Genomic DNA, 58,724 nt, shown 5'->3' on the forward strand with positions numbered 1-58,724 from the left:
AGTATAATAGTTAAGAGCATAAGCACTGCATCAGACATATCTAGGCTGGAGTCAACCACTTTCAAACTGGGAACTTGGGCAAGTTTTATAAGCCTTCTAAGCTTCAGTTCCCGCATCAGGTATATAGATGTAATCATAAAAGTACTTAGCACGGTGCCTGGGATATAATATTCCCTCCATATATGGGAAGAGTTATTACAAGATTCCCATTGTCCATAAGAAATGAGTATGTGTAGCTCAGAAAGCCTCCAGAGGCAACCTACTGTAACTCCTACAAACGCCCAGCTTTGAACAGCTCATGTACAACATGCAGTCACACTAACAACATTCACGTGGCTGCCGGCTCTTCTAGTTGATACGGAAACCCCACCACTGCCTTCCACCTACTTTCGCAAATCCTCCAGGACCATGCCCATAAACAAGCTTTCTGGTCCAGGTGATGGTCGTATTCTTCCCTCTGGTCTTGGTGATATGTGCAGCTAAGGCCTCCATTGAGATTCCTCTCCATTACCTTTGAATATCTTAAAATGGTTTTAGTTTGTTGTTTTTCACTTTATAAGGAGACTATCACACCACACGTAACTTTTGGGACCTACTTTTTCACTTACAGTTGTGCTGCTAAGACCCACCCACATGGCTGCACGTCATTGCAGCGCATGCATTTTGATTGCTGTACCTGCGATCCTCTCTTCCAATGACAGGCACTTGGGTGGTTTCTAGGTTTGGGTCTCACTATTGTGAAAGTGCTATGAAATTCTCATTCGTATTTCCTGTTGTACATGGCACTGCTAGATTGTGCAGTGTGTGAACGTCACGTTACGTCAAGTATTAGGTTTCTCCTGTTTACTACGTTCATTTTTTTTTTAAGGCCACACTCACATGAAAGTTCCCGGGCCAGGGATTGAATCTGAGTCACAGCTGTGACCTATGCTGCAACTGTGGCAACACCAGATCCTTTAACTCATTGTGCCAGTCTCGGGATTTAATTTGAGCCTCTACAGCGACCCCAGCTGCTGCAGTCAGATTCTTAACCCACTGTACCACAGTGGGAACTCCCTAATTTAATTTTTTTCATGATTTCCTGTTTCTATTTCATTTTTTTTTATTTCTTTGAGCGTATTTATTATCCTTCTAAATTCTTGCTCTGCTCATTCTACTACTTCAGGAATATGTTTATATATATATGTAAAGGCTTGGAATAACATACAAGTATTTGTGGTGGTCCCCTTTGAAGGGTTGAGATTATGAAAAAAATCCCAGTTCAAACAACCTAGACGGTGTTTCATTTTATTTCATTATATAAGATGTAGAAAACTTGATTGAGAAAAGAATGGGGAAGAGACTTAAAAGAAACTGAAGAATCTCCTCAGGAAAGCGATGATCGCGGAAGGTACCTTTGCTCCAGCCATGATGAGCATCTGCCCTGACAACGCACCACAAAGCTCCGGGGGCAGTAGGATCCCAGCTCTCCGCTCACCCCTGAGCCTTGGTCCTGGATCTGGGTAGATGAGAGGATGAGGAAACACGGAAAGACCCACAACAGGAACACTCTCCATGAAAGTCAAGCTCAGAGACTGGTCCTTTTTCACTCTGGGGAGTACGTCAGGAGCAGGAAAGATCAAAGTTCCTGAAGGCACATCTTCCATTCATTTGGCTATTTTGACTTGAGGCTCTAGCACGGAATTGGGCAACCTACTGCCCTTCCTCCACTCACAGATATCTGCATAGTTGCATGCCCGGCATTTCCAAGCCTCCTCTACATCAACCCCTTGAGGCTCTCGGTGGCCCATCCAGTAGGCCAAATAGTGCTGCACTTTACGTCTCACCTCCTTCTCTTCAAAGGCCACTATCTCTGTACCCAGCACAGTGGCAGTCTCTTGGTGGATATACTCAATCTTCAGGCTATCGATAACTGGGAGGTCAGACAGTGTTAGAGTCAAGTAGACCAGCTCCATGAGGTCACCCAAGGACTTCACAGAGAAGCCTCCCTGCCGGGCATGCCTCAGCACTGAAGGTCCCAGTGGCTTTTCTGGATGCAGTTTTGTGTGGTAGATTAGGCTAGCAGTGGTCACTTTCCCTTGTACCATGGCATCAAAGATGTATTTGTACAGGTTGACTTGAAAACGGTCTTTATTTTTTTGAGCATTCATGGGGAGCACGGGGCGCCTGCGTGTCTTGAGTTCCGCCAGTTCCAGCTCTCCCCTGGCTGTATAGTGCAGCTCATCAATCACTCCAACAAGAAACACACCCTCTACTTCTCCAAACACTGGGAACTCTCTGATGCGCCCTTCTGACTGCAGGGTAGGAATCATTGACAGTATGTTCAGAAACTTAATTGCCCAAGCATCTTCTTTCGTGGTGACAGGGACAGTCACAAGGTCATGAACTTCTAGTTCTCTAGCTAGGTGGATACTAGCACCAGTGTCCAAAACAGCTGACTTCTCAGGTGTCAAGAAACCAGGAAGCTCTTTTTCATACACCATTTGCTGTTCGCACCAGTTCTGAGTACAGAGGTCAGTGACATACAAATATTTAAGATGGAATCGCTCCATAGGTGATGAGACATCCAATCCTCCTTTCCATGTAGGTAAGCTTATAAGATTGCCATGCTTCTCAGGGAGTGCTGAAGAAGGGCCAGGCTCGCTAAGTGACATACTTGACTCTTGCGTATCTTCTAGGTCCAGAAACTCTGAGTCACTCAAGTCTGAGAACCCTGAGGCCTCCGCTGACACTGTCTCCTCTTCCCCAGTCTCTGCCATGGCGCAGCTCTGGATTGAGCAAAGGCCCTGCATATCATGTTAAAGAAATGCATTATCCAAATAAAAAATTTCTTAAAAGAACTTTCAAATTCCAATAAGGTAAAAAAAGATTCTCAACTAATTACTTACATAGAGCCTTTAAAAATGCTTATTTACTTATGAGCAATTAGTATGGCTATAGATTTGTAACAGATGCACAATTTATAATAATAGGGCTCATTGCATCATCCATATATGAACACCTGCAAAACTTTTTTAAGTGCAAAGTAGTTTTATTCCTGAATCTGGCATTAACATGCTGTGTGTGACTTTAAGCAAATCACCTTCCTTGCCTCCAATTTCTCCATTTAAAAGGAGATTTGAGTTTTGCCTTTTTCCCCTGAAAATTCTATTGGCCTGGGACATTATTTCATTATTTTAAGTGAAGAGAGATCACTGTAAATGTTGGAGCAATGTTTGCCAGTGAACCACTGAACCACTTCTACAATTCCTTTGATAGGAGGTCCTTAACTAGGAAAATAAATCTCAAAACCAAACTATTCCTTGAGAAAAATCAGCTCTACAGTGACTGCTTTTAAACGCAGTTCTCAGCAACACAGTGTAGCAAAATTCAAAGACTAATGATAGATAAATACCAATAGATCTGCTCATATGCAAAGTCACAGCATGAAGTAGTGAGAGAGGACCTTCATAGCAACATGTGGAAATCCGTTGCTTTTTGTATTCAAGATATAAGAAGAAAATGGCAAGGAGAAAAAGCTCTTGGGTGGGTTTCACTTTACCTTCACTGACTATAAATCCCTCCTAACATTACAGAAGTAGGTGTTTCCTACTAAGTTTATTTCCTCCCTCCACCAGAAATCAGCTTATGATGGAAAGTATCTGTAAATGAACACTCTTAAAGTATCACTGCATTTTGCTATAACTAATTGTGAAGATATACGTTGCACAGTTATTGTGTCTAGACACTGAACTTAGCGCTTCACATCCAATATCTCACTACTCTACGGTGGGACAACTACTCTCTCTTTTTGTAACAATTTAACGAATACAGGAAACAGAAAGGACAATGAGTATAATCTAGATAAACAACTGTTGACATGTTGCTTCTTTCACGTTTTTGGGTTTTTTAGCTGCAGTATTTTAAAGTAAATTTCAGACACCACAATGCTTCAAATATAAATGTTTCAGCATACATTTCCAAAGAAGGCTCCTACATTAACTATAATATTATCACATCCAACAAAATTAATAATTCCCTAATACTCCAGTCCATATTCAAATTTCCCCAACTGCCCTAAAAATATCTTGGAGAGCTTTTCTTTAAACCAGGCAACAAAGGCCATACATTATGTCTGATTGTTCTATCAAGTTTTTCTTTGTTTTGTTTTTCCTTTTTTGGACACCTCACAACACATGGAGTTCCTGGGACAGGAATCAGACCCAAGCCACAGTTGTGGCAACGCTGGATCGCTGGATCCTTTAAACCACTGTGCCAGGCCGGATCCTGTTGTGCCACAGCAGGAACTCCTCAAGTATTTTTAATCTTAAGAAAACAGGCAGATTATCTTGTGAAGACACTCTTTTTAAGCCTTGCTTCTTACTTCACACCTAACCCTGCATAGAGAGAAAACACAACAAAACAAGGTATGACCAGCCCACTAGTATGTGACCTTGGCTGCCAGGAAAATAACAAGGAATTTAAGACGAACTGAGGTAACTATGAGCCAAGTTTCTTCCTTGCTACTCTAATCAGCAATGAAAGAGCTGTAAGCACCAACTCCCGTGTTAAAAGCTTAACACCTGATACCTCAAAAATGGTATTAATATTAGTTATCATTGCTATTAACTAACTTTCAAACAGTCTACATGTCCCTAATGAAAGAAAACACAGATAGCTGGAAGAAAAGTTATTTGCAATGAACAAAAATAATGCAAGGCTGAGATTTTTTTGGGTATATCCTATAAAGTTCCTGCTTTATGAGACACTTCATAGCAGTAAAACACAGAAGCTGCACATCTGCACAACTGTCTTAAACCATGTGCCTTGGATGATGATAGTTTCAAAATGAGTAATGTTACTTGGACCATGAAGTTCCTGAAAATGGAAGAGGATCCTCACCTTCCACCAAGAAACGCAAGTTAAACGGCCATTAACATGTATATTTTGGGTTGCCCCCACCCCACCACCCAACCCCTCTGCCGGGCAGCACACTAAATCCAAATCAACTGACCCTGAAAACTTCCAATATCTAGACCTGAGGTATATGACATGCAGCCACCAATCACATATAGCTATTTAAATTAAAACTAGTTAAAATTAAGTAAAATTTAAAACCCATTTTCTCAGTTGCATTCAGCACATGTCAAGTGTTCAGCAGCTACATTTGGCTGATGGGGACCACATTATAAGGCACAGACCTAGAACACGTCCCTGATCACAGTGCTCCTGGACAGTACTGGTTTAGATTATTTCCTGTGTGCGTATTAATGCCCCAAAGAGAGTATAAGGTCCTGAGATGTATGGACTTCCTACTGTTCTACAAACAAACAACACTCGAAACAGAATAGCCCTTAACAGCTAGTGAAATGTTTGCAGAGAAGACATAAAAGGGAGGCATTATCTGTGGAATTATTCATCTAAAGAAGAAAACAAGGCACGAGGGATGGACAATTTAGACATAGATGTGTTGCTTGGACACTGCAGGAAAAAAATCCATGCAAGAGCATGATACAATGCATCGCGTCCCAAATGCAATTTGTATCTTTTGACAGGAGATGATTTTACATGGTACATAGACTAACACCTTCAGATACATCTTGGAGTGTATATAAAGCCTCTACAGCATCTGTCAAATGAATAATTTCATATGCAGTGTTTCTCAGGACAAGTTTGATTTTTTAAATAAATGTAAGTAAAAAATTAAAAATATGAGAATAACAATATAGGGAGTACATAGGTGTGGCAGAAATAGTTGGTGGAGGTAAGTGAATGGGGTGTTTGGGAAACACCAGCACAGAGAGTTTAGGGGTCCTACAGACCTGGATTCTGAACCAGGTTAGGTCAGTAGCATTTAGTAGTAGGCTACTTGTCCTACGATTACTCTTGGAAAAGTTTTTAGTTTTCCTGGGGCTGCTGACACTCCTTTAAAATTAGAAGCGCTCCTTCAAACCATAGGCACCTACCCAAACAACTGAATGATGACAGTATATACTTCCTGGCACTCAGCAAACATGAATCTCCTTCTTCCCAAGGAAGAGATGAGATAGTATAGCTATTCCCTCTGACAAATGAGAGTACATTTTAGGAGAGGAAACTTTTACTCACCTGGGACTTGGTTGATCTTCCTCCTCAAAAGGAAAGGCAGAATGCTGAAATGACAAGGCTGGCGGTGGAGAAAGAAGCTCTGAAAGATCAGGTCTGTAATCGGAGAATCCAGATTAGCAACTCTGGGCCTTGCTGTGGTGAACAGGGACTTTTGGTCCTTTCTCACGACCAGTCCCTCACATTGCGGCGTTTCCTCCTCTCTGATCCACACTGCACATTGTTGCCCACCCTAGATCCTGGGTAAGGCCCACCTCTCTCCGAGGGCAAATTCTCCGTGACTTCTTCGTTTCCCCCCAGTACCCTGGTTGCAGTGACTTGATTCCATCCCTGCTCCCTGCAAGTAAAAGTGTCAGCAATAAAAAAGGTCCCCCAGGAGCTCCGAGGTCAGTTCCCTCTTTCAGCCTCACCTCGACCCAGAAGTTCGGGCACAGATCTCAGGTCAGAGGCTTTTCCTCTCTGATAGGTTCCTGCCGCCTGCAGAACTGCCACTGCCTTCACCTTCAACATCCTGACTTGTTCGGTGCTGCCCGGACTTGCGGGCTCCGAGTACTTCTGCCTGCAGCGGGGACCTTCCCACCGGCCCCAAACCACCGTCCCCCCAGGAGTTTCATGCATGCCCGAAAGTCTACTGGGCACTCCCTACAAGGAGCAAGCAAGGGGTCGCTGGCCTCCGGAAGGGGTCCTAGCCGACAGCAGGGTCTCCGGCGCGCGGAAGATCCTGAACCCACAGGAGCAGACAAGATAAGCGGCTGCGCCGGAGCCTCTCCCACCCGGCAACCGCGGGGACAGATCCCTGGGCGCCAAAACGCAACCCCTCATCCCTCCACCCCATCTGCCGGGCTTCCTTTACCCTTAGATGCTCCTCCGAACCCCGGACTCCACCGTTCCCAACGCAGCTTTGGCATCGCTCCCCGACGCTTCCGCGGGACGCGCAAGTGTGAGTCCCTCCGAAGACCTTTCGTTGCCCACTTCGCATTAAGCCTCCAGGAAACCAGGCCCAGAAGGCCCGGCGGCTGCGCAAGGACCGCCTCCTCCCAGAGGCCCCAGCGGCACCGCCCAAGGACCGCCTCCTCCCAGAAGGCCCGGCGGCTGCGCAAGGACCGCCTCCTCCCAGAGGCCCCAGCGGCGCCGCCCAAGCACCGCCTCCTCCCAGAAGGCCCGGCGGCTGCGCAAGGACCGCCTCCTCCCAGAGGCCCCAGCGGCGCCGCCCAGTCCTCGCGAGTCTGCGGCGCTAGCAGGAGTCCACCTCGCTGGATAGGCGGAGGGTTTGGACGCTGGTGTCTACGCTTGAGGAGGCCGTGCCTGTTCGCCGCTGGCCGTGCGTGTGGCTGGATTTGGAACGGGATTGCGCTGTTACTTGACGTCGAAGCTCTCTCTCACCCTCGGGGGCTCCCGGCTACCGCCAAACCAGTCTCTGCCCGTTACTGCTGCATCTGTGCCTTGTCACCGTGGATTCTGTGTCCCCTTCTTTGCACAGCTGAGGGGACAGCCATCCACTCACTTTCCAAAGACGGTAGTGCTCGTCTCATCAATGTGTTTTTTCTGTTGGCTTACTTTTAAATTAGCCCTTTTATTAGGAAATATAACACAGTTATATCCTGAAGTATAATATAAAGGTTAAGTAATTACTGAACAGACATTTCATCATGTACAACAAAAAATAGAATGGTATCAGGCCCTTAACAAATACACTCCCATGCCTCCTTCCTGCGGAAACCACTAGCCTGACTTTTATGACAATTACTTTCCTTTTCTTTACAGTTTTATCTCATATTTGGAAACTTGATTTATGACAAAAGCAGCAAGACATAGCAATGGAGAAAAAAAAGAATGTCTCTTCAACGAACAGTCTGCTACAATAGGGTATCCTTATGAACAAAATATAAAATGAGACCCCTATCTTACTTCATCGCAACTCTCAATTCCAGGAGGATTAAAGGCCTAAATACATTTCCGACTTTTGAATGGGGAAAAAGTCCTTAAATAAAAATAGAAAAATGTTTTTTGTTTTTGTTTTAAAAACTGCAAAGGATATTTTGGGTCAGTTGGGGAAATTTAAACATGACACATATTAGATAATAGTGTCAATTGTGTATATCCTGAGTGTGAAAATGATTTGTGGATGTGTAGGAAAATGTCCCTGTTCTTGGAAATATGAAAGTTGAGGAGAATCTTAAGTGAAATCTGAGTGGTCATTGCTCTATTGAAGCTAGAGAGGTTTCTGCCTCCTCCCAAGTATAGCCTTCCTTCACCAGGATGTAATTCCCAATGCCACCGAAGCCCCTCTTTAACCCTTCCATGCATGGGCCTGTTATCTTCAAGTAACCGTTGAGGGAGCAATGGTGCTGGGTGGAATGAAGAGGATTCAAAAATGGTCATGCTATGGGGAAAAGAAATATCCTAGACAGCAGGACGATGTTCCCCCAAAACTTGCATTCTCAAATTTCAAAAAATATTACCCTTTCCCCAAAAGGCTATCTTAAGAAGCCTGGTCATTTAAGGCCCATCCGTTTACAAAAGTCATTGAATTAGTTCTTCCACCTTCAGGGATATCTGTAACCATGGAAATACTGTCGGACACAGGTATGTTTTCCTCTTTCCGTATTATCTTATTATCTTAGAGCATAGAATTTGTACCTCTAAATCACACTGATTAGTCTTCCATTTACATATTTATATGGTACAAATGTTTATCTATATGAATGCTCTCTTGAGCTTCACTGTCCAACACAGTAGCCACGAAGCATTTATGGTTCTTAAGCACTTGAAATGTGGTTAGTTCAAAATGAGATATGCTATAATTATAAAATACTGTTATTTTGAAGATTTAGTTTAAAAAATTAATTTATTAATAGTTATATTGATTACATGTTAAGTGATAATATCTGGATATATTGTGTCATATGAAATATATTTTTAAAATTAAGTTTACTTATTTTTATTGTATTGCTGTAGCTGTTAGAAAAATTATAATTTATGTGGTTCACATGCATGTGGTGGCTCACATATTTCTCTTTGAAGGTGCTGTTCTCAAGCATCAGAACCTAAGGGAGAGGAATTTATCTTGTTCCAGTTTGTGTTCCTCATAGGTGCTAGAACAATTACTGACATGATTTTTATATGCTTGAGAAACCCACTGACAATATTCTGTATCTGAGACTCTTCTCTTCTCTGTACTAAGATTAGCCTGTCTTCAGCCAAACACTAATTTCTGGTCATTTTCAGGGCATTGCTTAGTTGGAGAAAGCCAGAAAAGGTAGCCCTAAGCTAGGAAGTTGGGGAGATGGGAATGAATTAAGGATGTAAGACTGGGCTATGCTTTTGCTAAAACAGGCAGCCTCAAATGTAGGATATTTGTACCCTTGAATCAATTAAGGTTTAATCATTTATCAGGTTGAAAATCCAGGAGCCCTAGCTTCAGGTGAGGCTTGATCCAGGTGTCAGTGTGACCAGAACTGAGTTTTCTCTCTCTGGTTCTTAGATTTATTTCTCTTTATTTTTCTATTTATAGGCAATCTCCCTCCCGTCCACTGTCATTAGCTTCCAGGGACAGTCTTCCAGATTATGTCCAGTGGGAGAAAAAGGAGGTCTATTTCCCCAAAACCTCAAAGATAGGGTCCAGAAATTGTCCCACTGGCCCTTATTACTAAAACTGGAGCTGTAAGTACCCTGACTCAACTGTCAGTTTTCCTCCATTTCAAACAAAGGGGTTGCAGTCAAGATTATACTTGCTAAGGCGGGTGGATCAGCCTCTTTGAAGGGGCTCTAATTCATCAGACAGTTCCAGCCTCAGAAGTCAGGGACTGGAGCAATAAGTGGAGAGATGTCTTTTCCTTTACCAACAGCTTTTGTTTGGTTTGGCTGCTATTTGATAAAATGCAGATTTCTCTCTGTCACCAGGGATGGTGATTACTCACTGTTACTTCTAGACTATTTTATTGAGAGGCTGATACTTTTTTGATGGATGATAGGTGTCAGTCCAGGAGATGCTTCAGCACCAGATATGGTTCCTACGGTTCTGTATATTGCTGGTAGGAAATAAATTTGTTCATCCTCTGTGAAGGTTAGTTTTGGCAATATCCATCATACAAATGCACATACGCTTACCATAGAAATTCTGGTTCTAGGAATTTACCCTATGTATGTATTTATATGTGTGAGAAACAAAAATGTGTGATTATTCATTGCAACATCATATAAACAAGTTTGGAAATCCAAAAGTCATCTATAGTGTAGTGGCTAATTAAAGTATAAACAATGGAATACTATGCAGCTGTAAAAAAAGAATGAGTAGGCACTTTATTCATTGTATGGAATGACCTCCATGATATATGGTGAAGTAATAAAAGTAACATGCAGATGTGTTTGTATAGAAAGCTATTTATGCTTAAAAAGAAAAAAAATGTATATTTGTATTCTCTTGGATGTAAACAAAAATTTTTGGAATGGTGCACAGAAAAATTAGGTATAAAAAATGGTTGCCTCTAAGTAGAATTTTGTGGTGGGGGATGGAGGAAGGCTTTTCATTTACTGTGTCCCCCCCCACCTTTTTTTGGCTGCACTCAGAGCACATGGAATTTCCTGAGCCAGGGATTGAACCCATGCCACAGCAGTGACTAGTTCAGATCCTTAACCTGCTGCACCACAAGAGAAATCCTGACTGTACCTTTTGAACTTCACACTCTGTAAAATTTTCCCCATTTAAAAAATACTTTTCAATTAAAAAAATAGGGTGGTGATATTTTAAACAATAGTTCCCAAATGCTGGTCTATAAATCAGTGAATGCCATGAAGAATAATTTATTAATCCACCATAAAATCATAAAAATAATAATGTGTCAATTTTCCATATTGTTGAATTTAATTTGAAGGACCATCCTTTATTCTCAATTAAGGACTTTTTATGGAGGTATTAGTAGTAGTAGTTGTCAATGTAATGTTTATTTATACAGTGGGAAAAATTAAAATTTGGCATTATTATATCAATTCCTCAAATTTAGAGTCTTGAAATTTGAAGTGTAGAATCACTAATTTAGACTTGGTTTTTGTTCTCATGTTGAAGAATCTGTTTTTACATATTATCTTGGAAGGCATTCCTCCTGTGTATTTCATGGTGTCGAGTAAGTGATGAATTATAGCTGAAGGCTTTTCCACATTCATTACATTCATAAGGTTTTTCTCCTGTGTGATGCCTCTGATGTTTTTTAAACGATGAATCATGCCTATAGGCTTTTCCACAGCGTTTGCATTCATATGCTTTCACTCCTGTATGAACAGTTTTATGGTTGCTAAGGTGTATCCTCTGCCTAAAGGCTTTCCCACATTCCTTACATTTGTAGGGTCTCTCCCCAGTATGGATCCTCTGGTGATGCGTTAGATATGCTCTATGACTAAAGGTTTTACAACATGCAGTACATGCATACGGCTTCTCCCCAGTGTGAATTCTTACATGTTCACTAAGATGTCTAATCTGTCTAAAGGTTTTCCCACATTCATTGCATGTAAAGGGTTTCTCTCCAGAATGAGTTCTCAAGTGTTGGATCAAGCTAATGTTCTGGCTGAAAGCTTTCTGACATTTATCACATACGTAGGGTTTCTCTCCAGTGTGAGTTCTGTGATGCTGATTAAGAGATGAACGATGTCTGAAGGCTTTGCCACATTCTTCACATTCAAAGGGTTTCTCACCAGTGTGGATTCTCTGGTGTGTATTAAGGGATGCACTTTGACTAAAGGCCCTTCCACATTCCTTACATCTGAAAGGTTTCTCACCAGTATGGATTCTCATGTGTTCAGTCAGGTGAATGGGTTGTTTAAAGACTTTTTCACATATATTACATTCATAGGTTTTTGTTCGTATGTAACTCATTGGATGATTAATCAAATTTGATTTGTATTTGTTTCTCTTTTTAGGCATGTCACATTTATGGTGCCTCTGTTCTATAACAATATTTGAACTCGTAATACTTCTGCCAAATTTGCTAGTTTCTTGGCCTCTCTTCTTATGGGTCCAGATGGTTTGTCTCATATCTCTTCCACAGCTATCCTGCTGCCTTTCTAACTCATAATCATATTTTGAGACTTCTCTCAATGTGGAATAAATGACATCATCTCTCATGAGCCTTTCCATCATCATGCTATGATATAACTGTTCCTGTACAATGTCGTTCTCTGCAGTTGACACACTGGTTTCTGTTTTACTTGTCAAGCCTGAAAGAAATGGAAAAAATACAAATAACATTCATTACACTTCAAAAAATCAGTTATTGTACCGGCTATGGAACAGAGATTTAGATAACAATCTTATATAAAGTACCTAAGATTTTGAGTATATTTAAATATAGCTATGCAGCCTGGTGATGTAATGGGAAATTAAGAAACAGTGAACAGGGTAAAGGTATGACTTTTTTTATACAGAGTGAAAATTCAAACACTTTAGTCCTTTTTCTTCCATTAAGACTAAATGGGCAACTTACAGAATGGGAGAAAATAATTTCAAATGATGCAACTGACAAGGGCTTAATCTCTAGAATATACAAACAACTTATACAACTCAACAGCAAAAAAGTCAACAACCCAATGGAAAAATGGGCAAAAGACCTGAATAGACATTTCTCCAAAGAAGATATACAGATGGCCAACAAGCACATGAAAAAATGCTCAACATCACTGATTATTAGAGAAATGCAAATCAAAACTACCATGAGATACCACCTCACACCAGTCAGAATGGCCATCATTAATAAGTCCACAAATAACAAATGCTGAAGGGGGTGTGGAGAAAAGGGAACCCTCCTGCACAGTTGGTGGGAATGTAAGCTGGTACAGCCACTATGGAGAACAGTATGGAGGTACCTTAGAAATCTATACATAGAACTACCATATGTTCCAGCAATCCCACTCTTGGGCATATATCCAGACAAAACTTTCCTTAAAAAAGACACATGCACCTGCATGTTTATTGCAGCTCTATTCACAATAGCCAAGACATGGAAACAACCCAAATGTCCATTAACAGATGACTGGATTAGGCAGATGTGGTATATATACACAGTAGAGTACTACTCAGCCATAAAAAAGAACAAAATAATGCCATTTGCAGCAACATGGATGGAACTAGAGACTCTCATACTGAGTGAAATAAGTCAGAAAGAGAAAGACAAGTACCATATGATATCACTTATATCTGGAATGTAATATAAGGCACAAATGAACCTTTCCACAGAAAAGAAAATCATGGACTTGGAGAATAGACTTGTGGTTGCCCAGGGGGAGGGGGAAGGAGTGGGAGGGATTGGAAGCTTGAGGTCAATGGATATAAACTATTGCTCTTGGAATTGATTAACAATGAGATCCTGCTGTGTAGCACTGAGAACTATGTCTAGACACTTACAACACAGCACGACAATGGGAGGAAAAATTATGTACACATTATGTGTAACTGGGTCCCCATGCTGTACAGTGGGGAAAAAAAAGTGTGTTGGGGGAAATAACAATAAAAAGATAAATTTAAAAAAAGACTAAATGATCATGTTTCGGGGCTAAGTCTTAATATGTCTTTTAAGTTGATAACTACTTTTGGAAAATATTCTCAGAAAAATAAAAAGATTTCCTTCTCCCTACTCCAATTCGTTCAGAAAATGAAGTTTAGGGAGTTCCATTCATGGCTCAGCAGTTGACAAACCCAACTAGGATCAAGAGGATGTAGTCCCAGCCCTGGCCTCGCTCAGTGGGTTAAGGATACGGCGTTACCATGAGCTGTGGTGTAGGTTGCAAACATGGCTGAGATCTGGAGTTGCTATGGCTGTGGCATAGGCCAGCAGCTGTAGCTCCGATTTGACCCCTAGCCTAGGAACTTTCATATGCCACAGGTGTGGCCCTAAAAAGCAAATAAATAAATAAATAAATAAAATAAAAGTTTTAACTAAGAGCATTCACAAGAATGTCAAGCTGTCTTTTTTTGAAATTTGTATTAATATTTATACATTATGCTGCTTTCTGTAGTTATTAATCAGTCCCTGGAAGTGTTATTAATACAGAAGAGACTTGGAAGAAACCCAGATGGCTATGTTGGTACTGTTGCTATATTCTAATGAAAATGTCCTTATCTTTTAAAATTCTGACTGGTCTTCTTACTTAATAATTTATTGCATCATTACTAATATTTCAACAGAGAGCTTTGTATTCCTGAAAAGATAATTTCTCGTAGGATTTTTTTTTTTTTCTTTTTAGGGCTGTACTTGCGGCATACAGAAGTTCCCAGGCTAGACTACACCACAGCGATAAGGTATCTGAGCCATGTCTGTGACCTACACCACAGCTCACAGAAATGTCACATCCTTAACCCACTGAGCGAGGCCAGTGATCGAACTCGCATCCTCATGGATACTAGCTGGTTCGTAACCCACGGAGCCATAATGGGAACTCTCTCTTGTAGGATTTTTGATTAACACAGAAGGATCATTAGTACTTCTGAATCCTAAATTCTAAACGAATGCAGGCAATTATAAAGTGTTCTGCAGGCCCCTGATTCTGGTCCTGACTAGGAGAGGAAGAAGAGAAGAAGATAGGTAAAGAGAGAACAGGCCATCTGTGACACCTCCTCAATTCAGTGTCCCAGCTGAAGCAGGCCCAGGCTAGGGGAGGAGAGATTTAACTTTGAAGGTGGAAGTTTTATTGCACCAAACTAAACATTTCACTAAAATCAGACTTTTCTTGTTATTTAAAGGGACAGGACATCTCAAACACCTCTTTGAGATTTCATCCAGAGGCAGGCAAAGAACATTCATGGTAGCTTTTATAATTATTATTATTTTGGCCACACTCGTGGCATGAGAATGTTCCTAGGCCAGGGATCAAACCTGCCACAGCTGTAACCAGAGTCACAGCAGTGACAATGCTGGATCCTTAACCTGCTGAGCCAGTAGGGAACTCTCATGGTAGCTTTTTGTTGTTATTTTCATTATTATAAGCTGAAAAAGAGAAAGCCCAGGGGAATGCACAAATAATTGGAATTAAAAACAGAGTGAAACAAGACGGCTGGCCAGAAGATCAAAACCAATTATACTATTACACACTAGCAACAAAGACAAAACATAATTGAAAAAATGTATACCATCTACAAAAGCAACAAAATATAAGTTCTTCAGGATGAATCTGACAAGGATGTGCAACATGTACAAGACTTCATGAGGAGAAATCCTGAAACTTTTATTTTAAAAAATTAGGAAATATCAATAAGTGGAGCAATATATCATATTCCTAGTCAGTAGGCCTCAGCACTGTAACATTAATTCCTCCTCAAATTGATCTATAAATTCAATTCTGTTCCAATCAAAATAACCACCAGAGTATTTGTGTGTGTGCAATTTGATGCACTCATTACGTAATTTATATGGCAAAGCAAGGGGCTAACAAGAGCCAGGGTAATTTTGAAGAACAGGATATTAAGTCTCACTATGAAATAGAGTAATTATGATAGCCTGGCATTAGAGTTGGGACATAAAACAGAAAATTGAAACAGAATAGAGAGAGCCCAGAAAGAGACCCAAGAACATGAGGAAACTTGGCGGGTGACAGAGTGGCATCAACTATTTAATAAATGCTTCCTAGACTGATTGTCCATGTAGAAGAAGTTAAATTAGATCCTCACCTCACAGTACTTATAAAATAAATTCAGATTTAAACCTACACATGAAAAGCAAAATTTTAAAAATATAAAATAAGAGTTCCCATTGTGGCTCGGCAGGTTAAGAATGCAACTAGTATCTTTGAGGATGCAGGTTCAATCCCTGGCCTCGCTCTTGGGTTAAGATCCAGTGTTGCTGTGGCTATGGTGTAGGCTGACAGCTGCGGCTCCAATTCGGACCCTAGCCTGGGAACTTCCACATTCCACAGGTGTGATCCTAAAAAGAAAAAGTATATTTTTTTCTCTAAATTAGTAAGGGAAAATTATAATAGAAAAATTGGCAAAGGATATAAACAGGTAATTTACAGAAAAGAAATCCTGGATGGATGGTCAATATATGAAAAATATACTCCCTCTTATTAGGAATCAGGAAAATGAAAAAAAAAAAAAAAAAAACCAACAACAAGGTACCATGTTCACTCACTAAATTTATAAAAATGTGAAAGTTTGACTATGCCAAGTGTTCACAAAGATGTTGAGTTTTGGAAACTTTCAAAACCTGCTGATCAGTACAATTTGCTTTGAAGGTCAATTTGGAAATACCTGCCAAAACAGAGGTGCACCTGCCCCGTGACCCAACAAATCTGCTTATATGAAGTATCTCAGAGAAACACTTGGTTATGTACATGACAGGACATGCACAGAAAGATTTACTGCAGCATCTCTGTAACCCCTAAATTTGGAAATAGTATAAATGTCTATCAACAGGAAAATGTATAAAGTGTGGTTTATTAATTCAATGGAAATGAATGAACTAAAATGATATGGATAAACATCAACAATTTAAAAAACATTTTTTAAATTTTTTATTGAAGTTAGGTGATTTACAAAGTTGTGTTAGTTTCAGATGTACAGCAAAGTGATTCAGTTACACACTATTTTTCAGATTCTTTTCCCATATGTTGAGTCCCCTGTGCTATACAGGAGGTGCTTGTTGATTAGTATCGACAGTGCTGAGTGAGAAAAGCAAGTGGGAGAAGTACATATACCATTTATTTAAAGAGTAAGAACATGTAAAACAACATTATATATTGTTTGGGGATACACACATGCAGTAAAAAGTAAGAAGATACATACTGAACTGAAACTGTATAAACTCAGAAGGGCTGCTTATTTCAAAAGGTGGAAGGGAAAGAGTGGAGCTTCAACTCTGTCGTATTTCTTAATCTAGGTGGAGGTTACATAGGAATTTATTATAATGTTCTCTATGCCTTTCTGACTGTCTAAAATATTTCATAATAAAAGCAAAGTTTAGAAGATTGTTAAAGACCATTAGATTTGATAAGAAGGAATCCTGTGGTAATTTCTCTTGGGGATTTTCCATAAAGTAGCTGTTACAGTGCTTGTTTTGGCAGCACATATGCTAAAACTGGATGATATGCAAGGATGACATGCAAATTTGTGAAGCGTTCCATATTTTTTTTTAATGATTACCAAAGGAGAAAGAGGGAGGGAGAGATAAATTAGGAGTTTGGGATTAACATATACAAACTATTATATATAAAATATATAACCAACACAGAGCTACTATACAGCCAAGGGAATTACACTCAATGTTTTGTAATTACTTATAAAGGAAAAGAATCACTTCGCTGTACACCTGAAACTAACACAACATTGTAAATCAACTATACTTACTATTTTTTTTTCTTTTTAGGGCCACGTTCACAGCATATGGAAGTTCCTAGGCTAGGTGCTGAATTGGAGCTGCAGCTTCCAGCCTACACCACAGCTCACAGCAACACTGGATCCTTAACTCACTGAGCGAGGCCAGGGATCGAACCCGCATCCTCATGGATACCAGTCGGATTCGTTACTGCTAAGCCACAACGGGAACACCCTATACTTCAATTTTTTTAAAAGAGTCGTTGTTACAATAAACTAAGATTTTTTTTAAAAAAAGAGTAGTTGTTACAATAAACTAAGACACTTAAGTTAAAAGAAAGTGAAAATCAAAGCTAGGAGTGTAAAATGGAAGTTGGAGGAGTTCCCGTCGTGGCACAGCAGAAACGAATCTGACTAGAAACCACGAGGTTTGCGGGTTCAATCCCTGGCCTCACTCAGTGGGTTAAGGATCTGGCATTGCCGTGAGCTGTGGTGTAGGTTGCAGACGTGGCTCGGATCCCGCGTTGCTGTGGCTCTGGCGTAGGCCACTCCCAGCCTGGGAACCTCCATATGCTGCGGGTGCAGCCCTAAAAAGACAAAAAAATAAAATAAAATGGAAGTTGATGAACGTCAAGATACTGAAGAAAGGGAGAATCAAGTTTAACTTTAAGGAGGAGAAGCCTTCTCCTCCCTCTGAACCCCAGAAAGACCTTTACCAGGTCAGGTAAAGGAAAGGGGTGGCAAAGGGAGGGGGACGCGGGTTCAGAGCATGCCCTTCCACTGATGGCAGCCTTCCTCACAGCCTGGGAAGACACTGGACACTCTGGCTGACATATTAAAAGGTACCCTTTGGGAGTTCCCATTGTGGCTCAGTGGTTAACGAATCCGACTAGGAACCATGAGGTTGCGGGTTCGATCTCTGGCATTGCTCAGTGGGTTAAGGATCCGGCGTTGCTGTGAGCTGTGGTGTAGGTTGCAGATTCGGTTCGGATCTGGCGTTGCCGTGGCTCTGGCTTAGGCTAGCGGCTATAGCTCCGACTGGACCCCTAGCCTGGGAACCTCCATATGCCGCGGGAACGGCCCAAGAAATGGCAAAAAGACAAAAAATAAAATAAAAGGTACCCTCTGCCTTGGTCTCACCTGAACTGGGATCTCCTGGGCCTTCTTTCTCTGTCATCCATGGTTCCTCTCCTTTCTCCAACTGGGAAATCACACTAGGTTTAGAAAGCTGATACCTTGCTATGGAATGAGAAAAAAGGGTATGAACACTTAGGCTGAGGTCTAAGAACCACCCCGGGAATGCAGTTCCAGCCCTCTGGTGTTTAGAGTCTCCATAAACATAAAAGGGGACCACAGTCTGTCTTTCTTTTCTTGCTCTGCAAAGCCAAAGTGTTACCCCAGGAAGGAGATTCAGATACACTCTGACCTGACTTTCAAAGGAATGAGACATCTATCTCCAAGACAGAACCCAAGCCCAGACCCCAGGAATCCACAACATTTAATCATTTAGGAATAGGGGAGTTCCCATCGTGGCTCAGTGGTTAACGAATCTGACTAGCATCCATGAGGACGCAGGTTCAATCCCTGGCCTTGCTCAGTAGGTTAAGGATCTGGCGTTGCCATGAGCTGTGATGTAGGTCGCAGATGTGGCTCGGACCCTGTGTTGCTTTGGCTGTGGCACAGGCCAGCAGCTACAGCTCTGATTGGACCTCTAGTCTGGGAACCTCCATATGCCACAAGTGCGGCCCTAAAAAGCAAAATAATAATATTATTATTATTATTTAGGAATAATGACTCTGTAACGGGAAGCTTTCTGGCTGTATGGGGAGCCCGTCCTTACCCACGGAGACCAGGTTCCCATAGTTCTCCAGCATCACCTCCCGGTACAGGTGCCGGTGAGCAGGGGCCAGCTGCCCCCACTCCTCCTGGGTGAAGTCCACGGATACATCCCTGAAGGTCAACTGCTCCTAGAACACCACACACGTTCCTTTTAGTCAGAGGCCACCTCCATCAGGGTCCGAGGTGTTCTGACCATATTCTAAGTTCAGAGAAACTCCAAGCCAGTTTTACTGGGCGCCTCCTCTGGATCTGTTTGGCAGTTCTCTGGAAATTACTATACATAATTAAATCTATAGAAGGACGGATGGTCATACATGTCTCAGGAAAAAAAATTAAGCGGGATGAGGGGACAGAGAGGGCCACAGAGCAGGTGGGAGGATCCTTCACGTAAGGTGGTTGGGAAACGCCTCCCCAAAGGGGGATTTCTGATCAGAGACATGCACTGAGTGAGGAAGAGCCACGTGGAGATCTGAGGGACAAAGGACCTGAGGTGAGAGGGTCCTTGGCCTGTCTGAGGACGAGGAGAGAGGCCAGCGTGACTGGGGGTGGGCTGGTGAACGGAGAGTGGAAGGAGGTGAGATCGGGGGCTCGGGGAGGGGAGCGAGAGGCTTTTCTGTGGAGCTGAAATTCTGGGGCTCTGCTGGAGTTTAACGTCAGATGAACAAAACTGCCTGCTACTGGGGTCTGACGCCAACACTGAAGAGGTAAAAAGGTGGTGGCAGTGGTGGCACGGGGCATTGGTAGTTGGGTTAATCAGAAGTGAAGTCAATCAAATTAAAGGGTATCTCAGTCAGAGCTCAGTCATACCTCTAGGAAAAATTGGAATAATCAGGCCCTCACCTTAACCACCAGTCAGCGGTAAGGGCTTAGTTTTCTGGAAATAAATACAACAGACAAAACAAATGGACCCTACCTATCTATCTATCTCATATACACATAGGTTTTGCTTTTTGTTTTCTTCTTCTGATGGCTGCACCTGGGGCATGTGGAAGTTCCCGGGCCAGGGGTCAAACAGAAGCTGCAGCTGCAGCCACAGCCATGCAGGATCTGAGCTGCATCTGCGACCTACATCACATGCCGCACTCACGGTATGTGGAAGTTTCTGGGCCAGGGATGAAACTCACGCCACAACAGTGACCCTAGCCACTGCAGTGACAATGCTGGATCTTTTACCTGCTGCACCACAAGAGAACTCCAAGGTCACACTTTAAATATAAAAATCCAGATAGGTTAAAAGTCAACCAATCAAAAAAGCTATACCAGGCAAACAATAACTCAAAACACTTGAGGAGCTACATTAAATCAGATAGAGTGGGCTTAGGAAAAAGAATATTATGAGGCATAAAAGAAGAGACACTTCATAAATAAAGCAGAGTTTTAACAGATATAAAGGGAGATATAGATGAAAGCACAGTAATCAGAGAGTTAAACACTCCTCTCAGTAAATGATAGAACAAGTAGACAAAAATTCAGCCAGGATATAGATCTGAACAACCTACAAACCAACTTAACCTAACTGACATGTACTGAGCACCGTATCTAACAAACGCAGCACGTACATTCTTTTTTAAAGTAAACTATTTTGCGATTATAGATTTATTACATAAAAATTTTTATTATATATTTACATGCAATTGTAGGAAACAATGCAGAGACCCCGTGCATGCTCTCCTGGGGGAAAAACTGAGTTCTGACTGGTAAGGGGCACAAGGGGACATTCTGAGATGGTGGAAACGTTCTTCCGCCTTGATCTGGTTACAGGGTATATACATACGTCAAAATAGAACTACATATCCAGACAAAACAATTCAAAACATACACGCATCCCTATGTTCAAAGCAGCACTATTCACAATAGCCAAGGCATGGAAACAGCCTAGATATCCACTGACAGAGGAATGGATTAAGAAGATGTGGTACACATGCACAATGGAATACTACTCAGTGATAAAAAAGAATGAACTAATGCCACGTGTAGCAACATGGATACAAACAGAGATTCTCATATTAAGTGAAATAAGTCAGAAAGAGAAAGACAAATGCTATACGATATCACTGATATGTGGAATCTAAAACATGGCACAAATAAACCTATCTATAGAACAGAAAGAGACTCCCACATGGGGAACAGAGTTGTGCCTGCCAAGGGGGACGGGGAGGGAGTGGGATGGACTGGGAGTTTGGGGCCAGATGCAAACGATTACATTTAGAATAGATAAACAATGAAGTGCTACTGTGTAGCACAGGGAACTATATCCAAGCTCCTGTGATAGACCATGACGGAGGATAAAATGAGAAAAAGAATATATATAATACATATATGATAAGGTCACTTTGGTATACAGCAGAAATTAACACAAAATTGTAAGTCAATTATACTTTGAAAAAAATTTTTAAATAGAACTAAAAACTTTCTTAATTACATTTTCCTATATGTAAATTATACATCAATTTTAAGAAATTTAGTCTTTTCCCAGTGCTAAGAATCCCATCAGTTTCTGATAAATGTCAGGAGGTAAAAATTCCAAGTAAGTGGAATGTAGAGATAAGATAGCACTTCAAATAGTCAGACTATTATTACTTTTTCCATATTACTGGGAATAACCCTGGAATGCATGTCGATCCTGAAAGGTGTTAGCATCTGAGTTAGTGAGGAAACTGGAATTGTAACCAGCTGAAAAAAAAAAAAAATCACAGAGTGGGAGTTCCCATTGTGGTGCGGTGGAAATGAATCTGACTAGTACCCATGAGGATGAGGGTTCGACCCCTGGCCTCGCTCCGTGGGTTAAGGATTCGGCCTTGCCATAAGCTGTGGTGTAGGCCACAGCAGCTGGAATCCCATGTTGCTGTGGCTGTGGCGTAGGCCAGCAGCTGCAGCTCTGATTTGAGCCCTTAGCCTGGGAACTTCCATATGTTGCGGGTGTGGCCCTAAAAAGAAAAAAAAAAAATCGTGGAACAAGTAAATACCAGAGATAAGTTCAAATCCTGTGCCATCTGACGTCAGAACTCAAGTTCTCCTCACTTAAAACTCTCTCAGCATCTCCTTTTAACAATCTTCCTTTCCTGTTTGTTTATGGCTGCCCTTCTGCTTCACCTGTGCTCCTTCCAGGTGGGGAGGACACCACTTTCACCGCCCCTTGTTAACCACCCAGCCTGTCTAACCCGTGTGCGCCGTGGCCTGACCACTCCTCTTGAGCTCACTGCTCCTTTGGCTGCCGTCTGACCTCTGCTTCTGATACTATTCTAAGGGCCTCCTCATAAAGAACATTAGAACCTTCTTCTCACAAGGTTTGTTTTTGAGTATAAAAACTGTTGTAGTGCAGCAGAAATTAATCCGACTAGGAACTATAAGGTTGTGGGTTCGACCCCTGGCCTCGCTCGGTGGTTAAGGATCTGGTGTTGCTGTAAGCTGTGGTGTAGGTCGCAGACATGGCTCAGATCTGATGTTGCTGTAGCTGTGGTGGAGGCTGGTAGCTGCAGCTCTGATTTGACCCCTTGCCTGGGAATCTCCATATGCCCCAGGTGCAGCCCTGAAAAGCGAAAAACAAAAAACAAAAAACAAAAAACCTCACAAAAATTGAGGTTTTATCTCGATCCCAATGGCATCAGTTGGCTTTTAGAGGCCAGAATGACACCACTCAGTCTGCTTTCTCTACAGAAATTTGCACCATGTTAATCTAGGCTTTGGTTAGAAACAAATGCTTTTTATGAGTAGGGAAACTACCACCACTTCCACCCAGTTTTCTGTACAAGACTGACTTGCACGGAGCTCCCTGGGTTGAATCTGCTGGCCTGAACACACCCCAACTTAAAATGATAGCAAGCTATCATTTTAAAAACCAAGAAGCAGGTTAAGAAAGTGACAGAAAACTCCAACCCACCTGGGGTTCTGCTGTCGGGTCCCTGGGAGTGACTTCAACCTTTAAACTTTTTCCCTGGGTCTCGTTAGCATCCTGAGACAGCAGAGCTAAGGAAGGAAAAGAGCCAGAAAGTTTGCATCGTCCCCCCAATAGAAATACTGCCTGCAGACCTGCTGAATATGGCCCCCTCTCAGTACCATCACAAAGTGGGACATTTAGAGCAGCTCAGGAGCAGACTGGAGGCTCCTCAATGCCAAGGGTGTATGGCGCACTGCTCTGGACATTCATGCTTCCCAACAGCCAATGTTGGTCCCAGAGCACAAACCTAGGAGTTCCCCTTGTGGCTCTGGCTCAGCATGTTAAGAACCCAACATAGTCTCCGAGAGGATTAAGGAGACTTGCTCAGTCGGTTAAGGACCAGGTGTTGCCACGAGCTGCATCGTAGGTCACAAATGTGGCTTGGATCTGGTGTTGCCATGGCTTTGGCACAGGCGGGGCCGGCAGCTACAGCTCAGATTTGACCCCTAGCCTGGGAATTTCCATATGCTGTAGGGGCAGCCATAAAAAGAAAACAAAAACCAAACAAACAAAAACAAAAGCAAAAGCACAGATCTACCAGGCCACTCCTTTGTCCAAAGGTTCCTGACAAGAAAGAAAAATATAAACACTTCCCTCGGACTTCAAAGCACTCTAAAATCCTCCCGAGGCATAAACCTCCACAGCGCAAGTTCCCTCTAACCACCATCCTTCATCCGTGGGACTCACGCACGGACCACATTCTTTTTTTTTTGTCTTTTTAGGGCCACACCTGCAGCACAGGGAGGTTCCCAAGCTAGGGGTCGAATCGGAGCTGCAGCCACTGGCCTACACCAGAGCCACAGCAACACCAGATCCGATCCGTGTCTGCGACCTACACCACAGCTCATGGCAACGCTGGATCCTTAACCCACTGAGCGAGGCCAGGGATTGAACCTGCAACCTCATGGTTCTTAGCTGGATTCATTAACCACGGAGCCACAATGGGAACTCCTGGACCACATTCTTGCGCCTCAGTTAGGCTCGAATAGTTTCCATTCTCTGAACCACTCTTCCAGGTACCACTTTGTCTCTTCCCCAATTCTTCTATGACAAGCTTAGACATTTTCTAAGGCCCAATTCAATTCTACCTGCTTCGTGAAAAGCTCTCTGATAAGCACAGTGAGAAGAGCGTGTATACCATAGGATATTCTGCGGCTACTTTCAGTTCTTTCGCTCTGGATATGTGGCTATCTCCATCAGTTAATTATTAGCAGTAGAGGAGTTTCCTGGTGGCCTAGTGGGTTAAAGGATCCAGCATTGTCACTGCTGTGGCTTGGGTCACTGCTGTCTTGGGGGTTCCATCCCCAGCCAGGGAATTTTTGTATACTGCAGGTGCAGCCACAAAAAAAAAAAAAAAAAAAAAAATCGCAGCAGAGATCATTATTCATTTTTCCATCTGTCAAGATGCTTAGCAAAGTCCCTGCCTGACAGAACTAGAATACAATAAACAGAGGCTGAATCTGAAATGTTAAAGGTGTGAACTAAGAGACCGTTTGAGACATGGGATTTCCTCTGCCTCTGCCCTTCCATCTGTCCCGAACCAACCACTACATAATGTATATGCTTGGACATATTTCCCACTGAATGCACATAGTCCAAGGTAAAATTAGAGTAACCAAGCATGTCAGGCCTTCCTCTTGGCAGAAGATAAAAAGAAAGAAAAATATATTTCTTGGGGGCTAACATGACTGAAACATGTGAAGGAAAACCACTGGAGGACTTAAGGGGGTCGAATCCTCTGACCCCGAAGTCTATGAATCCCACTTGGGAGCCGCCGGGGGAATATCCCCCAATTCTGTCTTCCTGTCGAGTGTTTATCTGAGAACAGGAGATGGGAGTAGCATGGAACACATGCCTCAAGGATCCAGTGCTGAGAGCCCAACTTTCTTTTTTTTTTTTTTTTTTTGCCTTTTAAGGGCCGCACCTGCAGCATATGGAAGTTCCCAGGCTAGGGGTGGAATGGGAGCTACAGCTGCTGGCCTGCGCCACAGCCACAGCCACACGGAATCCGGGGGCCATGTCTGCGACCCACACCACAGCTCAGAGCAACGCCTGATCCTGGATGCACTGAGCGAGGCCTGGGATCAAACCCGCATCCTCGGGGATGTTAGTTAGATTCATTTCCACTGTGCCACAACGGGAACTCCCCCAGCACTTTCTCTCATCGCTGTCCCCTTCCCCAAGCCACAGAAAGAGCCCCAAGGACCTGCTTCCCTCCAGTTTTCTACCCAAGAGACCACCCCCACCAGGTACCTGTCTTTTCACATGCAAACCGAACTCCTCCTCCTCCCCCCTCCCTCCATCTGCCTCGCCTCACCTTCTCCTTCCAACATCTTAGTCACGTCCTCCCACAGGGGCGCCCCCTCTGTGGCCTTCTCTGGGTGGCACAGCTTTACCCAGGTGCTGGCTTCAGCGGGCAGGGTGATCAGGAGCTGCTGCAGCATGATGATGCCACCCTGACTGGCCTTGTCCGCTTCTGGCGAGGAAACTGCCAGAGCCTCTACTGAGATGCCTCAGTGCCTTCCTCCTCTGATCACAATCGCCTGCCCTCAGGACTTTGTGTCCCCGCTGCACCAGAACCTGGGGGCTCCGAGAGGCTGAAGTGGCTTTAGCAACTCTGAAAATCTGACTCTTCTCCTAAATTAAGTTCTGCTTCCTTGGCAGACAGCCGGATGAGCAGGTCTGAGTATATGCCTCTTCATACTCTTCTAGAAGACTGAAAGGCAGGAGAGGAGGGATCCAGAAAACCGATCATAGAGCTAGAACTCCAGAACTTGCAAGAATATACTTAAAACTGCAAAAGATCCAAAAACGAAGAGTTGGCATCAGTGTGGGAATAAGAATAATCAGCTTTGGGTGTGGCTCTAGTTTCCAGTTCCACACACACCTTCGCAGCCTGTGACACACAAACACCAAAGATACACGGCACAGACCCTGCCTCGACTTCTCTGCTTGTAAGCTGCATGCATCTTCTGGCTGGATACAGACCTGGGAGGTGAGAGAGAGAATGCTTAGAAATTACGCAGCCTGGGTTAGAATCCTGACACTTGCACTTAAAAGCTCTAAGACATGTCAACTCTCTGAGCTTCATTTCATCATCTAGAAAATGGGGATGATAAGTGTACTTCCCAGGGTTGTAACAATGCTGAGAATACAGGATCTTTACAGACGTTATTATAAACTGTCTGCTTCAATGCTCCAATCATAGTATTACATTACCTTTTAAAGTTATTTTTTAAAACAATTACAGATCTGAATGTAAAGTTCAAGTATCTTAACTGAAGGAATCACATAACTGTGTTTTCATGTGGGCAAAAAGCACTGTCAGACACATCACCACCCACGTGCATGCCCGGCAGCCCGGCAGGTCCTTTAATCTCTCTGTTAAGATGCATCCTGGTTTCAGAAATGCTAAAACTGGGGGAGCAGAGTATGTCTTCAAATAGAGGAGATATCAGACTTTGAGTGTAATGAGGACTATTGCAGAACTGTTTGTAACAGGAAAATATGGAAAACACCCAAATCCATCCTTTCTTCTAACCCCCTGAGAGCTGAGCAGGTGGCTCCACGGCGTTCTTGGGTCCACTGTACCTGGGTACCACTGTGCCCCGGCCCCACAAACAGCCCTAGTCCTGGCTCCGTGGTAAGGGAGCCGGCCTCACTTCTTGTTTGTGGGTCGGGATATTTTGCTTCTTTTTGTTTTCAGCTGTGACTGATGCAGAGAAAGGAGCTGCATCCTTTGGACAGGAACATGTGGAGAGTATCCTGCCCCTGATTATACAAAAAGTAAAATGCCTGGTTACCAAAGCGAGGAAACGTTCGCGTCTTACTTATGAAATGGTGAAAAACAGAGAAGCTTCACTCTGAGGACGCTTCACTCTTCTCGCTGTTCCCAGGCATGCCTCCCTCGGACTGCCAGACTGCAGACACAGACAGCGTAGCTTCCTACTCACCAGACCGGCCTTGGATGCTGTTAGGACCAGAAATGGGGGCGTGAGAGCGCCTGTCCTTGAGGCTTTCAGCTCCAGAGGTGTCTCTTTCAAGAAGGACAGGGGGTATCAGATTTTGTTCATTCCCCCCTTTTACAGACAGACCACAACCCCACTCAACACAACGATTCTTCAAAACACGCCCAACGTCCAGGCAGGTTTCCTTCGCAAGTCCAGAGGACCGTCAGCCTCTGGACTGGACCGGAGATCTTTTCCAAATTCCCGAGAGGCTGCCTAGGGCTGGTGCTGCGGCACCAGATCAACCCCAGCCCTCCCAGGCGTCCTTTCCCAGTCCCCAGGAGCGGAGCTATGAGGACCGCAGTGCGAGGGGTGCCCTGAACCGCCCTCTCGCAGATCCGAGGAAGGATACAGCTCGCCGGCTGCTGCTTTGATGCCGGCCCCACGGCAGCGCCCAGTCCACTGGCGTCCCGCCTCCTGGGCCGAAGCCCGAGGGCCCTGGCGCCTTCGCCCCCCCGCGACGCGCCCTCGCCGGGGGCCGCGCCACGGGTCGGCCTTGCCAGCCCTCGCCGGCCCGGGGATACGGAGGCCCCCAGCCGCCGCCGCGGCGCCGCCGCCTCCGCCTCCAGCACCAGCGCCCAGGGCGCCTTCCGGCGGACTCCGCACGCTCGGCCCCGGCTCCGCCCAGGGCTCCGCCCACGGGGCGTGGCCCAGGGCCCCGCCCTCTCCAGGGAGGCGGGCTCTCCCGAAAACCCGGAGTCCGGAACACAGACTGCGCGGAGCGCGCCCAGGTACCCGCCGCCGCGCCCGCCTCCGCATCCCCCAACCCGGGCTGCCATACTCCCTTACTGCGACCAAGGGACGAACCGCCTGCGTTACCTGAAAGGGGTCCTAAGAGACACGTGGCCCGCCCAGCTCTTCCGGTGGGGAAGCCCTTTCTCTATCATTCATTCCTTTGTTCAACAGCTGTCGTCCTTTTCTTTTGGCCACGCCCAGTCCCCAGGGCCAGAACGGACCCGCACCACAGCAGCGGCCAGAGCCACAGAGAGACAACTGCGGAATCCTTAACCCACTGAGCCAACAGGGAACTCCTCAACAACCAACTTCTGAGTACCTAGATCTGCCACACATTGTTATGGACTCTGAGGAGGTAGTAGTTATCAAAATGCAGTACTCGCTTTCTTGGATCTTAATTCTGGCAAAATTAAATAGATAATAATAACATGGAAAGGGAATGTTGCCAGACGTTCCAGTAAATAATGAATTGCCCACCGTCAAGCCATTAGCCACTGCAGCTGCAGCTGATGGTGTGCCTGAGGGGAAGCCAGGCTGGAGAAAAGTTCGCTGCATCCTGGCCCTAGATAGTAAAGACGCATAGCTAAGGGATAATTTCAGTGAGCCCAAACGCTTGCATCTTCGTATACATAGAAAAGCATTAAAATCATCAACTTGAGACGTCTGGGTTTTTGTGTGCGTTTAACCGTAATCTTCTTGTGTTTGATTACATGTTTTTCTTCAGCAAAAACTCCTATGTATCTTGGCTCTTCCATTACCTCTTCAGAGCTGTTGCTCAGAGCTATCGGAGGGGCTGTTTCCCAGGCTAGCCTCCTGAGTAAGGTCCCCAAATAAAACTTAACTGGCAACTTTTAGGTTGTGCACTTTTCTTCCGTCCACAATCAATAGAAAAATAGAAATACTACAGGAGGTCGTTAGAGCCATGCAGAAAAAGGAAGCAGCATGTGCAGAGGAGGATAGAGGATGACCGGGGCTCCTCTTTCTGGTAATAGCAATATTCATATCAGCCCACCTCAGGAAACAAAAATTAAATTAAAAATAAAGGAGCGGAGTTCCCGTCGTGGCGCAGTGGTTAACGAAGCCGACTAGGAACCATGAGGTTGCGGGTTCGGTCCCTGCCCTTGCTCAGTGGGTTAACGATCCGGCGTTGCCGTGAGCTGTGGTGTAGGTTGCAGACGCGGCTCGGATCCTGCGTTGCTGTGGCTCTGGCGTAGGCCGGTGGCTACAGCTCTGATTGGACCCCTAGCCTGGGAACCTCCGTATGCCGCGGGAGCGGCCCAAGAAATAGCAAAAAAAAGACAAAAATAAATAAATAAATAAATAAAGGTTCTCCCCCTGGTGGCTCAGCCGGTTAAGGATCTGGCGGCGTCCTCACTAGGGTGGCGTGGTTTCCATCCCCCGCATGCCAAGGGTGCAAAACAAAACACACACACACACACACACACAAAACCAAAGGAGGAGTCACCATTGTGGCTCAGCGGTAACGGACCTGACTGCTATTCATGAGGATTCAGGGTTGGCTCCCTGACCCTGCCCAATGGGTTGAGGATCCAGCACTGTTGTGAGCTGTGGTGTATGTAGGTCATGGGCCCGGCTCGGATCTGGCTGCTGTAGCTGTGGTGTAGGCAGGCAGGTGCAGTTCCAATTCCACCCCTAGCCTGGGAACACAGGCAGTAGATGCGGCCCTTAAAAAATATATACTGATAAGTAGAAAATGTATATTGTTAACTGGTAGACTTATATTCCTGAATACAAAAACCTATTATAAAGTTATAGTAATTAAGACAATGAAGTAGGTATTGGTGCAAAAATAGATAAACTGAAGAATGGAACAAAAGAATCCAAATTCAGGTATACATTTGGGCCATCACCTGATTAGGGGCAAAAGTGGAGGAAGAAGATCTTTTAAATAAATTGGTCTTGGGTCAATTGGATATTCATATCAATCCCTAGTTTACAACATAAATAAAAATCGGTCCAGATGGATTGCAAGTCTAAATGTGATAGATAAAACAATAAAAGAATTTTAGAAGTAGTAGAGTATTTTAACAACTTTGAAATGTTCATAGATTTACTACACAGAATAAAAAGTTAAAAACATAAAGGACAAAAATTGATAAATCAATACAGATTAAAAGTAAGGGCCAGATATTTCAGGTACTTTTAGCGAGAGTGTAAATTGGTAGAACTATTTCAGAAAAGTATTTGGCAGTGGTATTTACTAAAGCTGAACATTAGGATCCAGTGATTCCGTTCTTAGATATATAACCAAACGGATACATATATTCACCAAAAGACATATACTAGAATGTTCACAGCACATGTTTTATATTGACCCCAAACAGGAAACCACCAGCAGTGGAATGGGCAATAAATATTGCTATATCATACAACAGAGTGAGCACAGAAATGGAAATAAAGATTTCAGCCACATACAACAATATTGATGAGCCTCACAAATATAGTATTGAGCAAAAGAAGCCAGATACAAAGGCATATATGTGATTCTATTTAAATAATATGCAAAAACAGGTAAAATTAACTGACAGTGTTAGAAGTTACCTTTTAGAGGCTAGTGAACGAAAGGCAGAAGAGGGGTACTTCTGGAATGCTGTAAATTTTGTTTTGTTTTGTTTGCATATGGAAGTTCCCGGGCCAGGGATTGAATCCAAGCCGCATCTGTGACCTGAACTGCAATTGTAGCAAAGCCTGATCCTTTAACCAGCTGTGCCAGACCTGGGAACAAACCCGCACCTCTGCAGCAATCGGAGTCACTGCAGTCTAATTCTTAATCTACTGTGCCACAGTGGGCACTCTGGTGAATTTTGTTCTTAATCTATGAGCTGGTTACACCAGATGTGTTTAATTTTGAAGACTCATCAGGATATTTATCTTTATATATGCAGTTTTCTGTATGAATACACAAGTTAATAGAGTTGCTTAAAAATGCATGTTGTAACATTCAGGGTAGTGACTAAAAGAATAGAAGTCGAGTATCTACCTTCAAAGACGGGGAAAAGGAGGGGAAAAGGAGCAACAAAATATAAACAACCCCAAAGAGAGTAACTTTGAATATGGAACTATTGTTTACAGGGTAATTCAGGAATGTCCCTCTGATGTGATGCTATTTGACCAGAGGCCACAGAGGTCAAGAAGCGAGCCACACTGATATCTGGAGAAAAAGCATTTTAGCAGAAGCGAAGGCCTTGAGGTGGGAGCATGTGTGGACATATGCATGTAAGGAATGCTGTATTGAGGCAAATCATAACAAGAACGTAAGTCATATGGGCACTCTCTGGAGAATAAACTCTGGGGGATGCAAGTGTGCAATAATCCATGTGAAAGAAAACAGTGAACTAGGTGGTAGGAATAGAGGTGATAAGAAAAGATACACTTCGAAGATGGAGCTGACAGAATTTTCTGATGGATTAAATTACTGTTAAATGTTTAATCCATTTTCTGATGGATTAAATTACTGTCAAAGATGATTCCGATTGAGCAGTTAGATGTTCCTATTTACTGAGACAGGAAATACTGGAGGTAGAGCAGGTTCAGAAGTGGACTTGTTAAACTTGAGATGCCTGTTACCCATCCTAATACACACCCACGGGTCAAGTATGCATTTGGAACTAAGAATGTGAAGTGCTGAGTTTGGAGCCGGAAACATACATTTGGGTGTGTGGAGTTCCCTTCGTGGCTCAGCAGTTAACGATCCCGACTAGGATCCATGAGGATGCAGGTTCGATCCCTGGCTCCGCGCCACAGGCTAGGGATCTGGCGTTGCCATGAGTGGTGGTGAAGTTCGAAGACGCGGCTCGGATCTGGTGTTGCTATGGCTGTGGTGAAGGCTGGCAGCTGTACCTCGGATTCGACCCCTAGCCCGGGAACTTCCATATGCCGTGGGTACAGCCCTAAAAAGCAGAGAAAGAAAGAAAGAAAGAGAGAGAGAGAGAGATAGAGAGGGAGGGAGGGAGGGAGGGAAAGAAAGAAAGAGAAAGAAAGAAAGAAAGAAAGAGAGAAAGAAAGAGAGAAAGAAAGAAAGAAAGAGAGAAAGGAAAGAAAGAAAGAAAGAAAGAAAGAAAGAAAGAAAGAAAGAAAGAGAAAGAGAGAAAGAAAGAGAGAAAGGAAAGAAAGAAAGAAAGAAAGAAAGAAAGAAAGAAAGAAAGAAAGAAAGAAAGAAAGAAAGAAAGAAAGGAAGAAAAGAAAGAAAGAAAGAAAGAAAAAGAAAGAAAGGAAAGAAGGAAAAAATTTGGCTGTGCTATGGATGGTCTGAATGTGTGTGTCCCCTCCCAATTCACGTATTGAAATCCTCAAACCCAATTAATAGAGTTAAGAACTGGGGCATTTGGGAGGTGCTTAGGTCAGGAGGGCGGAACCTCAGATTAGATTGAAAAAAAGACCCACAGGAGTTCCCACCATGGCACAGTGGGCTAACAACCCCACATTGCTGAAGCTGTGACTTAGGTTACAACTGCAGCTCAAATTTGATCCCTGGCCTGGGAACTTCTGAAGAAGGAACAGAGGGCTCCCTAGGTCCTTGCACTGTGTGAAGACACAAGGAGAAGTCAGCAGTCTGCAACCCAGAAGAGGTCTTTCACCAGAAGTGACCATGCTGGTCTCCTGATCTTGGACTTTCAGCCTCCAAAACAACTGTGAGCAATGAATTTCTGTTGTTTATAAGCCACCCATTCTATGATGGTTTTATTATAGCAAACAGAACAGACTAAGACAGGGTGTTAGCAACAGAGGGAGAGGGAGAGAGTTTCTTTCCTGGTGTCTCTCTCTTTTCTTTTTTTTTTTTTTTTTTCTTTTAAGGACCAAACATATGACACATGGAAGTTTCCAGGCTAGGGGCTGAATCAGAGCTGCAGCTACAGCCACAGCCAACACCAGATCCAGGCCATGTCTGTGACCCACACTGCAGCTCGTGGCGATGCCAGATCCTTAACCCACTGAACAAGGCCAGGGATCAAACCCACATCCTCACGGATACTAGACGGATTTGTTTCCACTTCACGACAATGGGAATGCCCTCTGGTGTCTCTTCTGAGAAGGGCACCAGTTCCTTCATTAAGGTCCCACTCTGGTGACTTCATCTAACCCAACCATCTCCCCAAAGCCCCTTCTCCAAATACCATCACATACATATGCCTCAACATACATATTTTTAAGAGAAACTTTTAGAAAAATGAAGATAAGGCTTACCTGTGTTTTGAAATCAATTACATATATTTTCATAAACATATGTCTCATTGGAGAAATTAAAGACACATGAATGTCACAGCCCAGTTCCCATCCCAGTTTAATCCATCCAGCATTTCAACTGCTTAACCAGGCCACGTTGGACTTATCATTTATCCCCTCAGATCTTCAAAGTCTTTATTTATAAAATGTGGGGGAAATAATAGTACCCATTTCATAGAGATGATGTAGTTTAAATAAGGTCATCTAGGCAGATGTACAGAGCATATCTGGCACCATCAGTTGAAAGAGGATGATAAACAATGAGGGGTATTCAGATAATTGACTAGAAATTTGGAAAGTAGGAGTTCCTTTTGTGGCTCACCAGGTTAAGAACCCACGTAGTATCCATGAGCATGCAGGTTCCATCCCTGTCCTTGCTCAGTGGGTTAAAGACCTGGCATTACTGTGAGCTGCAGGGCAGGTGGCTTGGATCCCGTGTTGCTGTGGCTGTGGTGTACACCAGCAGCTGTCGCTCCAATTCAACTCCAATCTGGGAACTTCCATATACCACACGTGCAACCCTAAAAAAGACAAAAACAAAGAAAGAAAGAAATTTGGAATGTAGAAAATTTTGGATCCTCAATTGCATAAGTTGTAAAAACACAAACTCAAAATATAGAAAATAATTTTTTCAGTGACAACATGAACAAAAGCCATAAAAATAAATTCTCTGTGGAGGGATGAGGTAAACGGGATTGGAGGACGGTTGAAGGGGTAGAGCCTGGCTTTCCTTGTGAGAGGGACTGCTGATGCCACCGCTCAGTCCCCGTTTTGCCCCTGTTTCTACTGCCTCTGGTATCCCTGATACCAGGGCAACTTGTCCTTCTCCAGAAAATAAACTCTATAGTCTCCTTCGGGATGAAGGAAAGTGATAATGTAAAGTCATGTTTACAAAATAAACTCATGTAGATGACCAGCCCTACTTAACTGCATTTTAAACAAATTAACTTCAAAATACCCTTTTTTTTTTCCTTAAAAGTGTGTCAGTTATGATTCACAGTTCTTACAGGCTTATAAATTCTGACCCATTTGCAAAGAAAAAAGGAAAACAAAAAAGACTTCCTCACTTATAAAATCTAAGTGAGATAGTAGAATTGCTCTTCTCTATTGTCATCATAGATACATCATTCAATTCAGTTCAAATCAAAACAATTCCACAAACATTTATTGAGTCCCTGCTGTGTGCCAGGCACTATTCCAGGCACTTGTGATACACCAGGGAACAAGAGGCCCCTGCTCTCATGGAGCTCACACACTAATAAGGGGAAACAACAGCAAATAATAAGCATAATAAATATGCAAAGTATCTAGGATGTTAGGTGATATGTCATGTGGACAAAGAAAGAATAGAATGACTTAGGGAGGTTGGGAATATTGAAGATAGCGAGTAAGGGACAGGTTGCAACATTGAGTAGTGTGGTCAGAATAGGCTTCGTGTGAAAAGACAACATTCAAGGAAAGATGAGACGGGAAGGGTAGGATGTCTGATGGAACAGCTAGTGTAAAGGGCTGATGGCAGAACAGGCTGGAATTCAGAAGGGAGATCTGGGCTGGAGACATGAATTTGATGGCATCCTAAGCCAAAAGATTCTGAGATCACTGAGTCACAGATGGTCAGCAGAGAAAGGTGGTGGTCATGCCTTTCACTAAAAGAAGCGACCAGAGAAACCCATATTCTTGGGAAATCTATGACCACAGAAACGTCTAAGACTATAGATAAGGAATAGTGCGTATCCCCACTCTTTCTGCCCATCCAAGTCACACAGGACTTAAGAATTAGAAGCCAGTTTTTTTTTTTTTTAAGTCAATATACTAACAGAAAATATCTAGAGATAATGGGATATATTCTGGCTTAATAGCTTTAACTTTTTTTTTTTTTTCCTCTCTCTGTGGTATGTGGAAATTCCCAGGCCAGGGATGGAACCTGTGCCACAGTAGCGACCTGAGCCGCTGCAGTGACAAGACTGGATCCTTAACCCACCACACCACTCCAACAGCTTTCCTTTTTTTTTTCTTTTTTTAGGGCTGAACATTCTGCAGGTGGAAGTTCCCAGCCTAGGGGTTGGGTCAGAGCTGCAGCTGCCAGCCACAGCAATACCACAGCCACAGCAATACCAGATCCAAGCTTTGTCTGCAACCTACACCACAGCTTATGGCCATGCCAGATCCTTAACCCACTGATTGAGGCCAGGGATCAAACCTGCGTCCTCATGGATACTAGTTGGGTTTGTTACTGCTGAGCTGTGACGGGAACTCCCCAACAGCTTGCCTTTTGACAGTTCGCAGAATGCTCAGGCAGTTGAATTGTTTGTTCTGCCATTTAACAGTAAGAAGTTGAACCTGATCAATTTCCAGTTATGTTTGGAAGGATGTAGTATTTATAAACAAGAAACACTGTGAGTCAATTCCTCTACTTCCTCTCTCATAGTTCCTTGCCTAAATTTGGCCTCTGTTGTCACCTTCTCCCTGGCCCTCTTTGATAGGCCTCTAAATGAGTTTCTCTGGGGGCTCTCACAAAGACCCTCTCACTCAATAGAAAGCACGTTTTAAAATCTAATATTGTATACTTGGCAATGGAAAGTGAAAAACAATTAAAATGGCGGCTGTAAATGTTAATATACCTATGTTTAAAAAAATCAATATACCCTAAGGAATTATGGCCTCATTTTCTTTGGTATAACAATGGCACTGCAGTTAAATCTTAAAAGACTGGTGGTTCTTTTAGAGATACATCCCAAAGCACCTGTGGATGAACAAAAAAAGGATCATTATGAACTGAACCTTACATAAATATCTCCATAAATAATTCCTAGTCTTTGATAACAGCATTACAATTTTTATTTTAAAAAACTTTTTGCGGAGTTCCCGTCGTGGCGCAGTGGTTAACGAATCTGACTAGGAACTATGAGGTTGCGGGTTCGATCCCTGGCCTTGCTCAGTGGGTTAACGATCCGGCGTTGCCGTGAGCTGTGGTGTAGGTCGCAGACGCGGCTCGGATCCCGCGTTGCTGTGGCTCTGGCGTAGGCTGAGCTACAGCTCGGATTAGACCCCTAGCCTCAGAACCTCCATACGCCGTGGGAACAGCCCAAGAAATGGCAAAGAGACCAAAAAAAACAAAAAACAAAAAACAAAAAAAAACAAAGAACTTTTTGCAACAAAATACCACAGGGAAGAAAAAGAAAATAAGACTTTGGGCACAGATATAAACAAACACACAAATTTGACATTAAAGAACAGTCTATTGCCAGTATTAATCATTTTATATACTCTCTAGCAGGAGTGGCAAACTATAGCCCTTGAGCTAAATGCAACCCAACACTCGTCTTTTAATTCTTACTTTATTTTTGGCCACACTTGCAGCATGAGGAACTTCCTGGGCCAGGGATCAAACCTGAGCCTCAGCAGGGACCTGAGCCATTGCAGTGACAACACTGAATCCTTAACCTGCTGTGCCATAAGGGAACTCCCAACATTTTTACACTTGATCTTAGCCAAAAGGCTGAGAAGCAATTCCCAACACTTTTAAAATAAAGTTTATTGGAACACAGATAAGCCCATTCATGTTGGTGGTTCTCACCTAGAAATTATCTTGCCCCCCAGGGAACACTGAACAATGTCTGGGGAAATTTTTGGTTGTCAAAATGGGTGGTGGTGGGGACTACTGGTATCTAGTGGCCATGCTGCTCAACACCCTACAATACACAGACAGCTCCCCACATCTGGCCTCCAATATCAGCAGTGCCAAGTTTGAGATACCCTGGTTTATATATTGTCTCTGGATGCTTTTGCACTAAAATGGTACTGACAGAGGTCATACGACCTACAATGCCTAACATGTTTACTATCTGGTCCTTCACAGAAAAAAGTCTTCCAATTCCTCTCCATAGAAAATCATAAAATACAAATAAGTATCTCAAATATAGCAGGTTATCCACCAAGTCTAGAAAACTCCCTTTAACATTATTTCTTCTAGAAATGAGACAACTGACATTTTTATTTATACCTCTTCTAGCACACAAAGGGCTACAGTAAGAGGTATATTTTATTCCAATTCATTAAAAAGTCACTTAAAACACTGAGTCTTGGAGTTCATGCTGTGATGCAATGGGTTAAAAATCCATCTGCAGTGGCTCAGTTGGATGTGGAGGTGAGTGTTCAATCCCCAGCCTGGTACAATGGGTTGAAGGATCTAACCCACTGCCACAGCTGAGCCATGGGTTGCAGCTGTGGCTTGGGTTCAATCCCTGGCCTGGGAACTTCCACATGCCATGGGTGCAGCCATTCAAAAAAAAAAAAAAAAAAAAAAAGAGAGAGAGAGAGCAGTGACTCTCAAAGCCAGTAATAGATCACTGAGCTGCCATAATGATTTCCCTGGCCCACAGCAAAATGAGAAAAATAAAGACAAAATTGGGAGATCTTCATAAAGCTAATTTAATTCATTGCAAAGGGCTGTTCTCTATGATTATAACCTTCCTATATTTTTAAATATTAAAATGCCCTCTATTTTCTGAAGCAATGCTGATTGAGAGGTAGTTTTTTTTTAATATGGTAAAATTAATAGTTGTAACATTGGATCAAACCATTAAAAAAATGATTGGTTCTTGGCATCCAAAAGTCAGAAAACCATGGATTTAGAGGCTTTTTCTCTGATTGGGGAACTCTCTGATACTGAACATATTTCACATACCATTGCTGAAGGTAGTTCTTAAATGTGTTTTGCAATGTCGAATAAGTGATGAACTACAACTGAAGGCTTTTCCACATTCATTACAATCATATGGTTTTTCTCCAGTATGAATTCTCTGATGTTTAGCAAAGGATGAATCATGCCTGAAAGCTTTCCCACAATGACTGCATTCATAAGGTTTCACTCCGGTATGGACTCTCTGATGGATAGAAAGATGTATTCTCTGGCTAAAGGCTTTCCCACATTCCTTACACTTATATGGTCTTTCCCCAGTATGAGTTCTCTGATGTTGAGTTAGGTATGTGCTGTGGCTGAAGGTTTTACTGCATACATTACAAACATAGGGTTTCACACCCGTGTGAATAATCTCATGTTGCCTAAGGTGTCTAATTTGGAAAAATGCTTTTCCACAGCCTTTGCATGTAAAAGGTTTCTCTCTGACATGAGTTCTCAAATGCTGAATCAGCCCAATGCTCTGGCTGAATGCCTTCTCACATATACCACACTCATAGGGCTTCTCCCCAGTATGAATTCGAACATGTTGAGTAAGAGATGATGGGTGTCTGAAGGTTTTCCCACATTCCTTACATTCATAGGGTTTCTCGCCAGTATGGATTCTCTGATGTGGAATAAGGGATGAACTTTGGCTAAAGGCTTTTCCACATTCTTTACATCTGAAAGGTTTCTCTCCAGTATGAATTCGCATGTGTTCTGTAAGATGAATGAACTGTTTGAAGATTTTTTCACAAATATTACATTCAAAGGTCTTCATTCTTGTACAACCTCTTGAATGATTAATCAAATCTAAATTGTATCTACTTTTCTTTCCAGATACATCATATTTATGGTGTCTTTTTCTTGGAGGACCTACTGGTCCTGGAATAACTTTTGAGTTCATATTGCCACTTTTCTCAAATCTATTAGATTCTTGGCCTCTTTCCTGAGTGGGTGTTTTCTTGTGGATCAAGAGCATTTGCCCCTCACTCATTCCTTGTTTCTCCTGGTGGTTTTCTAACTTGTGACACTGGGAGACTCTTCCCAAAGTGGACGTCAAGGTGCTTCCTCTAGTGGACTTTTCCATCATCAGGCAATGGTGTAATTCTTTCCATGAAAGTTCATTTTTTAAGGCTGACTCTTTGGTTTCTGTTTCACCCTTCAAGTCTGAAAGAAATTAAAAGATATAAATGACCCATATTCAACGCAATTTTTTTTCTTTTGATGTGTCTTTTGTCTTTTTAGGGCCACACCCATGGCATATGGAGGTTCCCAGGCTAGAGGTCGAATCAGAGCTGTCGCTGCCAGCCACAGCAACACCAGATCAAAGCTACATCTGTGACTTAGACCACAGCTCACGGCAACGCCAGATCCTTAACCCACTGAGCGAGGCCAGGGATGGATTCATTTCCTCTGCACCACGAAGGGAACTCCTCAACACACTATAAGAAATAAATGGCCACAGTGAGAACAGGAGGGGAAAAAATAACATACTAAGTACAGGAGGGTTGGACTGTCTTTAAGTAGGATCCTGCTGCCTAGAGAGCTGGTAAGAAGGTAATGAAGTGGTCTAAGCAAAGATGCGGTTAACAGTGTATGTGATAACTTTAAAAGTTGGGAGTTCATCCACATGAACTCTAAGAGGAAATGGGCTAAGAAAAGAGTGTCATTGTAAGGGCAAATATCAAGAGATAAGATAGGAAGATAAAGAGTCTAACACCATATCATCTCAAGCCCATTTTTCCATGAGAAAATTTTATTTACCTAAAAAAATTAAGTGTCTTAACTTTGTCCATGTTAAAAGAAAACATTAAATATAGACATGCGTTCACTAAAAAAGGATGGCCTTTCTCAATCTCATCCCCCTTTCCTTTAGTCTCTTAGGATTCTGGAATGTATCTTCCAGCTATTTCTCAATAACATATACATGAGAATTGTGCATTTGTGTATACATGGTCATGAATATATATTTGTAGCAAAAAAAGGGATCATGGAACACATACAGTTCTGAATGTTTTTTGTTTTTTTTTAAACTCAACTATATCTTATGGACCCCCTTCCATGTCTGTAAATTTAGATTTATCTCATTCTTTTTTTTTTTCTTCTTTTGTCTTTTAAGGGCTGCACCCTTGGCATATGGAGGTTCCCAGGCTAGGAGTCAAATTGGAGCTGTAGCCGCCAGCCTAAGACAGAGCCACAGGAACACAGGATCCGAGCAGAGTCTGTGACCTACACCACAGCTTATGGCAATGCCGGATCCTTAACCCACTGAGGGAGGCCAGGGATTGAACCCGTATCCCCATGGATGCTAGTCAGGTTCGTTAACTGCTGAGCCACGATGGGAACTCCTTATCTCAATCTTTTTAACAATTGTACTGCATTCCACTTACAGAAATATTCACTTGACTTTTCTCTATGAAAAATATTTAGTTTGGTTGCCAATTTTCCACTTTATCATTGTATATAAAATTGTATGCATTCCAGTCAATGTTTCATAGAAACCCTGGGTTGTGGGTATGTGTGCTATCAGTGAAAATGGGTACCTTTCCCTGCAATCTCATTGGATTTTTAACAATCTTTATAATTTTTGCCTATGTAAGAGATGAAAATGGTTTCTCAACTGGTGACAAAATATTAACTATAGTGTAAAATTTGAAAAGACAAATATATATTCTATCCATAGTATACATGACACAGCATTTTTCGGTGAGGGAGTGTTCTAGATTTTTACTGTCTATTCCTATCCAACCATTCTGGACCCTGTCATCCTAAGGCCCCAGCATTTCCTGTTCACAGCAAAATCTTACTCCCCAGGATGGCTAACTTCATTTCAGTAATAGCACATATTAAGTACTTAGTAATAGCTGGATAAATTTTGGCGTGGATGCCAAATCAGCAGAGGGAGTTCCCGTCATGACTCAGTGGTTAATGAATCCGACTAGGAACCATGAGGTTGCAGGTTCGATCCCTGGCCTCACTCAGTGGGTTAAGGATCCGGTGTTGCTGTGAGCTGTGGTGTAGGTCACAGATGCAGCTTGGATTCCGAGTTGCCGTGGCTGTGGTGTAGGCTGGCGGCTACAGCTCCAATCAGACCCCTAGCCCGGGAACCTACATATGCCGAGCATGCAGCCCTAGAAAAGATAAAAAGCCAAAAACAAAAACAAAACAAAACAAAAACAACCCCAAAAAACAAAATAAGCAGAGATGTTTGTATTACTATTATTATTATTATATCTTTGGTCCTTTTAGGACTGCACCTGCTGCATATGGTGGTTCCCAGGCTAGGGGGTGAATCAGAGCCATAGCTGCTGGCCTATACCACAGCCACAGCAACACCAGATCCTTAACCCATGGAGCAAGGCCAGGGATCGAATCCGCAACCTCATGGTTCCTAGTCAGATTCGTTTCCCCTGCACCACAACGGTAACTCCTGGATTATTTACTACAGGAAATAAAGTCATTCAACTTTTCTTTTTAGGATTAAAAACAAGATAAATGTGATATTCCAAGTGGTCAAATCTGGGAATAACATTCAAAATGTGTCAGAAAAAGAAAATAAGACATCAAAAAAATCCAACTAGAAATTATAGCAATTGCCACGAGATGACAGGAACCTGGCTTAGCAATGCCCCAACAGAGATGAAGAGAAGAAGTGGACCTAGCAGGTAATATCAAAGAGGAAATTATAGGGAATGAAGCAAAAACAGAGCAGAAAGCACAATGCAGTCGTACTGGTACCCGGATTTCTAGTCTTAAAGTCTGATAGAACAGGGGGAGTCAGGATGAGAACTTTTTTGGGAGAGAGACAGAGATGTGCTGGGCTTGAAGTCACAACAGTGTGTCGATGTAGAGACGTCCCAAACACCGGGGATATGTGGGAATAGAGTTCATACGAACTACAAGACAAAACTGAAAATATGCAGAATACAAGGGTCGAAGGGGTCATGTAAACCATCACAGTTCACTTGTGAGAGTTTGTGCAGAGATACAACAGGAGTGGAAATGACTGAGGTTTCTCAGGGATCGTGGCGGGGAAGGCTGGCTGTTCACTGAAATCTCTTCTCCCTACTTTCGGACACACAGCTGTACTCTAGTTCCCCCATCCTCCTTGAATTTAATTGGGTGAAGTAATGAGGGTCTCCCCCATGAAGCGAATGAGGGAGACTCCAAAATGAACTCCTCTGTGCTCTCCTGTCGCTGGCCAAACGCAGATGATGAGGCCGCCTTTGAGAATGACGGAATGCCATGTGAAAGAATCTCCGTCCCTGAATTGCCAGTGGAAGAGAAGTGTCCACCAAACTAAACGATTCCCCCAAATCAATATATGAGCAGGAAGAGTTCCTGCTGCTGTGTGGGGGATTAAGAATCTGACCAGAGGAGTTCCCGTTGTGGCTCAGCAGGTTAAGAACCTGACATAGTTTCCATGAGGATGTGGGTTTGATTCCTGGACTCACTCAGTGGGTTAAGAATCTGACTGCAGTGGCTCAGTTGCTGTAGAGATGCAGGTTCGATCCCTGGCCCGGTGCAGTGGGTTAAAGGACCTGGCATTGCCACTCGAATTCAGTCCCTGGCCTGGGAACTTCCACATATGCTTCAGATGCAGCAATTAAAAAAAAAAAAAAAAAAAAAAAAAAAAAAAAAAAGAGCAAGGGAGTTCTGCTGTGGTGCAATGGGAGGAGCAGTGTCTTGGGAGTGCTGGGACACAGGTTTGATCCCCGGCCTAGCACAGTGGGTTAAGGATCCATTGTTGCCCCAGCTGCAGATTAGGTCGAGAATGCAGCTCAGGTCTGATCCCTGGCCAGGGAACTCCATATGCCTCAGGGGCGGCCAAAAAAAAAAAGAAAAAAAGTGAGCAAGAAAGTCTTATTCTGTTTAAGCCAAACTTTAGAGTCTATTTGCTACAGTAGCTTAAAAGTCATAAATGATATATCTGCATTAAAAAGGAGACTGATGAGAAAGACTGAAAAGCAATGAGAGACAGTGGAGACAAAAATTACTGAACTAGCTGGTAGAGGAAACGATACCAAGAAGGAAATGACGTCCCCAGAACCTAATGCTGCCCTGTGATACAGCACCGTAAGAACACAAACTGTGGGAGTTCCCATCATGGCTCAGGGGAAATAAATCTGACTATATCCATGAGCACGCAGGTTCAATCCCTGGCCTTGTTCAGTGGATTAAGGATCTGGCATTGCTGTGAACTGTGGTGTAGGTCGCAGATATGGTTCAGATCTGGCATTGCTATGGCGTAGGAAACCTCCATATGCCGCAAGTGCGGCCACAAAAAGACCATTAAAAAAAAAACAAAAACCCACAAATTGTATACTCAGAATGACTAGAATTCAAATACTGGTTCCACCAAGTAGCAGCTGATGTACACATTTCTTAACCTAAGAGTCTTCTTTTCCTCATTTGTAAGATGGTATTAAAGTAAGCACAGGACTCACAGAAGCCAGCTTGGAATACAGCTGTCATTATACTGTTCTTCTTACCACTGGATTTGGTAAGAAGGAATTCTGTGGTGATTTCTCAAAGAGTTATAAATTATCTGAAATAAAAAGTTAAATTAGACAACTTAAAAAAAGAATCAGAATTGAAACTATGATTATAAGAAAAAGGAAAAAAAATTTAATGGAGTCATCAGAGAGAGGGAACGCCATGATAAAATGACACGAGAACCCAGTGAAGGGGGTCATTTTTGATGAGGAGCGATCCGTGAATACCTGAATGTCCAGGAGAAGAAACTATCATCAGGGCAAGGTCTCGAGTGCTGGAGAAAGCAAGGAAACCGTGGAAGTCAGGGCAGGAGAAATGGTGAAGCCAGCTAACCCTGATGAGAAAGGTATCTCTGTCTCTCTCTCTTTTTTTTTCCCATCTTTTTAGGGCCACACCCGAGGCATATGCAAGTTCCCAGCATAGGGGCGGAATCGGAGCTACAGCTGCCAGCCTACGTCACAGCCACAGCAACGTGGGATCCAAGCCACGTCTGCGACTTACACCACAGCCCACGGCAATGCCAGATTCTCGACCCACTGAGTGAAGCCAGGGATCAAATCCGCATCTCCATGGATACTCGTCAGATTTGTTCCCGCTGCACCACAACGGGAACTCCCAAGAAAGGTGTCCCCTCCTCCGACTCCAGAGAAACTGAGAAGAGGCAGCTGCAGGAATGGGAGACAGAGTGGTAATCAGGTTTCCCGTGGGTCTCACCATGTGGCTGCAGCCTTCCCCACGGTGGAGAAGCCTTTAAGCAGACCTCTCGGGACATGACAAAGGCCCCATCTGCCTTGCTCTTACCTGGACTTGGACCTCCCGAAACCTCTCTCTCCATCAGCCACGGTTCTTCTCCTTTCTCCAACTGTGAAATCACACCAGGCTTGGAAAGCTGGTATCCTGCTCACGAGGAAGAAAAAACCGCATGTGCTGAGCTCAAAGGGCATCACAAGAACGTAAAGAAAGGTCTTTGTTATTCAGGCCTTCTGAAGGGTGGAGTAGAAAGACCAGGGCAGAAAAGAAGACACCAATCTTAACTTGCTGTTCAGAATGAACTAGAGATCTCTAACACAGAACCACAAGCCCAAGCACAGCACTTTACTTAGAAATACAGATTTTTATTCCAATAGGCAGATGCTAGTTACAAGGGGAGCCCATCCTTACCCACGGAGACCAGGTTCCCGTAGTTCTCCAGCATCACCTCCCGGTACAGGTGCCGGTGAGCAGGGGCCAGCTGCCCCCACTCCTCCTGGGTGAAGTCCACGGATACGTCCCTGAAGGTCAACTGCTCCTAGAACACCACACACATTCCTTTTAGTCAGAGTTAGGAAGCTTCTGGAACCTTGTCCAGATGCTAAGAGAGACTCTAGCCAAGTTTTCCTGGACACCCTCTTGAAAACTGTGGCTGATTCTCTGCTGGAAGTTACAAAGCAATGCAGGGAGTGTGTGAGCTGTCTGTTAAAACTCATGATTTGGGAGTTCCAGTCGTGGCGCTGTGGAAACAAATCCAACTAGGAACCATGAGGTTACAGGTTCGACTCCTGGTCCAGCTCAGTGGGTTAAGGAGCCGGCTTTGCCATGAGCTGTGGTGTAGGTCACAGAGGCGGCTTGGATCTGGTGTTGCTGTGATGTAGGCCAGCAATTGTAGCTCCAATTGGACTCCTATCCTGGGAACCTCCATATGCCACAGGTGCAGCCCTAAAAAGAGAAAAAGCCAAAAAAAAAAAAAAAAAAAAAGCCAAATAAATAAATAAATAAAATAAAACTCATGATTTGGCTAAAGGCAAAACACTCAAGAAATATGTTAAAGAAGGACTGAGAACAGTATACAGTAGTTTAGATCAAGGACAACAGTAATCAGGAATAGTTGAGAAAAAGGAGCTAAGGTCCTAAGATTTTTATTCTTATTTTATTAAGACAGGGACCCTGGTTGGGCTGAAAGAACTGCTTAAAATGAGATCATTTCAGCATAGAAAAGCCTCTTGGCTGGGTATTTCTGTTAGTAAGCAAAGTATGCAAGAATGGCACATTTTTAGAGGCATGAATTCCACGTAGCAAGGAAGAGCCCTTGACCAAAGATATATTGTATTGTGAGGTATGAGAGCCTCTTAAGAAGGGTCTGATATGACTCTACACAAATTAAATAACCATTTGATAGCTATTTTAAAAAAAATATTACCAAATGCAAAGAGAACCCAGAAACCAGAAGGCTGAGATACTAACAAATTCCTTAAGTATGGAGACTATTTTAATGGTTTTTATATACTGTAAATAATTGTGGGAGTTCCTGTGGTGGCTCAGCAGAAACAAACCTGTACCCATGAAGATGCAGGTTCGATTCCTGGCCCTGGTCAGTTGGTTAAGGATCCAGCATTGCCTCAAGCTGAGGTGTAGGTTATAGACTCAGCTCGGATCTGTTGTTGCTTGGCTGTGGTGTAGGCTGACAGCTGCAGCTCCAATTTGACCCCTAGCCTGGGAACTTCCATATGCCACAACTACGGCCCTAAAAAAACCCAAAAGCAATTCTGAATGCATTTCAGACCTATTAGGCTGACACCAGCACCCACATTTAACCAATGAGAAAACTGAATTTGAGGAGCCTTGTACTGTGATTTTGGCAGTTAAGATCACAGTACTCTAAAACTCTTCTAAGGATCCATTCTTGTCACTGCTGTGGCTTGGGTTGCTGCTGGGGCACGGGTTTGATCCCTGGCCTGGGAACTTCTGCATGCCATGGGTAAGGGCAAAAAAGAAAAAAACCAAAACACCACCACCCACAAAAACCTCTCTGTTCTCAGAGTTCCCTTGTGGTGCAGCAGGTTAGGGATCTGGCATTGTCACTGCAGCAGCTTGGTCACTGCTGTCTGTGCCTTGGGTTCAATCCCTGGCCCAAGGAATTCCGTATGTCATGGGTGTGGCAAAACAACAACAACAACAACAAAAACAAACAAACACAAAACCAACCATACAAAAAACAAAACCAACCAAACAAACAAACAAACCCGTTTCCATTCTCTAATACCTCTCCTATATCTCCGTCTATATAGGTTTTCTCTGGTTATTCTATAAAATTTCTTGAGTCTTCCTCTGCTTCTGGGGTTTGGTTGTGCAGAGCTTTGCCTGCTGCCAGTGCCACTGGTTTTCCGAGGAGCTCATCTATGATACACAGACTCCTAAAGTACTCTTGGAAGTTCTTCCTCTTCTCCTCAGCCTACATAGCTTGCACTCTTTGTGACTCGTCATAGCTTCTCTACTCATTTCTCTTTTCATCTACAATTCTGCTCCAGGATGTGACCAAAAATCCTCTCTTAAAGGTGACTAATGAAGTGTGTACATCTCCAAGAATATCAGAACCCTACTCAGTTCATTTTAAAATGTTGCTTAGGAGTTCCCGCTGTGGTGCAGGGGGTTAGCGATCCAGCTTGTCTCTGTGGAGGGGCTGGTTCAAATCCCAGCCTGGCATTTGGGTTAAGGATTTGGCATTGCTGCAGCTGTGGCATAGGTTGCAGCTGCAGCTCAGCTTTAATCCCTGGCCTGGGAACTTCCATATGCCACAGATGTAGCTGAAAAAGAAAAAAAAAATAATAAAATAAAATAAAATGTTGCTTAAAATGTTTTACAATGTCTGTCTTTCCCTTGGATGATACTTTGTGAGGTTTAAGGGCAAGAATTACATTATATACTTTTCACCCCTACACACACACACACACACACACACACACACACGCAACATGACTTTTAAATTTGTTGTATAAATGGCTAGAGGTTTGCTAGAAATAAGAAGCTTCCTGAGGACGGATACTACTGGTGGGGCAATTACCTGTGAAATCAATCCATGCAGCCTAGTTTCCAACTGGCTGAGAAAATTCAATCTCAGAAAATCAAAGTTTAGGGCTCTTAAAATCTGAGAAACAGGGAGTTCCTGTTGTGGCTCAGCAGGTTACAAACCCAACTAGTATCCATGAAGACACGGCTTTGATCCCTGGCCTTACTCAATAGGTGAAGAACCCAGCATTGTCATGAGCTGCAGCATAGGTCGCAGGGCTCGGACCCTGCGTTGCTGTGGCTGTGGTGTACCTACAGCTCCCATTCAACCCCTAGTTTGGGAACTTCCATATGCCGCAGGTGTGGACCTGAAAGCAAAAAATCTGAGAAACAAGTTCAAGAAAGTGACAGGAAACTCCAACTCACCTGGGATTCTTCTGCCAGGGACCCAGATGTTGCTTCTTCCTCAAAGCTTTCTCCCTGGGTCTCATCAGCACCCCGAGATAGCAGAGCTGGGAAAGGAAAAGAGTGACGTGGTTTGCACCTCCCCAAATCCCCCAAATAGAACACCTGCCCGCAGACTTGCTGCATGTGGCCCCCCTCTCAGCACATGCAAAGAGGGACACTTAGAGCAACTCAAGAGCAGACTACAGCCTCCTAGTGCAGAGGATCTGCAGTGCGTTGCCTGCGGGGTTAATGCATTCCCAATGGCTAATGCTGGTCCAAAAATACAGACCTACAGGCTTTTCCTTTGTTCAAAAACCCTCAAAGGTTTCCCACTTCCAAGAAAGAAAAATCCAAATAAATAAATTTAAAAAAAGAAAAGAAAAACCAAGCACTTTATCGCAGATTTCAAGATTCCCCACAACCAGACCAAAGCTGCTGCTCCAAGTATCAGCTGCCTCTGAACACCAGCCTTCATTCACTGGACACAGTGCCCACATAATCCTCTTCACTCTCTGAACCCGGACAGCACCCACCTCAATACCGTCCCCCCAAGTCCTACTCCATGAAAAACTGAGGTATCCTTCTAGAGCAGTTCAAGCGAAGTGGTTTCGGATCCCTTAATGAGAAGAAAGCTTCCTCTCCCCTGGTCCCTCTACTGTGATATCTCAGGCTGCTCCTATTACACTTGTTTTTATAATTATCTCCTGCAATTGAGTATAGATAAGTATCTGCAGAGAAACTGGATCTGGTTCATTTTTTCCTATCTGCTACTTAAGCATAACACTCTGTCAGGCTGTGAGAATTCAAGAAATACTGGAAGAACCTAATGTATGAAAAACATGAAATAGCGACTAAGGCACATGAATCATTGTCCTTGTATTTTCCCCCCTAACTTTTTTTTGTTTTTTTCCTTTTCTTTTTGCCGTTTCTTGGGCCGCTCCCACGGCATATGGAGATTCCCAGGCTAGGGGTCCAATCGGAGCTGTAGCCGCCGGCCTACACCAGAGACACAGCAATGCGGGATCTGAGCCGCGTCTTTGACCTACACCACAGCTCACAGCAACACCGGATCCTTAACCCACTGAGCAAGGTCAGAGATCGAACCCGAAACCTCATGGTTCCTAGTCGGATTTGTTAACCACTGCGCCACGACGGGAACTCCAACCCCCTAACTTTTTACCATGAATACTGAACACCCATATATCTACCACATACATTCAATGATCCCTAACATTTTCCATATTTCCTTCATCTATATTTTTTTCTGAATCATTTCAAAAGTTGCAGGTATCATGACACATCCTCCCTAAATACTTCGAAGAATCTTCTCCTGCATAACCACAATACCAGTGATCACACTTCAGAGAGTTAACAATAATTCTATAGGCTCATCTAAATACTCAGTTCATACTCAGATTTCAACTGTTCCCAAACTGTCCTTCATTCTGGATTTTCTCCAAACCAGGAGCCAATCCAGGCTCAAACATTTAAAGTCTGAAAGTCTCTCTAGCTACTACTTCCCTTTTTTTGGCTGAGCCTGAGGCATGTGGAAGTTCCCAGGCCAGGGACTGAACCCACGTCACAGCAGCAACCCAAGCTGCTGCAGTGACCACACTGGATCCTGAACAGCTGAGCCACACCCAAACTGCAGTACCTCCCTCCTTTCACGACACTGGCTTTAAGAGGCAAGCACCCCCTCACCATATCCTCAAGGGGGGGGTTTCTCTTACTTCTCCATCCCCTATCTTTTCCTCAAGCCAGAAGTTCAGCCTTTAAGCTTAATTTGAATCAGGTCAAACATTTTAGGCAGGGATACTTCATGGGTGATACCATGTATATTACATGGCCCAGAATACACACAACGTCAGGTTATCCCATCACTGGGACCCTTTGTTAAGACAGTGACCACCAGATCTTGCCGTTGAAAAAGTATGTCCTTTCCCTGGCCTTTAGCACGTGATCTGTGGGGTGACACTTTGACACCGTGTGGATATCCTGCTCACGATCACCTTTCCAATTCTTCCATTTATAGTAAAATATTCCATTAGCCCTTCTACATTTATTATTGCAGGTATTTTCTGAAAAGGATCTAAAAAGTAAGGTAAGGGAGTTCCTGCCGTGGCGCAGTGGAAACGAATCTGAGTAGGAACCATGAGGTTTCGGGTTCGATCCCTGGCCTCGGTCAGTGGGTTAAGGATCTGGCGTTGCCGTGAGCTGTGGTGTAGGTTGCAGGCACGGCTTGTATCTGGTGTTGCTGTGGCTGTGGTGTAGGCCAGCGGCAACAGCTCTGATTAGATCCCTCGCCTGGGAAGCTCCACATGCTGCAGGTGTGGCCCTCAAAAAGACAAAAATAAAAAAAAATAAAAAAAATAAAAAATAAGCAATGTGAATACATCCTCTGTTCCCATAATAATCATTTTCAGAGTAATAAATCAGTGTTATTTGTCACTTCCAATGTTAGGAGATGAGTTTTCTCCCCCTTCTTTCTCTATTTTATTTTACTTATTTATTTTTGTCTTTTTAGGGCTGCACCCGTTGCATATGGAAGCTCCCAGGCTAGGGGTCAAATCAGAGCTGTAGCTGCCAGCCTACACCACAGCCACAGCAACGCCGGATCCTTAACCCACCAAGCGAGGCCAGGGATTAAACCTGCATCCTCATGAATGCCAGTCAGATTCCTTTCCACTGAGCCACGATGGGAACTCCCCTTATTTCTTTAAGTGTCATCACAAACTTGTGGCATTTTATTTATTCAAGGTTTTACAATCAATCTGGACATTTAAACTGTCCCCAGTTTGACCCGGGCTGTTGCATCCTTCTGGTACACTGTCCATTAGCCTTTGAGCTCTTCCTTGCTATTTTAGCACAAGACACTCTAGTCTCACCTGGTACTTTCCCTGCTGCTTCCGACTTTTGACCTACCCACCAAGTACTTAGGTCATTCATTTGACACATTTCCTCACTGCAAAGTAAGGACAATCAGGCCAGTCCTCCCAGGCTCACGCACACTCATGGGGAAGATGAAAAGAAATAACATAAACAGTCACGACTCTGAAATATTGGTTTCAGGATGAACTAACCCCTACCACTATGGAAAAGCCCACACTAGGAGCAATAATCAAAGAACTACAGAGACCCTTGACCCAACTGTCTCCCCAAGAAATGCTTCTGCTCAGGTGTCCACTTTCCTTCCCAACCTCGAGGATGTTCCTTTTTCTCCCTCCCACCCACCGTCTATTCTCACCTTCTCCTTCCGACATCTCAGGCACGTCCTCCCACAGGGGCGCGCCCTCCGGGGCCTTCTCTGGATGGTGCAACTTCACCCAGGAGCTGGTCTCGGCGGGCAAGGAAATCAGGAGCCGCTGGAGCATGACGACTTCGGGGCTCCTTTCCGGGGATCTCTGGCTCAACCCACAAGGCAGAGAGTCCTGACTGGGCTTGTCCACTTTTGATGAGGAAACTGACAGAAATTCCGAAGGGAGGCTTCCCAGTTGCACGGTTCCACTCCCGGGAACCCGGCAGATACACGCGCCCAAATCCAGAGTCTGCACCTTTCACTCTCTAGGCTCTCAAGGCACACCTGCCATCCTTGCGCTCCAACTGTCTCCTCAGCAAGCAGCTAGAGGCTCCAGGTGCTTGTTCTAAATCGCCACCTCTACAGTCCCCTGGCCATACTGGGCAGAAAACATCAGAGTCAGCAAAAGGATCCAGAAGGTTCTATCGCATGGTCAGAAATCTAGAACTTGCACCACTGAAATTTTTTTACAAAAGATAATATGGAGACCGTGGATACAGAGAGCCCACATGGTCCGGAACACTGCGCTGTGTCCTAAGGTATAAAGAGAGAAATAAAAGTGGTTCTTTGTTTTAGTAAAAGACTAGGTTATTTTAAACCTCAGACTGAGATTGTTAAGTCTGAGATTGGGAATCAAAGATTGGGAATCAAAAAGAATCTGGATTTGAATCCCAGCTCCTTCACTTGTTGGCTGTGCCAAATCACCTAACCTCTCGAATCCGTTTCCTCCTCCCTAAACGCAAAGGAGAAGCCTTTCTCCAGGGCTGGCCCGGCCCTGCCCAGCCTTCGCAGCCTTTGTTTGAGCCCAACTCGGGGCCACACCGCGCGCCACGGGTGACAGCGTGCGGGATGGAAGTGGTCGCTTCCCGGCTTGTCCCCGCTCCAGACCCCGGGCAGCCCCTGCTCACCCCTCGCGCCAGCTCGGACAGCAAGGGCGACCCCTCCCGCCGCTGCGAGCCGGGCTCCGCGGAGCCCGGAGACGCCCCTTGTCACGCAGTTTGGGCCCGTGCGCAGGCGCGGAAGCACCCTCCGCGCGCCGTTCCCGGCATCCTCCGGGGCACCCCGCCCACTCGCCAGCACCTGCCGGGGTACCCGCCGGGCCGGTGCGTCCCTCTCGGCTTGCCTGCCGCCTGGGACCCGGACGCAGGGTGAGGCTCCTGCGGAAGGAGACGGAGCCTGTGTTCTCGTCCTGGTGGGGCTGCTCGGTAGAACCAGCTCTCTTCTTCCAGGAACGGAGGTGTGGCTGCGTCCTTGGAGAGACTTAACTCTTTGTATCTCTTTTTTTGTCGAAACAACCTTGGTGTAAAAGACTCCATATCACTTTGACTTAATATGCATGTGGAAAAGTGGAATGGAACCCAGAGTTTCATTGAAAGACTGCCACAGTCAGTTCGTTTTTCTAGTATTCTGCAAGTTCTTATGTTAATTGGTTTTCTTAGATTTCTGAAATACCGCAAAATAGTTATTACTTGTAATCTCACCAGAGTAACCATCGCTAACATCTGGTACACAGACTTACCTACACACACAAACACACCCACACACCCATTTTTGGCTTTTTCGTGGATTTTTATGTATTTTCTGCAGAAATGATTATACCGTAATGCTGTTCATCTTGAACATATATAGCCTACAAAAAATAACTTAGGAAATAGAATAAAACTGTGTGATTGCTAGCTGTTGTGAACTGAATGCTGCTTGTATCTCCCCACCCAAACCCCCAAATTTATATTTTGAAGCCCTAACCCCTAATGTAGCTGTGTTTGGAGAAAGAAAGTACAGAGCTTCTGGGCTTATGATGGAGTTACAGCTGGATAAGCCCACAGGAAATTGAAAATATCATATGTTAAAAATGCACTTAAGGAGTTCCGTTGTAGCTCAGGGGTAATGAACCCGACTAGTGTCCAGGAGAATTCGGTTTCGCTCCCTGGCCTCCCTTAGTAGGGTAAGGATCCTGCGTTGCTGTGAGGTATAGTGTAGGCCAGTGGCTACAGCTCTGATTCAACCCCTAGCCTGGGAACTTCCATATGCTTCAAGTTCAGACCTAAAAAGATAAAAAAAAAAAAATGCATTTAATGCACCTAACTTAGCAAAAATCATAACTTAGCCTAGCCTACCTTAAATATAGGCTTACATTACCTTGTAGTTGGGCAAAATCACCTAACACAAAGCCCATTTTATAATAGTGTTGAATATCTCATTTAAGTTACTGGATAGTGTACTGAAAATGAAAATGATGGTTGTAAGTGGATCAGTTATTTCCCTTGTGATCATGGCTGAATGGAAGCTGAGGCTCGCTGCCACTGCTCAGCATCATGAGAGAGGAGTATATTGAATATTACTAGTCCAGGAAAAGATAAAAATTCAAGATAGGGTTTCTACTGAAAATATATCACTTTCACACCATCCTAAAGTTGAAAAATTGTAAGTTGGGGACTATGCATAAATAAGATTAAATGAGGTCAGGAGTTCCTGTTGTGGCTCAGCATTTATGAACCTGACTAGTATCCATTGGGATGAGGGTTCGATCCCTGGCCCCACTCAGTGGGTTAAGTATCCAGCATTGTCATGAGCTGTGGTGTAGTTTGCAGACTCTGCTTGGATCTGGTGTTGCAGTGGTTGTGGCATAGGCCAGCAGCTGTAGCTCCGATTCAACCCCTAGCTTGGGAACTTCCATATGCCACAGGTGTGGCCCTTTAAAAAAAAAAAAAAAAGATTAAATGAGGTCTCATATGGGTGGGGCCCTGATCCCATAGGATTAGTGTCCTTTTAAGAGACACCAAGTCCCCCTGTGTCACAGCAGATTAAAGATCTGGCATTGCTGCAGCTGTGGTGCAGGTCACAACTATGGTGCAGTTTCAATTCCTGGCTCAGAACTGCCACATGCTGTGAGTGCAACAACAACAATAAAAAAAAGAAGAAGAAGAAGGAGAAGAAGGAGAAGAAGGAGAAGAAGGAGAAGAAGGAGAAGAAGGAGAAGGAGAAGGAGAAGGAGAAGGAGGAGAAGGAGAAGGAGAAGGAGAAGGAGAAGAAGAAGAAGAAGAAGAAGAAGAAGAAGAAGAAGAAGAAGAAGAAGATGATGAGAAACCAGAGGGCTCAACTTTTTCTGAAGGCAGGTGCTGAAGAAAGGTCATATAAGGATTTAGTGAGAGATCACCATGTACAAGCCAGGAAGGGGGCCCTCATAAAAAACTGACACTGCCAGAGTTTGCCTGGGACGTCTAGCCTTCAGAACCGTGAGAAAATAAGTTTCTGTTAAGTCACCAGTTGGTTTGACACCACTAGGTGGCATGATTCTGAGGTTTGTATTGTGCAATTTCCCAAAGTATCTTTAAGATTAAGCTCCAGTTGCCTACAAAGATAACTATGTTAATATAATAGGAATAGAATTCCAGTGAGTTCATTCAGTTTATAAACCATCTTGCCACGCTGCTGAAATAATCCAGAAGTGTGTTGAAAGTCCTTTCTTCTCATAGAAACAACCTTCACTAACACATGAGAGTAAACAGAGGGTTATTCCTTCTCTTGTCCTTTCTGGAACAATCCTCCAGGTTCTGTTGGTTTTTCTAGGGGTTGGGCACTCAAAGTTAAAGCCCCTTCTCCATCCTGGGAGAGTGGAGCAGAATGAAGCCGTCTTCTTACTTTCCGTAAACGCCCACAAAATTCATAAACCAGACTGTACAGATTTATATTTTATGTGAGAGTCAGGGAAATTCAGAATTACAATTGTAATTAACTTGAACTCTCTTAAAAAGAAAGTACTTGAGGAATCCCTTGTGCTGCAGCAGGTTAAGTACCCTCATTGTCACTGCAGTGGCTTGGTGTTGTTGCTGTGGCACAGGTTCAATCCCTGGTCAGGAACATGCTGCAGGCATGGCAAAAAAAAAAAGAGAAAAAAGAGAGTTCTTTATATTTGGGGATTCATAAGGACCGTAGTCACAACCCTCATGCTGCAGGTACCTTTTTCCTTTTTTCTTTTCTTTTCTTTTCTTTTTTTTTTCTTCTTGCTTTTTTGGCCGCCCCTCAGCATACGGAGTTCCTGGGCCAGGGGTTAGATCTGAGCCACAGTTGCAACCTAAGCCACACCTGCAGCAACGTTAGATCCTTAACCCACAGTGCTGAGCCAGAAATCAAACACGCGTCCCAGCGCTCCCAAGACACTGCTGATCCCACAAAGAGCCACAGCAAGAACTCCAGGGGCTCTTTTCCTTGAGGCTCTCAGTCCATAACTCCCTTCCCTGGGAAAACTACATTCCCTCCCCCAAAGAAAGGCCCTGTCCCCTGGCCTTTCTGCCTCTTTGGTCCATGTCTTGTGGTCTTAAGTTCTAGTTAAAAGGAGCAGATGGAACACATATATTTAGCTTCACTCCCTCACAAAATCCCATGGTAACTGCAGAAAAAGATATTTTAAACCAAAGACATAAACCCACAGGGACACATTGAATAGAGAGGGGAAGAACAACAAAATTTTGGCAACTGGACAACAGATGATGAGTGTTGACAGCCTTATGAGTTCTGAAAAGGCTGAAACCTAAATGAGCAGTGGGGAAAGCCAAGAAGCAATCTGATTTACATTACAGAATGACCAAAAGCAAAGAATTTGGTTCCCTGGGGTACCTCTGAAAATGGGGAATGAATGCAATGCTAAAAATAGAATATTGGTTGCAAATCTGTTGACAAAGCAGATTCCCAGCATCCCTATACTACTCCATGGTCAGGTGACTGTCCTTTTACCTCGCTGCAGGAGACTGGAGGAGTGGTGCAAGAGGAAGGTAAAACAGAAGGGTCTCTGAGCTGAAGAACACCAGGCACAGTTGAGGGCAGGGTACCACTCTGGAAATGGAGGGGGGGCGGGGGCAAGGACACATGAAATTTTACACACTGAACTTCAGACTCCCAACCTTATTCCCAGAATGTTTCTACTCAGGTCTATACTCTCTGAGAAGTAAATCTGAAAAAAACCTCTTCAGTGATTCCAGTTGGCCTAAGAGAAAAGACTTAAGGATACTGACATTAAGGGTTCTCCAAGGATATGGTCCAGGTAGACCACTACCCGGTTCATCATGGGCAGCTCTGATCCATGGCACCTAGGGTCTCATGGTCTGGGATTCAATTCCCACCAAGGCTAGATGGGGAAATAGTTACTTAACAAAGAAGGCATAGCTTCAAAAACCATAAATAACTCCTTGGTGACTCTTTAATTGGGGCTTGTAAGAGTGTCCATACAGCACCTTTGTGTGTCTTTTTAGGACCACACCCATGACATGTGGACGTTCCCAGGCTAGGGGTCGAATCAGAGCTGCAGCTGCCAGCCTACACCACAACCCCAGCAAAGCAGGATCCAAGCCACATCTGTGACCTACACCATAGCTCATAGCAATGCAGGATCCTTGACCCACTGAGTGAGGCCTGGGATTGAACCTTCATCCTCATGGATACTAGCTGGGTTCACTACTGCTGAACCACGATGGGAACTCCCATACAAGTATCTTGATCTGCTACTGATTTACTGAATCATAAGGGCAGAGAGAAGAGGTGCCTGTAGCCTGACCAAGAAACATCTGTCATTCCGGGCTCCACTTGAAGTAGGTAGCTCTTCAGGTCACCTCCAAAATTTGTTGGGTCAACACACCCAATTATGGTATACGTGATTCATAAATCCAAAGAGATTCAGCAAGTACTGTATTTCTTTTATAATATAGAGGGTAGAAAATCCAGCAACTTATTCCTTCCTTTAAAAGGGTCAGTCCAGGAGTTCCCATTGTGGCTCAGTGGGTTACAAACCTGACTGGTATCCATGAGGACGCAGGTTCCATCCCTGGCCTCGCTCAGTGGGTTAAGGATCCAGTGTTGCTATGCACTGTGGTGTAGATCTCTTTTTTCCACAGTATATAAAGGAATTTTTATCATCTCAGGTTTTAGAATTGGCCAATTTAATCTTCAGCTTTGTTTATTAAAAACATACCCAGGTGCTGGATCCAGGACATTAAATCTAAAATCTATCATAGGTGCATCCATATCAATAAATATCACCCTAGCTTGAGTCATGTCTAACTCTTCTTAATCAAATACTCAATATTTTCATATAAATTCCTCATATTTTTGCCAATGACTGTATAAGCCTCTTCCTCTTATTATTTTCTCCCTGCTGTGATATGCTATACCCAAAATAAACAATGAGATGTTCTTGCCAAAATATATATATATATATTGTCTTTTTAGGGCTGCACCTGCAGGATATGGAGGATCCCATGCTAGGGGTCAAATCGGGGCTACAGCTGCTTTCCTACGCCGCAGCCACAGCAACGCGGAATTCCAGCTGTATCTGCGAACTACACCACAGCTCACGGCAACGCTGGCTGGATCCTTAACGCACTGAGTAAGGTCAGGGATCGAACCTGCATCCTCATGGATGCTGGTCAGATTCGTTTCCACTGAGCCACGATGGCAACTCCTCTTGCCAAACTATTTAATCTGAATCTGGACCTACCTTCCAGTTTTCAGATAGATGAAAAACATAGAACTTTCTACCAATTGGTTTAAGCCCTTCAAAAAGTCAGTCATGAAAAAGAGGCACTATTTCAAACTAAAAGAAAGCAAATAGATAATAACCAAATGCAATGCATAAACCTAGACTGGATCTTGTTTTTTTTTTTTGTTTGTTTGTTTTGTTTTGTTTCATTTTTTTTAAGGAACAAAATACATTCTTGGGATAACAGGCAAAAATTAAAAATTAGGTGATATCGAATTGATATTAATTTTCATTGGTATGAAAACAGTGTTGTGGTTATAAAGGAGAATATATTCATTTCAGGTGTATGCTCAAATATTTAGGAGTGAAGCATCACTATGTCTGCAATATACTCTCAAATGATATAGTGAAAAATATTTTCAACATTCAGTTTGTGAGGTTCCTCTACGCAGTTTCCTATAACTGCAGTTTGATCATTTCTATTGCTGTTTAGGATTATACTGTATGAATATACTAAAATTTATTTATCCATTTTCTGCTGATGGACATTTGGATTGTCTCTCGCTTGGAGATGTCATGAATAATGATGAACATTCCTGTGCTTGTTGCTTAATGCTCCTGTACAGGCATTTCTGTCTGGTGTATACCAGGGTTAGTACTACTGAGTTACAGGTATATCTGTGCAGAAAACTTATAGAGAATGCTAAACTATTCTCCAAAGTAGTTGTATCAAATTTATTCTCCCACCAGTTGTACATGAGAGGTCCCATTGTTTCTTCACATACTTGCCAACACTTGGATTCTATCTTTTTTTTTTTTTTTTTTTTTTTTTTTAAGGGCTGCATATTAAAGTTCCCAGGCTAGGGGTTGAATCGGAGCTGCGGCTGCTGGCCACAACTACAGCCACAACAATGCCAGATCCCAGCATCATCTGTGACCTACACTGCAGCTTGTAGCAATACCCGATCCTCAATCCACTGAGCAAGGCCAGGGATTGAGCCCTCACCCAGATGGATACTAGTTGGGTTCTTAACCCGCTGAGCCACAAGGGGAACTCTGGATTATCTTTCTAAATTTTAATTATTCTGGTAGGTGTTTAGTGATATTTCACTGTGTTTTTATTTGAATTTCCCCAATTACTAATGAGATTAGGCATCTCTACGTATATTTGTTAGTCATTTGTGTATCCTCTCGAAGTGCCTAGTCAGGTCTCCATTGGCTGTTTTTCTATTAAGTTGCCTGACTTTCTCTTTTTGCAGTTCATATACATTCTGGATACAAGCCCTTTATTGTGTGTTTCAAATATCTTCTCTTACTCTGTGGTAAGCCCTTTCACTCTGTTAATGGAATCTTTCAATAAATGGCTCTTAATTTTGATCTAATCACCTTTATCAATCTTTCTCTTTATGTTAGTGCTTTTAACTCGCATTTC

At 43.5% G+C, this 58,724-nt stretch overlaps 4 protein-coding genes across 21 annotated transcripts; 1 reads left to right on the top strand and 3 right to left on the bottom strand.

Annotated features, from left to right (window-relative positions):
• Window positions 1-1,273: 1,273 nt before the first annotated feature.
• EXO5 (exonuclease 5) lies at window positions 1,274-7,214 on the bottom strand. Of its 2 annotated transcripts, none has more exons than XM_013977387.3 (3): window positions 6,938-7,214; window positions 6,088-6,180; window positions 1,274-2,786 (listed from the first exon to the last, which is right to left on the bottom strand). In XM_013977387.3, the coding sequence occupies exon 3, from the start codon at window positions 2,757-2,759 to the stop codon at window positions 1,647-1,649; it is 1,113 nt and encodes a 370-aa protein (XP_013832841.2). In that variant the 5' UTR covers window positions 2,760-2,786; window positions 6,088-6,180; window positions 6,938-7,214; the 3' UTR covers window positions 1,274-1,646. The 2 variants fall into 2 exon arrangements, with proteins under 2 accessions (XP_013832841.2, XP_003128160.2); XM_003128112.5 differs by having other exon boundaries at window positions 6,088-6,421.
• LOC110261413 (uncharacterized) lies at window positions 6,137-10,445 on the top strand. The gene is made up of 4 exons (XM_084965728.1): window positions 6,137-6,178; window positions 6,551-6,710; window positions 6,944-7,600; window positions 7,849-10,445. Exons 1-4 carry the CDS (start codon window positions 6,137-6,139, stop codon window positions 7,878-7,880), a joined length of 891 nt encoding a protein of 296 aa, XP_084821854.1. The 3' UTR covers window positions 7,881-10,445.
• A 426-nt stretch (window positions 10,446-10,871) lies between these two features.
• LOC146403053 (zinc finger protein 69 homolog) lies at window positions 10,872-27,762 on the bottom strand. Of its 4 annotated transcripts, none has more exons than XM_005665524.4 (7): window positions 27,107-27,762; window positions 26,041-26,141; window positions 25,471-25,947; window positions 23,097-23,182; window positions 19,218-19,344; window positions 18,518-18,616; window positions 10,872-12,294 (listed from the first exon to the last, which is right to left on the bottom strand). In XM_005665524.4, the coding sequence occupies exons 3-7, from the start codon at window positions 25,595-25,597 to the stop codon at window positions 11,159-11,161; spliced, it is 1,575 nt and encodes a 524-aa protein (XP_005665581.1). In that variant the 5' UTR covers window positions 25,598-25,947; window positions 26,041-26,141; window positions 27,107-27,762; the 3' UTR covers window positions 10,872-11,158. The 4 variants fall into 4 exon arrangements, with proteins under 4 accessions (XP_005665581.1, XP_013832839.1, XP_084821781.1 ...); XM_013977385.3 differs by having other exon boundaries at window positions 26,984-27,762; XM_084965655.1 differs by lacking the exons at window positions 19,218-19,344; window positions 25,471-25,947; window positions 26,041-26,141; window positions 27,107-27,762.
• A 6,514-nt stretch (window positions 27,763-34,276) lies between these two features.
• Window positions 34,277-51,818, bottom strand: ZFP69B (ZFP69 zinc finger protein B). Of its 14 annotated transcripts, none has more exons than XM_005665522.4 (7): window positions 51,729-51,818; window positions 50,770-51,354; window positions 47,505-47,590; window positions 44,478-44,604; window positions 44,118-44,213; window positions 37,827-38,987; window positions 34,277-35,882 (listed from the first exon to the last, which is right to left on the bottom strand). In XM_005665522.4, exons 2-7 carry the CDS (start codon window positions 50,894-50,896, stop codon window positions 35,794-35,796), a joined length of 1,686 nt encoding a protein of 561 aa, XP_005665579.1. In that variant the 5' UTR covers window positions 50,897-51,354; window positions 51,729-51,818; the 3' UTR covers window positions 34,277-35,793. The 14 variants fall into 14 exon arrangements, with proteins under 14 accessions (XP_005665579.1, XP_084821775.1, XP_084821770.1 ...); XM_084965649.1 differs by having other exon boundaries at window positions 34,277-35,063; window positions 37,520-38,987; XM_084965644.1 differs by having other exon boundaries at window positions 34,277-35,277; window positions 36,203-38,987.
• Window positions 51,819-58,724: the final 6,906 nt, after the last annotated feature.

Source organism: Sus scrofa, chromosome 6 (genome assembly GCF_054392235.1).
Source record: "Sus scrofa isolate SSC_HxYL_T2T_F1_AM1 chromosome 6, Sscrofa_HxYL_maternal_Yorkshire_Landrace_v2.0, whole genome shotgun sequence".
NCBI classification, from domain to species: Eukaryota; Metazoa; Chordata; class Mammalia; order Artiodactyla; family Suidae; genus Sus; species Sus scrofa.

What these genes read in the sequence shown, in the direction of transcription:
- LOC146403053 (XM_005665524.4), bottom strand. Translation starts at nt 25,597, where the DNA reads ATGCTGCAGCAGCTCCTGATCACCCTGCCCGCTGAAGCCAGCACCTGG. An exon ending in TAAGATGTTGGAAGGAGAAG is followed by an intron (nt 23,183 to 25,470) that starts GTGAGGCGAGGC and finishes TTCCTTCCTTAG; the next exon opens with CTCTGCTGTCTCAGGATGCT. An exon ending in TGGGAACCTGGTCTCCGTGG is followed by an intron (nt 18,617 to 19,217) that starts GTAAGGACGGGC and finishes CTCATTCCATAG; the next exon opens with CAAGGTATCAGCTTTCTAAA.
- ZFP69B (XM_005665522.4), bottom strand. Translation starts at nt 50,896, where the DNA reads ATGCTCCAGCGGCTCCTGATTTCCTTGCCCGCCGAGACCAGCTCCTGG. An exon ending in CCCTGGCAGAAGAATCCCAG is followed by an intron (nt 44,605 to 47,504) that starts GTGAGTTGGAGT and finishes GTGGTGTTCTAG; the next exon opens with GAGCAGTTGACCTTCAGGGA. An exon ending in CGGGAACCTGGTCTCCGTGG is followed by an intron (nt 44,214 to 44,477) that starts GTAAGGATGGGC and finishes CCTCGTGAGCAG; the next exon opens with GATACCAGCTTTCCAAGCCT.
- EXO5 (XM_013977387.3), bottom strand. Translation starts at nt 2,759, where the DNA reads ATGGCAGAGACTGGGGAAGAGGAGACAGTGTCAGCGGAGGCCTCAGGG.
- LOC110261413 (XM_084965728.1), top strand. Translation starts at nt 6,137, where the DNA reads ATGACAAGGCTGGCGGTGGAGAAAGAAGCTCTGAAAGATCAG. An exon ending in AAGAAGCTCTGAAAGATCAG is followed by an intron (nt 6,179 to 6,550) that starts GTCTGTAATCGG and finishes CCTCTCTGATAG; the next exon opens with GTTCCTGCCGCCTGCAGAAC. An exon ending in CCACTCACTTTCCAAAGACG is followed by an intron (nt 7,601 to 7,848) that starts GTAGTGCTCGTC and finishes TTTTCTTTACAG; the next exon opens with TTTTATCTCATATTTGGAAA.